The sequence below is a fragment of the Cnephaeus nilssonii genome (assembly GCF_951640355.1).
Source record: "Cnephaeus nilssonii genome assembly, chromosome: 1".
Classification (NCBI taxonomy): domain Eukaryota; kingdom Metazoa; phylum Chordata; class Mammalia; order Chiroptera; family Vespertilionidae; genus Cnephaeus; species Cnephaeus nilssonii.
In genome coordinates this window covers 65,440,348-65,511,835 of record NC_137072.1, presented here as the reverse complement: position 1 = coordinate 65,511,835, position 71,488 = coordinate 65,440,348, and the positions used below count along the sequence as shown (strand labels likewise).

Below are 71,488 nucleotides of genomic sequence, written 5' to 3'. Positions count from 1 at the left end.
AGTGGCGTTCGATGAGACGGCCGCGCGGGGGACCCTCGAGAACAAGGAGCGCTGTTTCGAAGGCGCGGCTAGAGATTGCCCTCCCTCGGCCCCGCCCCTCCGAGGGTTCCAGCATGGCTCTCCCTCCCACCCTACCTGCACTCCTCGGCGGCGGGCGGGTGTGGTACGGCCGTGCCCGGTGCGCCTGCGGCGTGGAGGTGCGGCTGGGAGACCCGCACCCGCTGCGCCTTCAGTCCTGGTCGTTCCCGGCCTGAGGAAAGAGGCTTCCGGGAGGTGCAGTCCCCGTGCCTCCTCCGCTCCGTCCCGAGCGGCGCCTGGGGATGCCCCGCTCACGGTCCGGCCGCGGCGGCTGCGCGCGTGCCCGGCCTGCGACAGCTCCGCCCGCCGGAATCGCCCGGGTGACATTGAGGGTTCCCCGGCTGCCGCTTCCACGCTGGCCAACCTACGGCGGGCAGGCCGAGGCCGCTGGAAGATTAGTTCTTTTTCGTTTTAAGATTTGTTTTCCAAGTAAGAGTTTTTTCCGTGCCTGCCTTTCTCCTGAAAAGGGTTCGTCTAGAGAAGGAGGTAACTTGTATGTTTTAAGGAACAGGGGCGGTTTTCGCTTTGCTTGCCTTATTGGAAATCCTGAAGCCTGCCGCGACTGTTTGAAAATACTGGGAGTTGGGAAGTGTCAGATCCGCCAAGGGTTCATTTAATTTTAACGACTTTTAGTCCTTGTACTAAATAGAATGTATAAAGTGCTGTGAGTCATCTTTACAAGGTCTCTGCGTTTGCTGTGTGGGAGGTTGGGGTGTGTTTTTTTAAACACCGCTAGGCGTTTCGTGCAGGGTGACAGTAAATTTCTTTAACAGACCTGGTTAGGAATCCCAAATGCCTTGGCTGGAAGCTGGGTTATCTGGGCTTTGGGGCTTGCGGCGTCATGCAGTACACCCTAAAGAAAATACAGCTTCTAGGTTCTGTTTTACTCAACAAATAATTATTTGCTTGTTTAGCATGTGCCCAGGAATTGGGGAAACAAAGATTAATACAAAATATAGCAAAGAACTCTGAAGAGTTTAAATACTCGTTTTCTGCTCTGTAATTAAGTGAACGTTCTCCAAAAATCTCATAGGAAGATAAAAAAAATATCTAATTTTCATTATTAATCAAGTTAGCAAAATTTGCATTACAGAATAATCAAAACTCAAGAGTACAGATCAAATTCTGAAAGTGTCCTAAAAATAGAATCTTACCAGTACAGTGTAGGGAATATAGTCAATAATATTGTAATAACTATGCATGTTATTAACTCAGATGGGTACTAGACTTATCAGGGGGAAATCCCTTCATAAGTTATATAAATGTCTAATCACTAGTCTGTACACCTGAAACTAATATAAAATTGAATGTTAACTGTAATTGAAAACTAAAAAGTATATACATATATAATCTTACTGGATTACTGTATTAAGCAAATCACACACAGGCAATGTCAAGATCAGGTATCTGGATCAAGTAGTAATGACTTCAGGTATGTCTTCACCTGTCAAAATTGTAGCTAAGGAGAAAGTAAGTATTTGTTTTCAAGCCAAATATTCCCATTTAGAGACAACTAAGGAGATCATCTGAAGGGAAGTAACTAAAATCTTTTCTGTCTTCAAGAGAGGATTCTTTTTCTCTTACAACAGCTATGGACATGCCCCACCAAAGTAATAGGCTTTCCCAAAAGGTTCATTTTTTTTTTTTTGTATATTACTCTTTTATCAAAAGGTTCATTTTAATTTACATGTAGGCCAGTTGTTTCTGGACTTTTTGGAATTTATGTAAAAAAAAGGAATAATTTTAAAGCGAACACCTTTACTGTATACTACATATGTATGATGCCATATCACTCATGTCTCTATATATTATGGTCCAAATCTCTGCACCCTATGCTCCTACATCCAACCAACATTCCTCTGAGGACTCACACTTTCAATCCTAGTTCTTTTCACATTCCTCATCTGCCTAGTAAACCTATTCATCCGTCAAAACCCCAATCCAATGTTACTCCTGTGAAGCTTTCCCAGACTCCCTGAGGCAGAATTAATCATCCATTCTCACAACCCTTTATCCTTACTTCCGTTGTTATAAGTATGCAGTTGTACTAGATCATGAGTTCCTGGAGAGCAAAGATAATGTATTCTGTGTATCTTAGAGATATATATAAATGTATACATAGTAGACTAATTGTCAGTTGAAATATAGAGTGACAAAGTGATAGATATTTCCAATCTGCTATGTCTGTGGCCTTTGAGGCAAACTAAGTATGCTTCCAAGGAATTAAGAGGCTTTGCTTCCCACCATCCCATTTCATCTCTGGCATAAAAACACTTTCTCAAACTTCTTGCTGATATGTGAAGTTCTTTAAGAAGGAGAAAACCAAACTTTTATTCCATAATCACAGGTAAAAATTTGAGGTTTAAGTGACTGAAGATTATATATTGGTACTGTCTTAGAGCAACCCAAACCACTGCCTGGAAGCAGTATCCCCTCTCAGAGTCCATGACATCAAAAATTCCATTGCTTCAGGAGGTTCAGATGTGTTTCAGATAACACACTGAAATACTGGATCCTCACTGATTTCAGCCTTTGTGAAGCAATAACTGCAGAAAAAACTAGAGTACTTACAAGAGGCAAAAAGAAAAAATTAAGATTGAAACGAATCACTTTTACCCAGGACAAGATATATACATCTGCTAAATACACTGTACAAACAGAGCAAGCGTATCTGAAGCTTGAATTTTTAAAAGTGGCAACCTAGAATAAACTGTTCCGAAGAAACAGCTGGAAGAACGCATTTCCTCCTATAACTATGCTAAATAGTCATTTGCTCACCTGCAGAACACTGTCAGTAGGATTGAAGCATTTTGTTGAAGAATTAGCTTGCGGTTTTAGGTGAAGTGACCAATTGCCCAAACATCATGACTGGTTGTCAGGAAGCTCTCACTTCACTATACAAAATAGAGGCCCCATCATTGTGAACTGCCACATTTTACTTCAGCAAGTCTGTCGTAGAGTCTGAGTTCTGCTTAACCAGAGATGTCAATACAGTCCTTTAAATTCAATTAAAAGAAAACCTAGCTCCAACAGACAGCCCTAGCTGGTTTGGCTCAGTGGATAGTGTCAGCCTGCAGACCAAAGGGTCCCGGGTTTGATTCTCGTCAAGGGCACATACCTCAGTTGCAGGCTCCTCCCTGGCCTGGGCCCTGGTCAGGATGCGTGCAGGAGGCATCCAGTTGATGTGTTTCACATCTGATGTTTCCATCTTTCCCTCTCTCTCCCACTCTCTCTAAAATCAATGGGAAAATATCTTTGGGTGAGAATTATAAAACAACAACAAAATAACTCAGATAATAAGGAAATGTAATTATCTAACTAAACCTACATTTCCCACTGCATACTTAACACCTCCACTTTATGTCCACAGGCATCTCAAGCTTTAGATGTCCAAAACAGAACACCTTCCCAACAAATTAGCATCTTGTCTACCTCCACCCACCCATGTGTTCCCGGCAAAAATCATGGAGTCCTTGATACCACTCCATACATCCAATCAATCAGTTCCTACCTCCAAAATGTATCTTCTTTATTCTAAGTGCATCTTAGAACATAAATAGTGGGGTTATTTCTAATTAGATTTACTCACATTCAACCATGGAACATAGCACACGTACACTTCTGATGCTTGGAATATGTGCCCAAAACAGAAAAGTCTTTCATCTCAGCTTTGATTCAGTAGGAGAGGCAAACAACAGACAAAATAAGTAGATGTCTTATATAATTTTAGGTAGTAATAGGAAGGAAAATAGTAAGGTGCTACAGACAGATTATGTACTATTTTAGATAGGGTAGTCAGAGAAGACTTTAAAGAGGTAACTTTTTGAGTAGAGCTCTGAAGAAAGCGATAGAGAACGCCATACACATAGTTTAGGGAAGACTACAATGTAAAGGTTGGAGGGTACATGGCACTTTCAATGAATACAGTGAAGAGAAGAAAGCATACAGATCATACCTGAGAGGTAATCAAGAATGAGATCAGCCAAGGGCCTTGTAAGCTGCAGTTAGCACTTTGCTTTTATTATAAATGCAATGAGAAACTATGTGAGGGTTTTGAGAAGGGGAAAGGCATGACTTGACAAACTTAAAAGTGTCCAGAATAATCCAGATTATTATGGATGTTGTATGGATGGTGGACTGTGGGGGAGTATCAGGGAGATGAGTTAGAAGGCCACTGTCATGAAGCCTCTCATGGTTGATTGCTTCTGACAAGAAGCAAATCTACAAATAGGGTATTATTTAAACGTAGTCATGTGACTGTTTTGAGTTAATATTATTGTCAATATTTCCAATAAAGAATAAGACTGTCGTTTTCATTAAATTCAGAATTTTTTCCAATTCTTTTTCTCACCCTTTTTGAAGCTCTGGGATGAAATTTGTTAGCTGTTGCAGCTGGGGTTTGTCCAAAGCCTCTTCATAATCCTGCACAGGGAATAAGGAATAGCAAGTCAACTAATCAGAGTTAATTCATCACCCCTGGTCACATCTTCTGGTTTGGGAAGGGCACTAGGCCTAAGTCAGCCAATCACATGAAGAGCTTCTCTTTGACATTTGAGTGAAGAAATATTCTCCTACAGATTGATCATTCACAAACTGAGAAGCGTGTAGCTAAGGGAACCACTCAACAGCGGTCGTTTTACAATAGAAAGATGCCTATGAAATTAGGAATCAAACAGCAATGAGGAGTTACCAAGACATGATGGACAGGATACCAGGTCCTGGTCACATTCCTTGAACTACTCTCTGGAGATTAGCCTACCCTCTCGCCTGAGGACCCCAACAGAACAAGTACATTGCATAATATTCTGTGGTGTTTACCATAGTTAACCAAATGTGGAAAGCTATTTGTACAGATTGCTAAAACATTTCTCCAAGGTGATACAGTATTTGTTCCAGAGTACTAAAACCAACTATTTTTGGTCTCTTGATAGTTTAACTGTATGGCTAACTGACAATCTGGGTGCCATATAGCTCTATTTGTGGGGGCTGATTTTTTTCCCTTTAGTATTACACCATGGTTATATGATGATGGTAATGATCCAGTAGAAAGATAAAAACTAGTGATGTAGGTGGAAATAGGGGAATAATAGCAAAAAACAAGTTCTTAACTAGGTAAGAGGAGATGGGATCCAATGCACAAGATGGAGTAAAGATGGTTCTTCCATTTTATAGGAAGATTATATTAATACAGATGTAGGTCCATTGATAGCTTTGGTGATAAGTGGATAATTAGTTCTGGTTCCTTAATTTTTTTTTAACAGCTAGTTAAGAAGTCTGTCATTAGCTGAGAATGTGCACAGGGGTAGAGAGAGAGAAGACTGAAGTAAATTCAGGAACATGGAAGCACAAATTCACTAGATCTGGGAAATCTAGAACTTAAAAAAAAAATGTTGATCAGGACAGAGCCCTCAAAGAACCTTTGGATGCTATTGGAGATCTACTTATAAGATTTGAGAGCCACTCCAAAAACCTTCAGCAGTATGCCGCTGAAGTAGGTATGTGATCATTTACCAGTTACAATTTATCATCTTGTCTATTCAGTCAACTCCCATTTCTGGACCTTAACCCTGAGAACTCATGAGAAATCCAGGTAGCAAATACCTTTTGAGTTGTCTGCCAAGCCATGACTCCCTTCTCTGTACTCTCCCCCTAACGAAGGGTGGCCTCTTTGCAACCAAATTTATATTAGATGACCCCACCCCCACTTCCATTGCCAAAGCCAAATCCAGGGTGGACACCTGACCCAAGCAATGGACTAGATTTTCTCTCCTAGGAATTGAAATTGGGATACCGGTTCTCTAAGCACTTGGACAAAGGGCAGGAGATAGGAGAAATTTGATTATAAGACTGAGCAGCTTTTTTTGCCCCGTGTGGATCAGAGAAGCTAAACACATAGGTTGGTGGTTAAAGGGAAGAGAGAATGAAGCAGATGTGTAGAAAGAACCAGGGACCAGAAGGCACGTGGTTCTGACAAGATGCAGATGGAATTTCCTTGGTTCTTGATAACATACCGGTCACTGACTTCAGTCCTCAGCTGAACTTACTCCTTGGGTGTTATGTAATGCTCCTGGTTCCCCTGGATTCACAATTTAACATGAGAAAATCTAAGTAGACTTCTGTCACTGTAACCCAAAGAACTTTGATCAAGATCAAAGATATATTAAATGCTATGCTATGCTAAAATTAGGATATATCTTGTGTATAGTAGTTTGTTAATCTAGTACCGTGGTTGGCAAACCGGCTCGCGAGCCACATGCGGCTCTTTGGCCCCTTGAGTTTTTAGCAAAGGCCGGCTTAGGAGTACGATAATTAAGTTAATAACAATGTACCTACCTATATAGTTTCAGTTTAAAAAATTTGACTCTCAAAAGAAATTTCAATCGTTGTACTGTTGATATTTGGTTCTGTTGACTAATGAGTTTGCCGACCACTGATTTGTATAATAACCAGTTCTGTCAGAAAAAAATAAAGGAAGTGACATGAGGTTGGATGATTATTTGGTGACTATACAGACTTGGGAGACTTGGAAAGAAAAAAAGCAGTAGTCACTGCATACAATCCAGCTGTGCTCCTTAAAAAATTTTTATTGATTAATTGATTTTAGAGGGAGAGAGAAACAGCAATTTGTTGCCACTTATTTATTCATTCATTAGTTGATTCTTATGCCCTGACCGGGACGAACCTGCAACCTTTGCATATCAGGATGACACTTTAACCAACTGAGCTACCTGGCCAGGGCTGTAATTTTTTTTAGTTATTAAAAAAATCTTAGCCGAAACTGGTTTGGCTCGGTGGATAGAGCGTCGGCCTGCTGAAAGGTCCCGGGCTCGATTCCGGTCAAGGGCATGTACATTGGTTGTGGGCACATCCCCCGGTAGGGGGTGTGCAGGAGGCAGCTGGTCGATGTTTCTCTCTCATCAGTGTTTCAAGCTCTCTGTCCCTCTCCCTTCCTCTCTGTAAGAAAATCAATAAAATATATTTTAAAAAAAATCTTAGTTTAATTTGAAAAGCAGTGAAAATAAAGACAAATCACTCATAAGACTACCTTTCTAATAAAACCACTCTGAGTATTTTGATGTATTTCATGTCACTTTTTTTCAGGTGTTTGCTTTTAAACCATGAAATTCAATATAAAACAATTGCATATTCTACTCTTTCACTAGATGCTATGTCATACATATTTCCTATATTGCTGTATAATCTTCATAACCAAAATTATAAAGGCTGTCTAATATTTTATTGAATTGATCTTACTATAAAAAATAACACTGCCCTGACCGGTTTGGCTCAGTGGATAGAACGTCCACCTATGGACTAAAGGGTCCTGGGTTCGATGCCCAGGTTGTGGGTTTGATCCCCAGTGGGGGGCATGCAGGAGACAGCCTACCAATGATTCTCTCTCATCATTGATGTTTCTATCTCTCCCTCTCCCTTCCTCTCTGAAGTCAATAAAAATATATTTTTTAAAAATAACACTACAGTCATTATCTAGTACCCTCTGGTTTGAAATTCTAAAAAGAAGTTCCTAACTTGGTGAATATGGCTATTTTATTTTTAAAGAGAATTTCTTTTTTGTAGGGTTGGAAATAATCAGACTTTACCATTTCCTGCATCCCTCAATATTAACATTCAACTTTTTCTTGGACCTATTCTGGGTCAATCACCGTTTAACTAATAATTCAGCCTCATAGTTACCCTCATATGAGGAAGGTGTTATTCTTCATGGTAGCCATAAATGTTAAGGTCACTGGGAAGGAAACGTTTCCTAGTCCCTAAAATTGTAGATAGCCCGGCTGATGTGGGTCAGTGGTTGAGCATCGACCCATGAACTAGGAGGTCACGGTTTGATTCCCAGTCAGGGTGCATGCCCAAGTTGTAGGCTTGATCCTCAGTAGGGGGTGTGCAGGAGGCAGCCGATCAGTTGATTCTCATCATTGATGTTTTAATCTCTCTCCCTGCCTCTAAAAAAATAAAATAAAATTATACATAAATACATTAATAAATTGGCATTTGGGTGCATGGATTTTGTGGTGGTTGGTTTTTTTTTTTTTAGTAATCCTCGCCTGGGGAATATATATGTTTTTTTATTTTAGAGAGAGAGAGAGAGAGAAACGTTTACTGACTACCTCCCCTACACACCTCAACCAGGGATCAAACCTGCAACCTTTTTGGTATACAGACAGACACTCTAATCAACTAAGCCACCGGCCAGGGTGGCATTTTGGTTTGTGCAGTGGCATGTTGTGTATTTATACAGTGGCAGAATCTGTACCTAAAAATCTGAAAACCAGATCTTGGTCTGTGGTGGGCATACTAAAGTACTGCTCTGTGAGCCCTTTTGGGGAGGTTTGCCAGCCCCCTTCATTCCCATATCTATCTTCTGAGTTTTGGCCTCACCAACTGTGGAAGACCTCAATCCCAAAACTGACAAAACAAAACAAAAACACCAAAAAACAGGCAAGCAATTGCAGAGTAATTTGTAGGAAATAGCTAAGAAAAAGAGTGATCTCATCTATACCCATAGCTTCAAATACTATCTCATGTTGATAACTTTGAGGCTTCGGGTTTCTGTTTTATTGTTATTCTAGGTTATTTCAGGTGCCTTCCATCATATATAGACTTAATATTACCTGAATTTCCCCCCCCCCCTTTATTAAAAAATATATTTTTGTTGATTTCAGAGAGGAAGGGAAAGGAAGAGAGAGATAGAAACATCAATGATGAGAGAATCATTGATCGGCTGCCTCCTGCACGGCCCCCGCTGAGGATCAAGCCCACAACCCGGGCATGTGTCCTTGACCGGAATTGGACTCAGGACCCTTCAGTCCACAGGCCAACACTCTATCCACTGAACCAAACCAGCTAGGGATTCCCCCCTCTTCTTCAACATTTAACTTAAAGCCCTCTTGGTTAGTTTGGCATATTTCTGGGGAAATCTGTTTTCCCCTAGTCTCTTAGGAATGAACTCTATTCCTAACCAAGATACTAGTTTTCATTATCCCAAAGATATGATTCAAAAAACCAAATTCTTTGCAGCTAAGCATCTGCATACCATATCATTTTCCTTCCCACTGACCTATTGAAAACACTGTTGAGAATACTGTTTGTACTCCTAAGTACTTTGTCTTCTGACCCAGCACTTCAAATTCCCTTAATGGACATAGTCTCTTCTGCAAGGGGGATGGACCTTCCCCACAAATTAGTAAAGGCAGATAGTGACTGTCAAGTTTGAGGAGATTAGACCATATATCACCGACCAACAAGGTACTCCAGGAAGATAGCATATATCTCCATTAGCCATAGCAGGGACCAGGGCTGCCTGTGAGCTCTTCCTCAGGAAGTTGCCAAACATCACTCAGTTTATCCTCACCTGAGGATATTTTTTCCACTGATTTCAGAGAGGGAGAGGGAGGGGGAGAGAAAGAGAGAGAGAAACATTGATGTGGGAGAGATACTAGTACATCGATTCGTTGTCTCCTTCATGTGCTCCGACCAGGCTGGGGATCCAGCCTGCAATCGAGGTATGTGCCCTTGACTGGAATTGAATCTGGGACCCTTTAGTCCACAGGCTAAGGCTTTAAGCACTGAGAAAAACCGGCTAGGGCTAGGTCAGTTTCTATATAATATAATAACTGTTCATACTATGACTAATACAAAGAATAAATAATCCTATATAATAAAAGCCTAATATGCTAAGTGTCCAGTCGACCGGTCGGCCGTTCAGCCAATCAAAGTGTAATATGCTCATTTTATATGCTAAGGCTGCTCAACCACTCGCTATGATGTCCACTGACCACCAGGGGGCAGATGCTCTGACCGGTAGGTTAGCTTGCTGCTGGGGTCCGGCTGAATGGGACGGGACGAGACGAGCTGGCCAACCTCCCGCATCCCTCCCCAGCCCCGATCATGCACTGGTGGGGTCCCTCAGCCTGGCCTGCGCCCTCTCACAATCTGGGACCCCTCGGGGGATGTCAGAGAGCTGGTTTCGGCCCAATCCCCCAGACCAGGCCGAGGGACCCCACTGGTGCACAAATTCATGCACTGGGACTCTAGTAGTATATAAAATATTCTGAATAGCCAAAATGACAGTTTCAAAATATACTGCTTCAGTAACAAACTTCTAAGGTAAATAATAAAATTTTTTTGCTATTTTAGGTACTAATTAGTTCAGTCATATTAACATGTAAAGAAAGCACTCAGCCCTGCCTGTGGCTCCCTGGTTGAGCATTGACCTGTGAACGAGGAGGTCACGTTTCGATTCCAGATCAGAGCACATGCCCAGGTTGCAGGCTTGAAGGGGGGCGTGCAGGAGGTAGCCAATCAGTGATTCTCTCTCATCGTTGATGTATCTGTTTCTTCCTCTCCCTTCCTCTCTGAAAGCAATAATATATATATATATATATATATATATATATATATATATATATATATATATAGTTGTTTTTTTTTTCTTTAAAGCACTAAAAGAGCTTAAGCTACCATTACGTCATTACATCTCTCTTAAGCTAGGAAAAAAAAGAGTAAAGACCAATGTTGGCAAGTACAAAAATGTTGTAAATGACATTATCAGTGTTATTCCAGTCTTGTTTTTCTACCTTTCTTCTTATGCTGTAATACCATATACCATATCATTAGTCTTTTTAGAGGGCATTATGACAATAAAAATTATACTACTATGAGAAATGTACAAGAAACAGCAACTTCAATCCAAAGGTATAAAGAATTTTGTATAAAGGTACTTATAGTCTCCTTCATAATAAAACTCTGAAAAACCTAAATCATAACCATGATCTTATGAAAATGATGGAATGTATACAAGATTATATACTTCTTTGTGTGCACTTAATTTTTTCCGACAACATTCATTCACATTTTCTCATTTACACTTTAAAAATATATATTATTGATTTTTTACAGAGAAAGGGAAAAGGATAGAGAGTTAGAAACATCAATCAGCTGCTTCCTGCACACCTCCCACTTGGGATGTGCCCGCAACCAAGGTACATGCCCTTGACTGGAATCGAACCTGAGACCTATCAGTTTACAGGCTGATGCTCTATCCACTGAGCCAAACCGGTTAGGGCTACACTTACCTTTTTTTTTTTTTTTTTTTTTTCAATTTTTTATTAAGGTATTATATGTGTACATATCTTACCATTGCCCTCCCCACACCCCACTCCCATATATGCCCCCACCCCCCAGAGTTTTGCATCCATTGGTTATGCTTATATGCATGCATACAAGTCCTTCGGTTGATCTCTTATCTCCCCCACCTCTCCCTAACCTTCCCCTTGTAATTTGACAGTCTGTTTGATGCTTTACTGTCTCTGTATCTATCTTTTTGTTCAAGTTTATAATGTTCTTTATTATCCATAAATGAGTGAGATCATGTGGTATTTTTCTTTCATTGACTGACTTATTTCACTTAACATAATGTTCTCCAATTCCTCCCAGGTTGCTGCAAATGATGAGAATTCCTTCTTTTTTATGGCAGCATAGTATTCCATTGTGTAGATGTACCACAGTTTTCTGATCCAGTCATCTGCTGACGGGCACCTAGGCTGTTTCCAAATCTTAGCTATGGTGAATTGTGCTGCTATGAACATAGGGGTGCATATATCCTTTCTAATTGGTGTTTCTAGTTTCTTCGGATATATTCCCAGGAGTGGGATTACTGGGTCAAATGGGAGTTCCATTTTCAGTTTTTTGAGGAAACTCCATACTGTTCTCCACAGTGGCTGCACCAGTCTGCAATCCCACCAGCAGTGCACGAGGGTTCCTTTTTCTCCGCATCCTCGCCAACACTTGTCGTTTGTTGATTTGTTGATGATAGCCATTCTGACAGGTGTGAGATGGTACCGCATTGTTGTTTTGATTTGCATCTCTCGGATAATCAGTGACGTTGAGCATGTTTTCATGTGTCTCTTGGCCTTCCTTCTGTCTTCTTTTGAAAAGATTCTATTTAGGTCTGTTGCCCATTTTTTTATTGGATCATTTATCTTCCTTTTATTAAGTTGTATAAGCTGCCTGTAGATGTTGGAGATTAAACCTTTATCAGTGATGCCATTTGCAAATATGTTCTCCCATGCAGTGGGCCTTCTTGTTGTTTTGTTGATGGTTTCTTTTGCTGTGAAAAAGCTTTTTATTTTGATGTAGTCCCATTTGTTAATTTTCTCTTTAGCTTCCATTGCCCTAGGGGCAGTGTCAGTGAAGAATTTCTTTTGGCATATGTCTGACATTTTGCTGCCTGTGGATTGCTCTAGTATTTTTATGGTTTCCCGTCTTATGTTTAAGTCCTGTATCCATTTTGAGTTTATTTTTGTGTATGGCGTAAGTTGGTGATCAAGCTTCATTTTTTTGCATGTATCTGTCCAATTTTCCCAACACCATTTATTGAAGAGACTGTCTTTATTCCATTATATGTTCATGCCTCCTTTGTCAAATATTAATTGAGCATAGTGGTTTGGGTCAATATCTGGATTCTCTATTCTGTTCCATTGATCTATATGTCTGTTCTTGTGCCAGTACCAGGCTGTTTTGAGAACAGTGGCTTTGTAATACAGCTTGAAATCTGGTATTGAGATCCCTCCTACTTTATTCTTCTTTCTCAGGATTGCTGTGGCTATTCGGGGTCTTTTTTTATTCCAGATGAATTTTTGGAGAGTTCTTTCAAGGTCTGTGAAATATGCCGTTGGTATTTTAATGGGGAGTGCATTGAATCTATAGATTGCTTTGGGTAGTATGGACATTTTAATGATGTTGATTCTACCAATCCATGAACATGGTATGTTCTTCCATCTGTTTACGTCTTCCTCTATCTCTTTTTTCAGTGTCCTGTAGTTTTCCGTGTATAGGTCTTTTACCTCCTTAGTTAAGTTTATTCCTAGGTATCTTAATTTTTTTGGTGCGATGGTAAATGGGATTGCCTTTTTAGTCTCTCTGTCTGTAAGTTCACTATTGGTGTATAGAAAGGCCATAGATTTCTTGGCGTTAATTTTGTATCCTGCTACATTGCCGAATTCATTTATTAAGTCTATGAGTTTTTTGACGGAGTCTTTCGGATTTTTTATGTACAATATCATGTCGTCTGCAAATAAAGACAGCTTTACTTGTTCTTTTCCAATCTGGATGCCTTTTATTTCTTCTTCTTGTCTAATTGCAATGGCTAATACTTCCAGTACTATGTCAAACAGGAGTGGTGAGAGTGGGCATCCCTGTCTTGTTCCTGTTCTTAGGGGAAATGTCTTTAGTTTTTGTCCATTGAGTATGATGTTTGCTGTGGGTTTATCATATATAGCTTTTATTATGTTGAGGTATGAGCCATCTATTCCCACCTTGTTGAGAGCTTTTATCAAGAAAGGGTGTTGGATTTTGTCAAATGCTTTTTCTGCATCAATTGATATGACTATGTGATTTTTATCTTTCAATTTGTTTATGTGATGTATCACGTTTATTGATTTGCGGATATTGTACCATCCTTGCATTCCTGGGATAAATCCTACTTGGTCATGGTGTATGATCTTTCTGATGTACTGCTGGAGCCGATTTGCTAGAATTTTGTTGAGGATTTTGGCATCTATGTTCATGAGGGATATTGGTCTGTAATTCTCTTTTATTGTGTTGTCTTTATCTGGTTTTGGTATTAGGGTGATGCTGGCTTCATAGAAGGAGCTTGGAAGTGTTCCTTCCACTTGAATTTTTTGGAATAGTCTGAGGAGGATAGGTTTTAGTTCTTCCTTGAATGTTTGGTAAAACTCTCCTGTGAAGCCATCTGGCCCTGGGCTTTTGTTTGCTGGAAGCTTTTTGATGACTGCTTCAATTTCGTCCATAGTTATTGGCCTATTGAGCTGTTTAGATTCTTCTTGATTGATTTTTGGAAGGTTATATTTTTCTAGGAATATGTCCATTTCCTCCAGATTGTCCAGTTTGTTGGAATAGAGTTGTTCGTAGTATTTTGTAACAATCCTTTGTATCTCAGCGGGGTCTGTTGTTATTTCACCTCTTTCATTTCTGATTTTGTTTATTTGGGTCCTCTCTCTTTGCTTCTTGGTGAGCCTGGCTAGAGGTCCATCAATCTTGTTTATCCTTTCAAAGAACCAGCTCTTGGTTTTGTTGATCTTATGTATTGTTTCTTTGGTCTCTATGTCATTTATCTCCGCTCTGATCTTTGTTATTTCCTTCCTTCTGGTTACACTGGGCTTTTCTTGCTGCTCTTTTTCTAGCTCTTTGAGTTGTAGGGTTAAGTAATTTATTACCATTGTTTCTTGTTTTTTGCAATAGGCCTGTAGAGCTATGAACTTCCCTCTCAAGACTGCTTTCGCTGTGTCCCATAGATTTTGGATTGTTGTGTTTTCATTGTCATTTGTTGCCATGATGTTTTTTATTTCTTCCTTGATCTCTCTGGTGACCCAGTCCTTGTTTAATAGCATGCTGTTTAGTCTCCATGTGTTTGATTTCTTTGGATTGTTTTTATTGTAGTTGATTTCCAGTTTTATGCCACTGTGATCTGAGAAGATGCTTGATATAATTTCTATCTTCTTGAATTTGAAGAGACTTTGCCTGTGACCCAGCATATGGTCTATCTTTGAAAATGACCCATGTGCACTTGAGAAGAATGTATATTCTGTGGCTTTGGGGTGAAATGTTCTGAAGATGTCAATTAATTCCATCTGGTCTAGTGAGTCATTTAGGATTGCTGTTTCTTTGCTGATTTTTTGTTTAGAGGATTTGTCCAGTGGTGATAGTGGGGTATTAAAGTCTCCTACTATGATTGTGTTGCTATTAATCTCTCCCTTGATATCCTCCAGGAGTTTTTTTATGTATTTGGGTGCTCCTATATTGGGAGCGTATATGTTTACCAGAATTATTTCTTCTTGTTGGATTTCTCCCTTTAGTATTATGAAGTGGCCTTCCTTATCTCTTGTTATGGCATTTACTTTGAGGTCTATTTTGTCAGATATAAGTATTGCTACCCCAGCTTTTTTTTCATTTCCATTTGCCTGAAAGATATTTTTCCATCCCTTCACTTTCAATCTGTGTGAGTCTCTTGTTCTGAGGTGGGTCTCTTGTAGACAGCATATATATGGGTCGTGATTTTTTATCCATTCAGCTACTCGATGTCTTTTGATTGGAGCATTTAGTCCGTTTACATTTAAAGTTATTACTGAAAGGTATTTGTTTGCAGTCATATCTATTTTTGTGTCTGTATTCCTTCTTACCTGTTTATTTCTTCTTTTTACAGTATTCCCTTTAGCAATTCTTGCATTGCTGGTTTGGTGGTGATAAACTCCCTGAGGCTTTTTTTGTCTGCAAAGCTCCTGATTTCCCCTTCAATTTTGATTGATAGTCTTGCTGGATATAGTATTCTTGGATTCAGTCCTTTGCTTTGCAACACTTTGTATACCTCCTTCCATTCACTTCTAGCTTGTTGTGTTTCTGATGAGTAATCATTTGACAATCTGATGGGTGTTCCTTTGTAGGTAACTCTCTGTCTCTCTCTTGCCGCCTTTAGGATTCTCTCTTTATCATTTATATTTGCCATTGAAATTATGACATGTCTTGGTGTGGGTCTTTTGGGGTTGATCCTGCTTGGGACTCTCTTTACTTGCGTAACTTTTATCTTTCCCATATCCGGGAAGTTTTCTGTCATTATTTCTTCAAATAGATTTTCTAATCCCTGCTGCTCTTCTTGTCCTTCTGGCAGCCCTATTATACGCATGTTACTTCGTTTCATGTTGTCCCGAAGCTCCCTTAGGCTTTCCTCCTGCTTTTTAATTTTTTTCTCCAATTGCTGTTCATATTGAGCTTGTTTCTGTACCTGATCTTCTAACTCACTAATTCGGTCCTCTGCTTCTTGTAATCTACTGTTGAAACTTTCCATGGTGTTTTTGATTGTAGCTATATCACTTTTCATTTCTTCCTGATTCTTGCATAAGTTGTTGATTTTTCTCATCCATCCGATGTATAAATTCCATGACCATTACTCTGAACTCCTTTTCGGTCATGTTGCAAGCTTCATTTTCACTAATTTCCTTTCTTGGCGACTCCACATTTTCTTTCCTCTGTGAGTTATTTCGTTTCCCCATTCTGGCTATTACCAGAAAGCTCAAGCTTCCGTTTGCGTGGACCTGGGTCGTGTGCTGTGGGGACTTCGCTCCACCCTAGTTTCACTGAAGTGCTCTGACACTAGGACGTGTGGCTGCCTTTGGTTGGCGGGAACCAGACTTGCCCAGGGTCAGTGTCCCCAGTGTTCTGTGTGGTCTCGTGTGCACATTTAGAATCAGGGGCCCTGTCTGCACCACACTGTTGGTATGTGCCGAGAATGAGATCCTTAGCATGTGCCAGGAGTCAGAGTTTCCCTGTGTCTGCACCAAGACTCAAGTGTCAAAGTCTCTGTTGCCTTGTGCGGTTTCTCGTTGAGAATCAGGGTCCCTGTGTGTGCACGCACCAACAATTGGGGTCGCTGGCTCTTAGTGTGAATGCGCTGTGAGTCAGGGATCCCAGGCAGCTGTGTCCGGCGTGCCAAATTCCCTGAAGTGGGGCTGCGTCCTGTGTGTGCTCTCTCTACTGAGCCAAACCGGCTAGAGCGCACATTCTTAGAAACCTGAAGGTGAGCCGGCTCAGTGCACTCTCCCAAAGTCCCAGAAGGGGGGCGGAGTCCGTCCTGCGCGCCAAATTCCCCAAAGGGAAGCCCCTCTATGCACGTTTTTAAGAATCTCCGAAGGGGGAGCTGTGCCCCGCGAGCCAAATTCCCCCAAATTCCCCGAAGGGGAGCCCTCTGTGCGCACTGACAGATTTCCCCGACGGGGAGCTGCTTCTGTCCCGTGCGCGAGCGCGCGCCAAGTTCCCTAAGAGGGAGCGCGTCCCTGCGCAAAGCTAGGCAGCTTGGGCCAGGGGCGGGTCTATCAGTTACTATGACGCTGTCTGTGCTCGCGCCTGTGAGCAGCTTGGGCGAGGGGCGCGTCTATCAGTTACTATGGCGCTTTCCGCACGCCTGTGGGCGCTCAGCAGCTTGGGGGAGGGGCGGGTCTATCAGTTACTATGGTGCTATCAGCACCTGCGAGGAGGGGGGTAGGCTCTTTGACTCACGGAAATCTGCCGGGAAGTCTGGATTCTTGTTTGTTTGTCTGAAGCTGTGATAGCAGTTCTCTGTCCCCAGTGGCTGCAGGGTCCTGGTTTGTGTCAGAAGCCAGGATCCGAGTCTCGGGCAGCTCTGTTTCCCAAGATGGCGTGGTCTCTGCGTCCGCACCAGCCGCCGAGAAGTGTCCGCTTTGTGCGCGGGGCTCCGCCGTCTAGGGCTGCCCTGTTCGGGAGCCCCTTGGAAGACCTGCAGAATCTAACTGACCCTATCTCATACACACACACACACACCACACACCTCTACACTCACCTCTATGGGTTCCTCACTCACACTCTCTCTCTCCCTACCTTCCTGCCGGTCGCCATCTTTCAAGGCAAGCACTACACTTACCTTTTAAAAATTATTCCTTTTTTGTATATCAGGCCTTCTGGGATCACTTAACTTTTACATTTAGTGTAGGCTTTAGAATTTCCTTTAGTGAAAAATTCCTCATGGTGAAGTGTTAGTTTCTTTTTTTCCCCCCAGAAAATATCTTTATTTTCCCTCCATTCGGGGGAGAAAAACATTGGCTGATAGGGAATCCTTGGTTGCAGTTATTTTCTTTGAGAATATTGAATATAACACTCCATTGTTGACTGGCTTCCATTGTTTCCATTCAGAAGTTAGAAATATCCCTTACTCTTCAGCACCTTGGGAAATAATACTCTCCCCAGTTGCTTGTTATTTTACTTTATTATTTTTCATACTTTCAAATGGAAATTTCCCAGTATACATAACTAGACTAGAACTAACTAATGTACCCATCACCCAATTTAAAAATTATCAATGTAATTCCAGTCTTGTTTTTATACCTTTCTTCTTATGCTGTAATACCATATACCATATCATTTTAGCATAAATATTTTTGTGTGTCTGACAAGAACTTTTTAAAAAATATAATTACCATTGTGATGTCCATGTTCAAATTTCTCTTAATGTGTTTAAAAGTTGTCTTGTTATTGTTGATAGTTTGAATCTTTCAAATAAAAGTACACACTTTGTATTGGATGTATTTTTTTATTAACTCACACTTTTAATGAGATATAATTCACATAACATAAAATTTATATATATATATATTTTTTTAAATATATTTTATTGATTTTTCACAGAGAGGAAGGGAGAAGGATAGAGAGCTAGAAACATCGATGAGAAAGAGACATCGACCAGCTGCCTCCCGCACACCCCCAACCGGGGGACGTGCCCGCAACCAATGTACATGCCCTTGACCGGAATCGAACCTGGGACCCTCCAGTCCGCAGACTGACGCTCTATCCACTGAGCCAAACCGGTTTCGGCTAGTTAACTAATTTTTAAAGTCGTACATTTATTTTGTTAAATTCCTAAGCATTTCCTTCTTTTTGAGGCTATTGTAAAAAGAATTTTCTTAATTTCATTTTTGAATTGTTCATTGCTAGTGTATAGAAATAAAATTGATTTTTGTATTTTGATCTTATACCCTGCAGCCTTGCTGCACTCAATTATTCTTATGTTTTTGTGGATTCTTTACTATTTTCTATATACAATATGATCTCATCTAAATAGTGATAGTTTTATACTTCTTCCTTTTCAATCTAGATACCTTTCATTTCTCTTTCTTGCCTAACTGGGCTGGCTAGAACCTTCTGTACTATGTTGAACAGAAGTTACAAGAGTTGATATCCTTGTCTAGTTCCTCATCTTAAGAGCAAAGCATTCAATCTCTCATCATTAAGTATGATGTTGGTTGTATGGTTTTTTAAACAGTTTTTATCAGGTTAAGGAATTTCCCTTCTATATTAGTTTTGTCAGGCTGCCATAACCAAATACTGAAAACTGGGTGGTTTAAACAATAGACATTTATTTTTTCACAGTTCTGGAAGCCAAAAGGCCAAGATCAAGGTGCTAGCAGGATTAGATTCTGGTGAGGCCTCTTTTTCTGACTTACTAATGGTCTCTTTCTTGCTGTGTCTTGACATGAACCTTTACTTGGTGTATGTGTGTAGGTAGAGATTGATCTCTGATGTCTTTTTCTTTTCTTATAAGGACACATGTTCTATCAGATTAGGATCTTACTTACCCTATTACTTCATTTAACCTTAATTACCTCCTTAAAAGCCCTAGTTCCAAATAAGTCACATTTGGAGTTAGGGCTTTAACATATTAATTGGGGAGGGCACAATTTAGTCCATAATAATTTTTATTCCTATTTTGTTGAATTTTTTGTGGGGGGGTTTTAAATTATGAAAAGGTGTTGGATTTTTGTCAAGTAGTTTTTCTGTATCCAGGTTATGTGGTTTTTGTTCTTTAGTATATTAACATATGGTATGTTACATTGTGATTGATTTTTAGATGTTAAAACCAACCTTGCATTCCTGGGATAAATTCCACTCAGTCATAGTGTATACTGATCCTTTCTATATGTTGCTGGATTTTGTTTCCTGGATTTTTCTTTTTCTTTTTTTAAGTATCTCTGTGCCCTAGCCTGGTAGCTCCATTGGTTAGAGTGTGATCCCAATAGGCCAAAGTCATGGGTTCAATCCCTGGTCAGGGCACCTATAAGAATCAACCAATGAATGTATACATAAATGGAACAACAAATCAATGTTTCTCTCTTTCTCTCACCCTGGTATCCCTCCCCTTTTTCTCTCTCTTCCTTTCTCTCTCTCTCAAATAAATAAAGTTTGAAAAATAAGGTATTTGTGTGTATATATTCATAAGAATATTGGTCTGCAGTTTTCTTGTTTTGTCTTTGTCAGATTTTGATAACTGTAATACTGGCCTCATAGAATGAGTTGAGACATGTTCCCTTCTCTTTTGTTTTTTGGAAAAGTTTGTGAAGGATTGATGTTAATTCTTTAAATGTTTTGGTAAAATTCACCAGTGAAGCATCCAGCCCTGGGTTTTTCTTTATGGAAACTTTTTTTTAAAAATTAATTTAATCTCTTTACTTGTTCAGTTGTTTTATTTCTTGTTGAGATAGTTTCAGTAGTTTTTATCTTTCTAGGACTTTTCCTTTTTCACCTCGGTTATCTAATTTGTTGGTATACAAAAGTTTATTGTATTCCCTTATGGGGAAGTTACAGTGTCACAAAGCTCACTGTTGTGAGGTTGTTATTTTTAAAAAAATGCTTCTTGGATTGTTGCAAGACTTTATTTTATAGAGTTCTGAAAAAATTGGCTGACAATTTTTGTCACTATTCTCATTGATTTTAGTAGAGAAGTGAAATTTTGGGTGTCCTCACTCTGCTATTCTGGAAGTGCTTCTCTGATTAATATGTCTGTATATCCATTCCATACTCTTCTGTATTCTGTGGGGTTTTTCTGAGCTAAAAGTTAATTTAATAATGATGATTTTGGTAACAACTCTCCAAGAGAGTTGGAAAGCCACTCTTGGGAACTCTCAGCCAGACACTATTTCTAAAATCACAGAACTGGCTCCATAAAGACACTGTTTTTACTGCAGCTGCTCCTGCTGTACACAAATCCTGCTGCTTTCAACATTGACATTACCAACGCAGGATACTGGATGTTGCTGCTAGAACCACTGCTCCTTTGAAAAAGTATCTGCCACCATGGCTACCACCTGTTCTAGCATTGAATCCACTAAATCAATGTGATTCACTAGCTCCTGTCTCATAATGTAATACAGAATTCCAACTGATATAGCTGAAATCACATATTTGTGCTCTGTTAGTAATTACCCAGTTAACTGCCACACATCCAAAACGGAAACCATCCCCACACGCCGATATTTTGAATTTAATTTTAAAAAATCAATTTGCAATGAATATTATAAAAACATTACAATTCGGGTGTTCTTAAATATTTTCAGCTGAAAATTCTCACGAAAAATGATTTGAAAATTGGTCAGGGCTGCCCCTTAGGGAAAACATTTTTATTTTTATTTTTTTGGCTTTGCGGGTGGGGAAGGTCCGCCCTTGGGTCTACAGACACTTACGGCATACAGTGGGGTAAGGGAGCTTGGGAAAGTGATTTTTACATTTCCATGTGTTAGAAAACAATCTTTGTAGAAACAATTAGAAATCAAGGGTGAAGAAACGATTTTCACCAAGCATTTGAGGCCCCATTCCTTTCTAGGACTATCTTAAATTCTGAGATTGAGGTTCCCTTAACCACGTAGGTGAGGAACCTGGATTATCTCGTTTTAAGAGTGTAGCCCTTTGGAAGCCCTTGTATGGAGCAATTGGGCTATCAGAGTCTACACCTAGGGTGGTTGGAACTACACTTTGACTTCCATGTCCTTTGTCCCACAAGCCCATCAAAACCCAGCTTTGAGCAGTAGGCTTGCTTTTCTAGGTTTTAACCTCTTAAGATTTTAGCGAGGTGAATTTCCCTTTCCTTTCCTTTCTTTCTTCCTTTCTTTTCTTTTTTCTTTGTTTCCTTCTCTCCTCTCTATCGAAGTTATTATTTTTTAAAGAGAACTTAAGGAAAATTTAATTTTTCAATTACACTTTACATTCAATATTATTCTGTATTTGTTTCATGGCTCTTTCGTTTTTCTAAAGATTTAAACATTTTTTTCATCCTGCTTGTCTTCAGAAGGATTAGTTTGATTACTCAGGCCATCCATATTTGCTGAAAGTAGAAGTAAAAATACCTTTTGAAAAATTGTATACCTTTTATCTTATGTAGGTGTATGTGTACACCTGAGTATGTACTCTTACACTATATGTAGGACTCTGCTAATGCACAGAAGCGAATATGTAACATGAAATAAAAAGAGAACAGAATATGATCTTAGGAGCAATTTATGGAATAATGAATTTGAAAACCTTTGACATCTTCATGTAATGCTTTATTCCCTTTCTTATGGCAACAAATGGAGTTCAATAAACTGACCATTGTTCTTAAGTTATACTAAGAGTTTGTATACCTTTTCTAGAACTGTCAAGAGAACAGTAATTAATGTCTGTATATTTCCTAGTTAAGAGTTCTTGTTTCTTTCTATGAAAGGCAGGAATTTGCCACTTGGTATCCTTTTTATTTTAATTCTCCCCCAAGGATGCACTTATATTGATTTTAGAGAAAGAAGAAGGGGGAGAGAGCACGAAGCATCAGTTGCCTCCCTTACACAAGGTCGAACCTATAATCTAGGTATGTGACCTGACTGGGAATTGAACCTGGAACCTTTTGGTATATGGGACACCACTCCAACCAGCTGAGCCACCTGGCCAGGGCCCCCTTGGTATCCTTAATGAAGAAAAGAATTTCACTTCAACAAGGAGCAAATTTTACACCCAGGAGAATTTACAAAGGACGATTCAGATAAAGAAAACAAGTATTAGTCTGGTAGTACTGTGGTTTGGTGTTTGTTTGTTTTTTAATGTAATTTTTATTGATTTCAGAGAGGAAGGGAGATATAGAAACATCAATGATTAGAGAAATCATTGATTGGCTGCCTCCTGCATGCCCCCCACTGGGGACTGAGCCCACAACCCTTCAATCCGCAGGCTGATGCTCTATCCACTGAGCCAAACCAGCCAGGGCAATACTGTGGTTAAGTGTGAATCAATGGCAACCCTGTATCTGCCACCAACATGAAGATGACCCTCCTTTCTTAGGATTAAAAAAAAAAAAAAAAAAAAAAAGTCCCAGTCAGTAGAAAACCAGAAATGGAATGGTACATTTGAATTTTTCATTGTTTTGGATGGGAAATACAGGGAAAAAATAACCCTTTTGCTAGTGTCTAAAAACTATATTGTTGTCTAAAACATCATGCTAAAGCAACTAAAATAACTAAATAAAAATAAGAGAAGACCTAGGCCAGAGTAGAATTAGTTTTGATAGGCTCTAAGCCCTGTTTACATGGATTATAACTGAAAATATGATAAAAATGTTTTAAATGAGACAAAAGGTATAATTTGTTCTATTCCAAATGCAAAATTTAAAGTTATATCCATATCACAAGTATTTAAAAATATCACTTTTTTCCAGATTATGAAACCTTTTTCTCTTTATCTCCAACAATGTGGTATAGTTCTAAGTCCTAGAAGTTCCCGTCTGAGGGTATACATTTCAAGATCCCCCATTTGAGCCTGAAACTGTGGATAGCACCTAACTTGATATTTAAGTATGTTTTTCTACACATATGTGTTTATGATGATGTTTAATGTATAAATTAGGCCTGGTAAGAGATTAACAATAACTAATGATAAAATAGCAGAATTATAACAATCTACTGTAACAAAAATTATGTAAAAGTAATGTCTCAGCAACCTGGAATTTTTTAATATATTTTTATTGACTTTAGAGAGGGAGAGCTAGAAACATCGATGAGAGAGAATCATTGATCGGCTGCCTCCTGCACGCCCCCAACTGGGGACCAAACCCAGGCTGAATTGAACTAGAATTGAACCCAGGCTGCCCTTGACTAGAATTACACCCAGGACCCTCCAGTCCGCAGGCCAACGTTCTATCCATTGAGCCAAACCAGCTAGGGCTGGAATTTTTTTCCCCTTCACAATTTCACATTGTTCTTGCTGTAGATTTTAGCAAGCTCTACATACAACTTTTTTTTCTTTCCTTATTAAGTAGAACTTTCACCTTTTCACTTAAAGGAATTCTCAGCATCACAACTTTTGAGCTTTGGGGTCATTGTTAAGTAAAATGTTACTTGAACACGAGCACTGAAATACCATGACAGTTGGTCCAATATATGAGATAGCTATTAAATATAATAGACAGGAAGTGTATACTGCCTGGACATGCTGGACAAAGGGATGATTCATATCCCAGGTGGGACAGAGCAGGACAGCTAGATTTTATCATACTACTCAGAATGGTGCACGATTTAAAACTTACATATTGTTTCTTTCTGGAATTTTCCATTTAATATTTTTGGATTGTGGTCCACTGTGGTAACAAACTGTGGAAAGCAAAACTGCAGATAAGGTAACTACTGTAGTAATGAAAAGTCTTGGACCTATTTTCAAACTATATGTCAGTCCCACCATCCTGAGATTATGATATGCCTTCTCAAGTGGTATACCTCTGAAATAAGTGCTAATAGAGTAAAATCAGAGGTTAAACTATTTAAAGTAATAGGAATTAAGTCTTCAGAATGTTCAGCTTCACCCTGTAATCCCCAGAACACCATTGTATTGTTTCGTTTATAAAAAGTGGTTGAGAAGTTAAATGTGAATTTTTATTGTTATTCAATCAAAAGTTGTTGCAATTCCACATCTAACTTATTTCAAGACAAAAAGTGTAAAATCCCAACCAATCCTAAAAGAACAGCCCATTATTTTTATGGCTAATCTATATGATAAAAGCCTAATGTGCAAATCAAATGGCGGAACAGTCGCTCTGACACACTGGCCACCAAGGGGCAGACGCTCAAGCAGGAGCTGCCCCCAGGTCAGCCAAGGCGGGTGCCAGGGGAGGCCACCCCCCATCGTCCCGCTGAGGGAGGCCAAAGGGGGCAGGCCAGTGAGCGGGTGGCGCCAGGCTAGTGCTAGAGGGGGCCCCCTGACCACCCAGCTGGTCGCCCCAGATTGACTCTGATCGCCAGCCAGGCCTAGGGACCCTACCCATGCATGAATTTCGTGGACCGGGCCTCTAGTGCTTTAACATCCCTTGATTTTGCTTAATGCTAGAATAAGTTCAAATGATAAACTCATCTCCTACAACTAAAAATTTATATATTTAGTTGCGGTGTTCTGAATTATCTTTTCAACTAGTTAAAGTTAGCATCTTGTGGTTGACATTCTATCAAATCTTGGTAGTGAATTTTTCAATGTCCCTATATTACAATTAATAAAGATTACTGAATGGTTTTCTCCCTGTCACCATCATGAAAAAGATACATGAAGAGAATGAAATAAAAGCTCCACTTACCACCCTGGCTGGTGTTGCACAGTAGTTAGAATGTTGGCCCACACACCAAAGGGTCAGTTCGATTCCTGGTCAAGGGCACATACCTGGGTTGGAGGTTTGATCCCAGCCCTGGTTGGGGCACATGCAGGAGGCAACCAGTTGAGATGTTTATCTCTCCCTCCCACTCATGGAGCCCTAGCCAGTTTGGCTCAGTGAATAGTGTGCTGGCCCTCAGACTGAAGGGTCCTGGGTTTGATTCTAGTCAAGGACGTGTATATTGTTTGTAGGCTTAAATACCCATCACATGTGGGAGGGAACCAATTAACTTGCCTCTCTCATATTGATGTTTCCCTGTCTCTCCCCTACTTTCCACTCTCTAAAAAAAAAAAAAAAAATCAATGAAAAAATATCCTCAGGCAAGGACCGAAAAAGAAACAAGTTTTGCTTACCCATGTTTAGCATGCCAATAGACATCTTAATTCTTAATATTCCTAACTTTATAAACATAACTAGGAGACTATGGAACAATGTTAATCAACAAAATTGCTAGCAAGGTTAGGATGAGTAACACTACACAGAATTTGGTTAAAACAATTCAGGAAGCATATTTCAAAAAGATATACAAGCTAGTTGAGTATATTTATCATAGGTACTTCAGAATTAACCCCAACTTGTCAAATCACTTTGCTTAGTTCTAAGTACTTCAGAATGAAACCTTAATACTAACTTTATTTACTCTTCATCCTAATAGACGTGTCTGGAGCACTTAACCTTAGCATACTTATTTCAAATTTATGTGCTGGCACTTAATAGAGCCTAAAATCAGAATTAAGCATGGAGTCCAAAGCACCTTGGACAAGTGCAAAACACCAAGACATATACTCATTCCCCCTCCAATTCTTTGTAAAAGATCTTAATCATTTCTAGATGAAGTGTATTTCTTAAGTCATATATATTAAGACTTGACTGAAAAGTTTGGATTTTGTTTAAAAAGCCTTTATTCATTTTTGATCAGGGAAAGGACAATCTCAATGTCAGCTTGTCACCTAATCATAAACTTCAACTTACAGGATTCACTGCCCTAAAGACACTGCATCTACTGACTGACAACATAACTTAAAATGAAAACATCCCTTCTGTTCTAGGGGTGTACGTTTAAACAGAATCCCTTGCAATAGCCAACACTGGGACTTGGCCTAGGTTTAAGGTCAAAATAGGAAAACAGGAGCAAAACAAGGCTAAGAGTTTTGCAACTTGATAGCCCAGCAAATACAAACATCATATGAACAAAGTTGCAGGCACCAAATAAAAAACGGCAGGTTCATCAGCATAAGCTTACACTTTGAGGTGAGGTCAACTATTCCACATATGAACATATCCCAACCCCCAATGGATAACATGGAACCATAAAAACAAAATTCAAAAAACCTTAAGTCCAATAACTATACTTAATATAAAATTCAAAGCTTGGATTTACCCAGGAAATCCTCCCAAAATCTAGAGCTAAAGCTTTTTAACAATGCACCAAGATTGGTCTAATGACATGACTTGGTCACACTTAGATTTGCATTAAGATAACACTCATAGTTTCCCTACTATTTCTTCCTGTCTTAATATGGCTATGCGTAGCTACTTAACCCATGCACTAACTGCATTAAAAGAATGAGCTACCAGCATGGCTTTTTCTAAGAGTTCACACCACATTAACAGTTAACACCCAATAAGCTTCCCAAGAATGCCCCCAAAGAAAACAGTTGTTAGCTTCTGTGACATACCAACTAAAACTAATTTAATTCAGTCACTACCTTTAAATACCTTATTTTAACTTTTGCTCGTTTTAGTAACGTCAAACTTATCTGCCAAAATATTTGTGATAATGTAACTATTTTTGATAGCTTTAAACTATAGGTCCCACTAGTTCAACAGTGCTCTATTCCTGGGTACATCTGGACTTTTTATCAAGAGAACAATTAAAGTCATGGTATTATTACTCAAAGGTTTTTCTAACAAACCACTTAAGTTAAAATATTTAACAAATCACAACAAATGGCTTTCCAGAGACAGGAACAAAGCAAAATCTTTCCCATTCATAAAAGGAGCAACCAGCATGCTTTGTGCCATTAAAGGGGTACTCTTCTTCAGAGTACAATCACTGGAAGACTCATGGTCTCCTAGAAAGCTTCCACTAATCACAACACTATGACATGGACACTTCCATGACAAGGTCTCCAGATACAGAGGAATTCTGAAATGTGGTGAAAGCCTGTTAACAGGGAAATGAAGAGTGGGAGCATAGGATACAGCTAACAAAAATGGGAACAGGGTGACACTGTAGCTGGCTGTTCATAAGGGCCACAGTTTCTCCTTACAGACCAATACCCCTTACAAAATAAACTGTGCCTTAATTATTGCTTATTTAAAATCACCCTTTTTTACAGAGCTATTTAGTACCTGACGCAGGAAAACAATCACATAAGGAAGCATTTATTTGAGGTTTAACATGAAATCATACAAATAAAATTTGTATAAACACAAATCCACATTGAATCATAACACAGATAGCAAAAGACAAAGTAAAAACCAAAGAAAACTAATTGGCGGCTATATACAGTTGGACACGGTTGTGTCTTATACACTAGAAAGTCTTTTACAAAATAATCATCTTAGAGCAAGAGAAGACCAATCAATCTTCAATGTCGTCCTGCCAGATGGGTTACTTTAGCAATCTCCTCCTAAAAACAAAAACAAAATAGCAATTAGATTTGTGCAACTCTGACAAGCTTTCAAAGGTCCACTTTCATGAATTGTTTTAAGTCCTCACTTTATTCTTTTCTTCAATAATTAAAGATCACATGCATATTCATTGGCAAATGTGGTTTTGGTAGTTAGGAAATTCACCCGGTTTCCCAAATGACACCAAATTTAGATCTATTTAGAAAAGAATCTGGGAATAGAACTTTCCCATATCCACAGGTTGAACTGTGCTAGATTAGTCTACTAGAAGTATCTCTAGTAAACCAAGTAAAATGACTTTATGACATACATTTTAATAAGATTATTGTATTTCAAGGAAAATTGTTGTGTGCATATGATCTTTAATTTATATCCCAGATTTTAAAGTTCTTGTTTTGGTTTGTAGATTTCACTATTAGCTATAAAAAGAAAAAGCAAGCATTAAATCTTAAAGAATGAACACTTAAAATGAGGCTCCACAATTGAAATACAACACTAAACAGAAGACCAAAATGAGTAAGCTGTAAAAAGGCATTTATGTACTTTAACTCCTGTAAAAAACCATTTAAGTTAAGTTTAGACACTTAATCTCCAAAAAGATTAAAAAAGAAGCCAAAGTCTGAAGTTTTCCACTTTAATCTTTACGCTGGTACATGAAGTTGGAAGAGACCATACCACAGGACAGCGTTTTCTGGTGTATGCCTTGCGCTCTGCCCGCAACGTGCGACCCCCAGAGATAGACGTGGTCAGGGTGACACACGGCCTGCAATGAAGTTCCCGCTGGCGGGTACAAACAAGGTATAATGTCAGAGTTAGAAGACAACATTCGTGTTTTCCTTAAGTTTGTACCCATTTCAGTACTTTACCTGTTAATAGTTCTAAAAATGTTTAATTATTCCTCTAGATCACCTGGTACACAAAGCAAACAGAAAAACTTTTAAGTTTTTCTGTAATACTAAGGAAAGTGAAGTGAAACTTTAAAGTTAAAGATCTATAGACACTTTAGGCAAAACAGGCTCAAAAAGCAATTAAAATTTAACAATTTAGAAAAAAAAAGGCTATACAATATTTTTTACTTGTTTTTATTTTGTCTATTGATCTTTAAATTAAATTAGACATTTCCACTGGTGTCTCATACTCTTATACACACCTGTTTTCTCCAATGTCCTCCTTTAGTATGGCTGATAATTGTTTTGGTGATTGCCTCCCCCTCGAGACGCCTTGCCGTAAGTGCTCTGTTGGCCTATTTCATAAGACAAAAATCATATCAAGATATTTTTACGAAATTTCATTATATAAGTATACTTAAAGATTAAATGTATAAAACATGTCAAATATGAAACAAGATTGTAACAGCTATTATAAACTAGTCATATATCACATCTTCTTGAACATTTATATTAGTAAAATCACTCTATGACTATCAATTGCCTTGAAAACATAACTCAAAGCATTTCAATAAAGGGGAAACCCACACAATTTTAGAATGGGATTATAATTTAACACTGAATTTTAATACCATTGGTTATAAAATTAAGTTAAATATTCTTACCACTGTAGTCTGCATATCCCTGTCCATATCCATAGTTCCCATAGTTATACCCAGTATAATCATAGCCGCCATAGCCACTATAGTTTTGATCACCACCATAGGCACTATTGTAATTTCCATATCCTTGATCATAATAGTTATTAAATCCTTGGTTCCAGTTTTGGCCCTGACCTGAAACAATGCACAATGATTGTTAGGAAACAACTTTTGGAACTCCCCCTCCCCAATCTTAACATAAAATGATGTATTCTGTCTCTTACTCTGCAAATCTTAAGCAGAAAGGTTATCTATATTGCTATTTGACTGAAAATTACAAAAAGGGGGCAGAAAGTCCACTTGTGCTAGTATCATGCTTCCTAAACTGAATGGAAAATCAGGACAAAGGTGAAGAGAGGTAGACCATCTAACTTTAAAGCAAGAATTCCTAGGCCCTGGCCAGGTAGCTCAGTTGGTTAGAGCATCATCCCAAGCACGCCAAGGTTGCAGGTTGCAGGTTTGAACCCGCCAGGGCACATACAAGAACCAAACAATGAATGAATAAATGTATGAATGTGTGGAACAAACAGGTCAATGTTTCTCTCATTCTAAAAATCAATTTAAAAAAATTTAAAGCAAGAACTCCTCCCCAAGCAAACATATCACACCATGGTGTACAGTGTAATCTTCACAACAGTTAATAGTATCATTTTTCCATCAGTGATGACACAGTCTTATAGCCATTCTTGAAAAGGTGAAACCAATCAACAATACAACCAAAACTTCACCCACTCAACTGAGCATTTTCCTGAAACAAGTTATATCTGGCTTTACTTTCTCATGTCTTTAATTTTTCATAATTAGCAGTTTATAGCTTAAACAATTATCAACTCATTTCCCAAGAATTCTCACCTCGGCCTCGACCCCTAGTACCACCTCTTCCACCAGCTGCAGCACCTCTTCCTCCCTTTTGTTGTTGCTGTTGCTGCCTATATACCTCTTTGGGTTGGGCAACTTTGATTTCACACTATAGACAAATTTTAAAAAGCAAACAGGATTGAGAAATCATTTCACTAATAAAAAGAAACTCAAAACCCTCAATATAATTAAAATGGCTTTACCTTCCCAGAACCAATTTGATGATATCTGCTTTCTAACAATTTCTTTACTGGCTCCTCATCTGTATATGTGATAAAACAAAAACCTCTTCTTTCATTTGTTTTTGTATCCATGGGAAGTTCAATATTTTCAATCTGAAATTAAGAAGCACACTCAAGATCATCCAGTAATGGCAAAAAGCTACCAAAAGGTCTTAGAATACCACAGGTCCTTTGCAAACTTCAACATAACATGTTATTCTAATCGGATGACTTCTGTCTAGAGACTACTACTGCTTAATATCAACATCAAACTATGTGATTTATCTGTTAAGTAAGGGAGAGCAAAGCTTCCTTTAAGATCCTCTCATACCCTACAGGTGCCACTAGTTAAAAGTCCAAACACTGACCATACCAAAGCATCCATGTTTTCTACAAAATAAATTAGAAATTGGTTTGCATTACAGCCCAGAAAGCAGTGATTCAAGTATGGTGACTGGAAGGACCCCAAGCAGTCATTTAATCCCATCCTCACCTGACATATGAATTTATTCTGTAAGAAGTGGGTCAGGGATGAATATTATATAAACACACATAAACAATCACACAGCGCACCTCTCCAAAGGCTCCAAAATATTCTTTAATCTGTTCTTCAGAAGTATCTGGGCTCAAGCCACCCACAAAAACCTTTTTTGGGGGTTCCTTCCCTTTTAAAGCTTTGGCCCTTTTGGGATCTATCAATTTGCCATCCAGTTTGTGTTCCTTCAGTTCCAAAACCTGGAAGACATATTTATTTAATCTGACAGCAATATACAACAAATCCCCAAACAATTTGCAAAAGGCATACAAAAGTATCATCATGCAAAACCCATTCCTACCTTATCAACACTAGCAGCATCTTTGAAAAGCACAAATCCAAATCCTCTTGATCGTCCAGTGACTGGATCTGTTTTAATTGTGCAGTCTACAACTTCCCCAAATCGAGACAAATATTCAGTCAGATCTTTCTTGCTTGTATCCCAGCTCAAACCTCCAATAAACATTTTACTAGAAATAAAAGTGTTTTTTTAAAGGTTAGCAGCAGCCCAAACGATCACTTCAATTCAGGGGTTATGAAGGAAGTACGGGACGTTTAACCCCCAGTGCAAGCAATTTAACCCATGTTTTCAGATACTCATTATCAATAGACCACAAAGATTCCAAAGCTCCATCGAGGTCACTTACTCAAAACACCTTACAGCTTGCTCTCCCACACTGCATAACGCCAAGTTTAAACGAGGACGAGGCCAACAAAATGTTCAACATGGTTCTACTTTAGAGAAATCCAACTTCCTAAACTAATCCCTCACAACTGAGGTCCACCTCCTTCCTCGGCTATCAAGCCAATGTTCCACCTAACGAACTAACTCCTCAGGGTGATGTCTGGGGATCTGCGCACCAGCGCTCGCCGGCTCCCAAGCCACGAGTTCCCTAAACTCTGCCCAGGAAAACCGCGTGGGGCCCCAACAGACACAATGAAGAGGCGGCGGCAGCTGCAGCATGTGGCGCAGCGAGGCGGCCCCTCCCCCACGGCCCACGCGGCGCCTGCGCACTCGGGGCCCGGACGCCGCCGCCCTCCGCCTCCAACCCCTCCGCCCTTCCCCCACTGCCGCGGGCCTCTCGAGTCATCCCCTCCGTCTCCTACTTTCCTCTTCTCTTCAAGCTAGCGGGGCCCCGCGGGCACGCGAGGAATCGACTCCGGGCAAGAATGTGGCCAGCGCGGGGCTCTCGAGGAACGAAGGGCGCGCGCGGGGTGGGGGAAGAGGGGAGCAGCGTGCGGTACCCGTCATCCTGCTGATTCTTGCTCGCGTTGATCTTGGATCCCTCTGCGAACTCCTCCGTGTTGCTGTACTCGTTCACGTCCTCCATGGCGGCGGCGTTGTCAGCCGGCGGGTGCTGGCGCGCAGTTCTAGTCGCGGCAGCGGCGGCGGAGCGTTGTATGGAGCCGGATTTAAAATGGCGGCGGAAGAGGTCCGGGCGCCGCCTGCGCCCTCCCTTTATAGCCGCCCCGCCCGCCAATCGGGAGGGCTGCTGGGCGGTGACGTGGCGCGGGCCCCGGCGCGCCCCCTGCCGGGCGGTGCCGGCAGCGAGCGAAGGGAGCAGCGGCGCCAGCTGCCGCGGCGGCCGCGGCCGCCAATGGGAGAGGCTGCGAGAGGCTAAAGTAGCGGGCGCGGAGGGGAACAATGGCGGCGGCACATGGGAGAGCCGGGGCGGGACCTCCATCGCGGCCCTCCGGTGAGGAGCGAGGTCGCGGGCTCGGGATGAGAGAAGCGTCGGAAGAGAAAAACGAAGGGGCGAGATATCCTGGGTTCACAAATCCCGAGCAGCGCCGCCGCAGGGCCGAGTCCCTCTTGCCTTGGAGAGCCTTTGTCTCTGGCGTCCGGTCCAGCCCCCTCCTAGCAACAGCTGTCCACCCTGCCTTCCTCCGCCCTCGGCACCCCCGTGCGGAACTGCTGCGGCGGCTGCTACCGATGAGCTCCGCAGCCGGCCTGCTCCAGAAAAGGCGTCCTGCGCCCGGCACCGGCGGATGAGGCGGCGAGCGCGCCTGCCGTCGCCGCGCGCAAGCGTGTTTGGTCCCCGCTCCGGCTGGAACCCGCCGACAGGAAGCGGCGCGGCGGCCCCTGCGGGCAGCGGCGCCTCTTCCGCTCCTGCTACCGGCGCGGGCCGAGAGGGGGCGGCGGGCCTCCCGAGCCGATCGGCCGGAACCACCGCAGTCAGACCCACCGGGACGCCGCGCGGCCTCTTTGGCTGACCGAGGTCGGGAGGAGGGGCGCAGGCCCGGTTAGATTACAGTAAATATGCAAACGCGGTGGGCGGGGGGTGGGGGTGGACTAGGTGTCGTAGAGGGCAGGGGCCACTCACGTCCCCGGCGCGCCACTCGCGGGGTTCCCGTCGGCACGTGCCCCGGCCTCTCCGGCTCGCCTAACCTGTCTGCTGGGAGCGCGCGCCCGCGCACTCGGCTCCCGCGCTTGCTTTGTTCCCGCCCCCGCGAGGCCCGACTTGACGGATGGGTCCGAGGCCCTCTGGCGGCCAGTCGGCATCGCTGCCTTCCCTTTCCCCCGCCCCCTCGGAGCCCCGCCGGCCCGCCCCTTTCCCGACCCACGTGGTCTCGGCCTCCGGCCCTGGGCAAGCTCCCTGGTTCGGGTCCCTTACTCGGTGGCCGTCTCCACTTCCGGAGGTGTGGAGGTGCCCTCTTCCCCTCGCGCTGCAGACCGCACGTGGTTGGCCGCCCCGAGGTTCTTGGGGAGCTTTCGGAAGCCCAGGACGGTGCTGGGGTGCAGTCGGCGCCGCCCTCCCGTCCAGTAGGCCGATTTCCGTGGTAGCATCCGGTAGGGAAATGGTCGTGCTTTCGGTGCCAGCCGAAGTCACTGTGATCCTGTTAGATATCGAAGGTACCACAACCCCGATTGCTTTCGTGAAGGTGAGGGGCTCCAGGGAGCGGGGAAGTTTTTGTGCTTTAAAACAATTTTAAAGTATTGTAGACCTTGCACTAGAGACAGGAGAGGTAGGAGCGGCGGTGTGGCTTTGCACCCACCGTGGGATGGAAGTAGAAAGGCTGCAGCGGATTGCGGGGTTGCTTGTTCTCACAGCACCATGTTACCCTGCCCCGTCCCCTGCCCTTGGTTAGGTGCGGATGGGCGGGAAGGGATGGAGGTGGTGGCGGAAAAGGGCGGGGGAGGGAATGGTCCGATCCGCCGCTGCTGAGTGAGGCGAAGTGTGCTCCGCCTGCGGGGCAGGTGAGCGCTTGCTTTTTGCTGGATTCCAGCTGGTGTGGCGGATATTGCAGGTATCCCTGATTTCTTGTGCTTTGTCCTATAACCTATTAAATACTTTTATTAATATTAAATATTAATCGGAAACTATTAACTTGTTATACATTAACTTATCGGAATCAATGTTTCTAAAGTATTTTCATCCAAAAGTATGTCCAGAAGAACATTAGATCTATATGTTTATACTAATTATGCAAAAAAGGATTTCATTATTTAAATGCACTTTTGGGAAGTGTTCTGTACATGTTGAACCAGCTTTATACTAAATACTAACTATTAGAGCCTTTACATCATACACATCTACACACATGTATGCTTTGTGAGTCTTCAAGAGAGCATTTCATAAATTTAGCAAAAATAGTTCTATCTTTTGAACACCTTTTACATTCTTCTTGAACCTCTGAACATGGGGCTTGGAATTGGGGATTAGTCATAGTAGGTGTGTGAACTTGCACTATTTCCTGTGGAACATGAAAGGATACACAGTACTGTATACATGTGACTTGTACACTTGACTCATCCTCAGAAGTCTAGCTGTTCCCATTTTACTGATGGGAAACTAAGGCTCTGAAAAATTGGACAATATGCCTGGCATTTGAACCTGTATTATTTGGCTCAAAACTCATTTTCTATTACTGCACTTGATTTCTGAAAAGGGAACTGCCATTCTTGTTCTGTCTTTGCTTGGCTGCTGTGTATGTTAATGATACTGTTATATGAGAGCACTTTAAACAATATGAAGTACCATAAAAGCATATTGTAACAAATTTCAGCTTACATTATTATAATGAGTCTTACTGTATTTGGGGTTTGGTTCTACTCTCAGTGTATACTGTGAAAGTTGAGTATTGTTAAAAATTGTCCTTGAAATATCCTTAGGAAGTCAGTCCTCTTTGGAGGCTGATTTCCATCTTTCAGTGTCATATGCAGCCATTTTTCCTTTAGGGTTGAAATACTCCCTGCTTCTACCCTTGAGCACCAGAGAAAGTAGTTTGTTTATGATCAGGTGATGTAAGAGAGACTGGAGAAATGAGAGTGTCCCAGGGAATAGAACACCCTCATTTACTGGAATGGCAGCAGATTGCCAGCACTGGTTATGGTTATGTTTCTCTCTCTCTCTCTCTCTCTCTCTCTCTCTCTCTCTCTCTCTCTCTCTCTCTCTCTTTTTCCCTCCCTCCCTCCCTTCTTTACTCTTTATTTCTTTCTCTTTGCTGAGCAATTACAGTTGATTATTTTAACTATATAAGATAACACTAACAGTCTAGGATCTCTTAAAGAATTCCATAGAGCACTAGTCGTTTTGGCTCAGTGGATAGATAGAGCATCAGCTTACGGGCTGAAGGGTCCCGGGTTGATTCTGGTCAAGGGCACATGCCTGGATTGGGGGCTCTATCCCCAGTAGGGGGTGTGCAGGAGGCAGCGATCAATGATTCTCTCGAATCATTTGATATTTCTCTCTCTCCCTCTTCCTTCCTCTCTGAAATCAATAAAAATACATTTACCAAAAAACACGTAAAAAAAAAGAATTCCATAGAATGCTCCCAGTCTGGGAAGTGGTGTTCTGTGGACAGTCTGTTGCTGTATCAGTGCATGCCTCAGCCTTTAGACTCCAGGCAACAGCACACACTTGTTTTACTTACCAGCTATTATGTCTTTTTCACTGAATCATAGAATTGTCAAATTTCTAGAGCAGGAAGGCCGGCTAGCTCAGATTGTTTGGTGAGTGTTACAACCAGTTAATTAATTTCTTCCATGAGTTAATTGATGCCTGTAGGAATGGCCTGTGTGAGGATCATCACAACTTGGTGGGGATCATCACAACTTAGGGCAGAGCAGCAGTAGAACCCAGATTTCCATAGATGTTCTCAGTGCATCTTAGTCATCAAAATCACCAGCCTTTCTCCTCACTGCAGGACATGTGCTCCTGGAATTTGTTTTGAGTTATTCACTCTGATCCTCTACAGTGGTGATCTCCCAACTTTTTTGATCTTGTACATCAGCAGAAATGGAACAGGCACTACCAGTCGAGTGTATAAATTGTGTATACATATTTTACTATTACTAAGTTATAAAATAAACTGGAATTTAAAGATGAGATTAATAAGTATAGATAAATGTAATATTCTCTTACCCCATTGATTCATTTGCATGCCCCTGGGGTACATGCACCCCTTGGAGCCACCTCTTAATCTTTGTGGGGAGGTAATACTCATTTTCTAACTTTGCGCATTACATTATTCTAATGTTTTTAGTCTGTGTGCTATGAAATAACACTATAATCAGTCCCTGTGGTTATCCTGTCCGAAACCTACAACTACTGTTTGACTTTGGGGAAAATGATCTGTTGTTCCAGAAAATGGTCTATAATTTGGTGGCTTTCTTGTTGCTACATGTTGAGTTGGAAGTAGTTATGTTCTGTGAAGTCACTGAGAACTATGTTAGCAAATATTGAATTATTGTCTGTAGAGAAAATACAAGGTTAGGTTCATTTGAGTCTCTGGTCACAACATTTCCTTCAACTGATCAATACATAACCTTGTTCTATGTGTTTCTGTTTATATATGTTCTTAATTTATTAACATTGAACTCATAGCCAATGGCACTGTAACTTATGCTTTAACAAAGCTTATCCAACATGTGTTTTCTACATAAGGCACATCAAAGCTTTCTTGCACTTAGGAACACTAGACAGTGCTTGGCCAATTTTAAACTACACAATCACCAATAAAAGGCACAATATATAAAAAGTAGAGGCCCCTCGGCCTGGCCTGCGGGGATCAGTGAACCTCTGTGCTGCCGCAACCCAGCCTTACCCACCAGCTCGATGGGCTATGCCCACGTCGATCCCACACAGCACAAAGTAGTGCGGGAAGTGGCAGGCGCTGGGGAGGAGCCCGAGCCAGGGCTGGCGCTGCGCTGCTCCCGCTCATCCCGGCCCGCTGTGCCTGCTGCTTGGGACTTTCTGGCACACTGGGGGAGTGTCCGTGGGCAGTGGCAGCATCTGGCGCCCGTCTGTCACCTGAGCGGTACTTCCACTGTGGGAGTGCACTGACCACCAGGGGGCAGCTCCTGCATTGAGCATCTGCCCTCTAGTGGTCAGTGTGCGTCATAGCTATGGGCCAGTTGTCTGGTTGCTTAAGCTTTTATATATATACTAGAAGCCCGGTGCATGAAAATTTGTGCATGGGGATGGGTGTCCCTCAGCCTGGCCTGCCCCCTCTCACAGTCCGGGAGCCCTCAGGGGATATCCTACTGACAGCTTAGGATCGCTCCACATGGCCGGTCAGGGGAAGGCACCACCCCCATCACCCCCTCACTGCTGCTGCCTCTACTAGCCTCCCTCTGTGGGAGGCAACCTGGCCATCAGGGGAAGGCGACACCCCCATCACACCTCTGCTGCTGCCACTGCCAGCTGCGCGGCTGCCTGAGCCTCGGCCCTCGCAGGCACCGTAGTTTGCCTGAGCCTTGGCCCGGCCCTCGTTTCCTGAGCCTCAGGCCAGCCCTGGGCAACGGCAGCCACCATCCGCAGCTTGTCTGAGCCTCAGGCAGCCGCTGTGGCTTTGTCCAGAAGGATGCAGTGTCAAGTCCCCGCCCACCTGCATGTGCCTTGCCAAGCATGCAGCCCCGCCCAGCCACGCATATGCCTGCCGCAGCATATGATCAGTCGTTATGGCGTGACAACCATTAGCATATTAGCTCTTTATTATATAGGATAGATAGATGTGGCACTAAATAGACTGAAAGGGACACATTTAAAATATGAGAGGTGAAATAAGGCAAAGTGTGGGATCCCTTGTCACGTCCCGCGTGTTTCAGAGATCCCGTTCAGGTCCGGTTTCTGGAGAAGGCCGCAATCAAAATGAAAATAGACTGGAAAAGAATCAATTTGGAAAAATGGGGGGCCAGGCGGGAGCCCACCTCTAGTGGGAGGACTACTCACTGCTCTGGCCTTTGCCATCCCTTTTATTGGGGTTCTGAGATACACCCATATCCTTTAGGCAGGAAATTCCAATAATAGACAGTCAGCAAAAATTTACATATGATTAACAGGTGAGAGTTGCTTTAACTACTAATGTCTCAACTAAACAATGAGTGGCTAGCTCTGACCATTCAGAGCGATTAAGGTTGACCAAAGCATTCCGGATTCCCTTTTCACATTTAACTTCTAATGTCTCAATGTTTGGTTTCTGGCAGCAAAGCATCACCTTGTGTTAGGATATATACATCTGGTGTTTCAAAATGATTTCTTTAAAGTTTTTACTTATTTTTAATGTATTTATTGGGTAACATTGGCTAATTATAGGTTTCAAGTGTATAATTCTGTATATTGTGTTGTGTGTTCACCACACCAAGTCAAGTATCCTTTCATCACCATTTATCATTCCCGCCCCTTACCCTATTCTACCTTCCCCTTTCTCTCTGGTTATCAACATACTATTGTCCATGTCTGAGTTTTGTTTGTTTGTTTTGCTTAATCTCTTCACCTTTTTCACCTAGCCCCCTCACCTCTGACAACTGTCAATCTGTTCTCTATCAATTAGTTTTTCTATTTTATGTGTTAGTTTATTTTGTTCATTAGATTCCGCATATGTGAAATTGTATGGTACTTACCTTTCTCTGACTATTTCACTTAGCATAATACTATCCAGGGACATCCATGCTGTTGCACAAGGTAAAATTTCCTTCTTTTTTACTGCCAAGTAGTATTCCATTGCTTAAATGTAGCACATCTTTTTTAGCCACTCATCTACTAATGGACATTTGGGATGCTTTCTAATCTTGGCTATAGTAAATATGCTGCAATGAATATAGGGGTGGACATATTCTTTTAAATTCGTGTTTTGGGTTTCTTTGGACATATTTCCAGAAGTAGAATTGCTGGGTCATAGGCAGTTTCATTTTTAATTGCTTGAGGTAATTCCATACTGTTTTCCTCAGTGGTTGCACCAATCTGTAAGCATTACCACCAACAGTAGGAGAGGGTTCCCTTTTCTCCACATCCTCCCCAACACGTTTGTAGATTTATTGATAATAGCCATTCTGAGAGGTGTGAATGATATGTCATTGTGGTTTTAATTTGCATTTCTTTGATGAATAGTGACATTGACCATCTTTTCATGTCTGTTGGCCATCTGTATGTCCTCTTTGGAGAAGTGTCCTTTGCCCATTTTTAATTGGATTGTTTGTTGTTGTTGTTGTTGTTGTTTTGGTGTTGAGTTTTATAAGTTCTTTTTTTTTTAACATATTTTTTCAGAGAGGTAGGGAGCGGGAGAGGGAGAGATAGAAACATCAATGATGAGAGAGAATCATATATCGACTGACTCCTGCATGACCCCTACTGGGGATCAAGCCCACAACCCGTGCATGTGCCCTGACCGGGAATCTAACAGTGACCTCCTGGTTCATAGTTCGATGCTCAACCACTGAACCACGCTGGCCAGGTGTTCTACTTCACTGTGCAGAAACTTTTTAGATTGATAGATCCCCATTCATTTATTTTTTTATTTTGTTTACCTTGCCCAAGGAGATATATCATTAAAAAATATTACTATGAGAAATGTCTGAGGTTTTACTGCCTATATTTTCTTCTAGGATTTTTATGGTTTTGAGTCTAACATATAAGTCTTTAATCCACTTTAAGTTTATTTTTGTGTATGGTATAAGAAGGTGGTCTGGTTTCTTTTTCTTTTTCTTTTTTTGCATGGATCTGCCCAATTTTCCCAGCATCATTTATTGAATAGACTATCTTTACACATTGTATATCTTGCCTCCTTTGTCAAATATTAATTGAATTTATTTCTGGGCTTTCTATTCTGTTCCATTAATCTCTATGTCTGGTTTTATGCCAGTAGAATGCTGTTTTAATAACTATGGCCTTGTAGTCTAGTTTGATATCAGGTAGCATGATTCCTCCAACTTTGTTCTTCTTTCTCAAGATTGCTGGGTCTTCTGTGGTTTCATATAAACTTTTGGAATATTTCTTCAAGATCTGCGAAATACACCATTGGTATCTTGATAGGAATTGCATTGAATCTGTAGATTTACTTGTTATAAACTTGCAAACATTGTAGAAGAGTATAACATGGAGAATGAAGGCCTCCCATATTCTCCTGAGATGACTGCTTAGGAGTTTGGCAAATATTCCTTCTGATTTTTTTCCCTATGCATAAAGTCATTTAGATCCTTGAAAGAAAAATAATCAGATCAATCCCAAAATAGATACCAATTTTAATATATAACTCCTACTTTTTAAATGCATAGATAGGCCTTTATCTTACTCAGATAAACTTTTTTTTTGTTTTTTAGGCTACCAAAAATTTGGTTGCCTCCCCCCAAAAAAAAATTGGGAGAGAGAGAGAAGATCAGATAAACTTTTTAAGGCTCTCCTATGATTAGCTCTGTAAAGTCCTACTTTGTCTGTTGGTTCTTGAAATTTTCTATCCTTACAGCTCATCCCATGTCACCCTTTCACTAAAGAAAAAAAGTATTCTTTTTTCCATAAAAGCTTATTTTTTTAATAAAAATTTTTATACATTTATTAACTCATTTAATTTCCATACTGGTGTGGTGGAGGTGGAAGGCAGCTCACCCTTATCTTATTGCACCTGGTTCTCCATCACCTCTCTAAAGAATTATGTGGAGCCCTGGCCGGTGTGGCTCAGTTGGTTAAGTATCATCTCATGCACCAAAAGGTTACCAAGTGGATTCCCAGTCACGGTCAAACCCAGGTTGCAGGTTCAGTTCCTGATTGGGGTGTATATGGGAGGCACCAATCGATGTTTCTCTCTCTCCCTCTCTAAAATAAATCAATAAAAACATATTTTAAAATGTGGATGAACAGAGTAAAAAAAAAAATCACATTTTTGTTTGTTTAATTCTTTTAAAGAAAGATTTGTGTGGAAAGTCAGTAGCCCTGTCTTTAGAAGCCCTCCTGGAACTTGAGACTCTGTTTCAGAAACACAGATTTCTTTTCAAAGATAAGTCTTTAATACAGAGAAGTGTTCTTTGTCTTCTAGGTCTGAGACATTCGTTTCTCAACTTGATTTTCTTCTTAATGATTCACTATGTCACCTTATAACAAGCTCCCTTAAGTCTTAAAAGTGTGGTGCTGACACCCTTGACCAAGTAAAGAGAGACTAAGACACACGGTTTGGAAACCAGTGGTAATCCCAGCAGTGGGACCTGGGTGGGATTTTGGAGAGGAGCTGCTGATCAGACCAATGTTTGGCATTTGGTGTGCTCCAAGAGACTGGCTGACAACTGGGCTGGATATATATATATATATGTATATATATATATATATATACACACACACACACACACACACACACACACACACACACATACATATACTGAGTAGCCAGATTATTATGACCACCCCATCAGTACTTCGTTGGGCCACCTTTTGCCTTCAATACTGCGGCGATTCTTGGCATTGACTACACGAGATGTTGAAAGGTGATGTGAGGAATCTGACACCATGCCTGATGAATAGCACTGTCCAGTTCTGTGAGATTTGATGGTTGTGGAACCAGCTGCCTGATGGCTCTTTTAACTTCATCCCACAAATGCTCAATTGGATTGAGATCTGGTGATTGTGGGGGCCACCTAAGCAAGGTAAAGTCTCCCTCATGATCTTGAAACCACTCCTGCACAATATGAGCACGGTGGCATGGCGCATTGTCTTGTTGGAAGAAGCCATCTCCATTGGGGTACGCCATCAACATGATAGGATGAACTTGATCAGCAACGATACTTAGGTATGTTGTGCTATTCAGACGTTGTTCCACACGAATTAAAGGGCCCAAATCATGCCAGGAAAACATGCCCCAAACCATAACACTGCCCCCACCAGCTTGAAGGGTTGTACACATGAATGTGGGGTGCATGCTTTCATGCTGTTGCTGTGAAAATTCTCACTCTGCCATCTGCATGATACAACTGGAAACGTGATTCATTGGACCACATGACTGTTTTCCAATGCCCAACTGTCCAATCCTTGTGTTCCTGTGCGAATTGGAGATGTTTTATCTTGGTAACTGCAGACAGCAAAGGTGTTCAAACAGCCTTCGGCTTCCATATCCCATACGATGCAGTGTACTGCTAATTTGCCTACAAACATCAGGTGGTCATAATAATCTGGCCACTCAGTATATATACTAGTGGCCCGGTGCACAACATTTGTGCACGGGGGTGGGGGGGAGGGGGGTGTCCCTTAGCCCAGTCTGCACCCTCTCCAATCTGGGACCCCTCAGTGGATTTCCAACTGCCGGTTTAGGCCCGATCCCACAGTTGGACATTCCTCTCACAATCCGGGACCGCTGGCGCCTGCCTGCCTGCCTGCCTGATTGCCCCTAACCGCTTCTGCCTGCCAGCCTGATCGCCCCCAAAGCTTTTATTAGTATAAATAATATACACATTCAAATGTACAGATGTGTCAGGCTGGAAGGGAAGGCCTATCGTGCAAGAGTAGGCCTTCCTTCCCCTGGCTGCCAACACTGGCTTCCCTCTGGCACCCAGGAGGGGCTCCCCTTGCAGCCCTGCCTTCGTCCGGAAGGATGTCCGGTCTAATTAGCATATTATGCTTTTATTCTTATAGATATATAAATTCTCAGGGCATTTGCTTGAAATTTCTTGAAGCAAACAATAGAAATCAATTGCAAAGTTCTGAGAATCTGAGAACATCCCAACTCTGATGGCATTGCATTGCTAGGTCAAAGTCCTTGACCTGCCCAAACCGCAGTTTCCATTCTGTATTACCTGTACTCCTTCCTCACCTTTGCTTGTTTCAGAATGGCAGCTAGCCGATAATTGTCAAGGTCTCCTAGAAAGTGCTTAGACTGGAGCAGTATCTACTTTCCTTTGAAGATGCACACATACCATTTTGTCTCATTTCCAGCTCCTTTCACCATCTAGTATTTTTGGGATGGTCGTCCACTGCCACACGCCCAGCTTTCAAAGCTGAACAGAAGCTTTCCACCCAGACAATTGTGGATTCAGACCCTGAGTCTACCTCTCCTTATCTGGAAAATAAAGTTTAAAAAAAGCACACATCTATTTTATAACATTTTAACGATAGGGATAAAGTGTCTAATGTGTGAATGATGCTTAAAGGTGACGGATCAGTGCAATAGCAAAGAGCTTATCCTTTTTGGGGAGTCGGGCCCTTTAAGGAGGTGTCACCCTAGTTTCCTACGCAAATTGTCCCGCCTGTCCTGGGCCGGGAGGCGGCGGCCCTCTAACCCAGAACTGACGGCCGCACACCGCTGGTGCCGCCAATCCACATCCCAGAAGGAACGAGCCTGAGGCGCATGAGTGAGTGAGTGAAAGCGGTGCCGCCTGCAGGTGGCAGGCGCAGCTGAAGCCTGCCATTCCCTGCCTCTCTCTCCTTGGAATTCCTCCAGAGGAGGTGGGCGAGCTGCATGGGGCCGTGCTGCTCCTCTTTGTGCAGCTGTTCCCCAAATAGGGGCTCCCCATTCCCCACTGCTCGCGCCCCTACGTGGGCTGGGCACTCCATCTGCACATAGCGCCCCGCTGTGGCGCTCAGACTGAATGTAGCATCCCCATCCCACTCCCATTCTTGCCCATTGCCTCCGAGGATGGGGCTGGGCAGAGGGGACTTGGGCACCGCCATCTTCATGGTGGAGTGATGGTTAATTTGCATATTACCTTTTTATATATACACACACACACACACACACACACCAGAGGCCCGGTGCACGAAATTCGTGCACTGTGAGTGGGGCCCTCAGCCTGGCCTGTGCCCTCTCACAGTCCAGGACTCCCTGGGGATCAGGCCTAAGCTGGAACTCCGACATCCCTCTCGCAGTCCATGACCCCTTGCTCCTTACTGCCCGCCTGCCATAGAGGCAGGAGAGGCTCATGCAACCTCTGCTGTGCTCACCAGCCGTGAGCCCAGCTTCTGGCTGAGCAGGGGTGCGGTTGGGGGAAGTGTGGCTCAACCGGAACCAGACAGGCCCCACCCCCTGCCCACTGGTGGGTGGGCGATCTGGGGCCAGGGTGGCTGGGAGAGGGGCTGTGGGAGGTTGAGGCACTGCGGTCGCACCCTGTCCAGCCTCTGCGGAGGCTCTGGGACCACGCAGCCCCCTCTCCCACCAGAAGGAGGGGCTGCAGCACTGGGACCGGGACCCTGGGACTGCGCCATGGCCTCTGGGGAAGGAGGGGCCATGGTTCTGGGATGCAACCGGGAGTATCAGGGGAAGGAGCCGCCCCCATCACCCTGCTGCTGCTGCTGCTGCCACTGTGGGCCGCCTGCCCTCGCAGCCCGCGTGGCTTTGTCTGGAAGGAGTTCCGGACGTCAGGAAGATGGCTGGTCTAATTAGCATATTACCCTTTTATTAGTATAGATATATTGATTTCAGAGAGAGGAAGGAAGAAGGAAATAGAGAAACATCAGTGATGGGAGAGAATCATTGATCAGCAGCCTCCTATACACCCCATACGGGATTGAGCCCACAACCCGGGCAGGTACCCTGACCAGGAATCAAACCGTGATCTCCTGATTCATAGGTAGACGCCCAACCACTGAGCCACGCCAGCTGGGCTTGGGGGGAGGGGGGCTGGGCTTTCTTAGTAAGCTTAGTAGATCTCTTCAATGGGGAAAATCAGGTGTAGGTATCTACCTGTTCAAACTAAAAAAAAAAAAGAGAGACCTGACATAAACTGTAATCATACTTCACTAATTTATTCTTAACCTATACCTCTGTAAAATGGAGAAAATAATAGCACTTGTTTAAAACGGTTATTATGAGAATTGAAATTTGATCATTCAAGCCATTTATTAATCAACTGAGTGAATTTGGAGTGCTTGGTAGCAGGAGCAGTGGTGAGAATTGATTAGATTCTGGTTATATTTTGAAGGTAGGACTGAATTTGCAGATGGATTGATTGGACCTGGGAGTGTGAGAGAAAGAGGAGTCAAAGATGACTGATTCTCGGGTATTTGGCTTGAGCATCTGGAAAGATGGAACTACTGCTTATTCAGAAATAAGAAGTAGATGCAGCCCTAGCTGGTTTGGCTTGGTGGAGAGAGTGTCTGCCCACAAACTGAAGGGTCTCAGGTTCAATTCTGGTCAAGGGCACATAACTTGGTTGCAGGCTCTATCTCCTGCCTGTTGGGACACCACTCAATGTGTCTCTGACATCGCTGTTGCTCTCTTTGTCTCTCCCCTCCCTTCCACTCTCCCTAAAAATCAATGGAAAAAAATATTCTCAGGTGAGAATTAAAAAAAAAAAAAAAGAAGAAGTAGAAGCAGGAGTTTGGCTTCAGACATTGAAGTAGAGATTTGGGGTAAGCGTTCCAAGTTCAGAGAAGGAGGTCCAAGCTAAAGCTGTGGATTTGAAGGTCATTAGCAATAATAGATGATATTTAAAATCATGGGATCAGATGAGATCACTAAGGATTGCGTATAGATAGAAAGGTGCCTGGAATAGTAAGGGCAATGTTGGCAGCTTCTCCTACTATTACTACAACTATTCATATTGTTATTACTCTCTATTAAACGTGTAAAAACTGCCAGGTGAACCCAAATCTCTCATTTTCTTAATACAAATCTCTTAGAGAAACCAAAACTATATTAGAAATGTCTATAGAGAATATGTTATCAGGATCCAGGGGGTTGAGTGATCTTAGTAAGCGTGCTCCCATGCACTTACAAGCTGGATGGACTCAGGCATTGGAGTTTGAGTCCTGGCTTTACTTTGTACCAGCAGTAAAACCTTTCTGAACTTCAGCTTCTTCATCTGTTCAAAAGGGTCCCCTTGTAGGGATGGTAGTTGGATTCCAGGAGATAAACGTCAATTCCTTCCCTTTCCCCTCCTCTGTTAGGGTCTAGGACAGAGGTTGGCAAACTCATTAGTCAACAGAGCCAAATATCAACAGTACAACAATTGAAATTTCTTTTGAGAGCCAAATTTTTTAAACTTAAACTTCTTCTAACACCACTTCTTCAAAATAGACTCGCCCAGGCTGTGGTATTTTGTGGAAGAGCCACACTCAAGGGGCCAAAGAGCCGCATGTGGCTCGAGAGCCGCAGTTTGCCAACCACGGGTCTAGGACTCTGGGCCAATCAGGTTTTCCTCTCTGGAACATGAGATACTAATATTTTGTCTCTTCTCAGCTTCTTTTTTTTTTTAATCCTTACCCAAGGAGATTTTTTTACATTGATTTCTAGAGAAAGTGGGATGGAGGAGAGGGGGACAGACAGACATGAGCGACACATCGATTGGTTGCCTCCCCCATAGGCCCCTACTGGAGCTGGAGAACCTGCAACCAAGTTAAGTGCCCTTGACCAGAATAGATCCTGCAGCACTTTCATCTGTGGACTGACCTCTAACCACTGAGAAAATCAGCCAGAGCTCTGCTTTTTTAAATCTATCCCAACACTACTCCTTTATAATTATAATCTTCCCTTGTGCAGTGTGATTCATTACAATTAATTAGATCATTGTTTATTGTTCTTTAATTACAGTTTAATATCCTTAATGGGATTTAAAAGATACTGTTGTCTTATCAGCAACACATTTATTCATTTTGAATGCAAATAATGAAATCTAATGGTTTTTCCTAAAGGCTTCAGCTTTCAAAAGAGTATGGGTATGTCCCTGATTACTCCATGAAGGTAGGGACAGCAAAGTGTGGCCCTGTGTAGCACTTCTCTTGGTAGATTTTAGTATGGTTTCGTGAAGTTTTTTTAAGGAATAGTTCTAATACAACTGCTCCACCTGTCTGACAAATGTCATGGACCACTCATTCCAAGAAGTAGTAAATTCCCATAATTAGAAATTTTCAAGCAGTTACAAACTTCTTGTTATAAAATAAATAAGTCCTGGGGATGTAATGTAATGGTGACTGTAGTTACTAATACTGGATTGTATATTGGAAAGTTATTAAGAGAGTAGATGTTAAAAGTTCTCATCACAAGAAAAAAATTTATAACTATGATGACAGATGTTAAATACACTTATTGTGATCATTTAGCAATATATACAACTATTGATGTATAATTACCCATTATCTTTTTTTATTATTGAATTTATTAGGGTGGCATTGGTTAATAAAATTATATAGGGTTCAGGTGTACAATTCTATAATACATCATCTGTATATCGTATTGTGTGTTTACCACCCCAAGTCAAGTCTCCTTCCATCACCATTTACCCCCTTTGCCCTTTCCTACTTCCCCCCACTTCCCTTCATCTGGTGATCACCATACTGTTGTATGTCTGTGAGCTGTTTGTTTTTCTTTGCTTAATCCCTTTACCCTTTTCACCAAGCCTCTCACCCACGTCCCCTCTAATAGCTGTCAGTCTGTTCTCTGTATGAACCTGTTTCTAGTTTGTTGGTTTATTTTGTTCATTAGATTCCACATATATGAAATTGTATGGTACTTGTCTTTCTCAGACTGGCTTATTTCACTTAGCATTATACTGGGCTGCTTCCAAACCTCAGCTATTATAAATGACGGTGTAATGAACATAAGGCCCATTACCTTTTTATATACATGTTTTCTTTAAAGAAGACGAGTAAATAGTATAACAACAATTTTATTTTTATTGATTACATGACCTTTCTATTAAAACAACTGCATAACCGCAAATCAGATCCATATTTGGACTTCCAAGCATTTATGAGGCAACTTCTTTAATTAGATCTTCTGAAATTTTGTGGCCCTTAATGAAGCTTTCAGAAAGCTGCCATTGAGCTGTATAGAGTAGGATAGATTGCTGCTTGCATAGTATCTCTTCTGGCATTTAGCAGAATTTAATCATAGTCCCCTGGAAGACAAATACTCTCATTTATTTCTATAGCCTTTTGCTATATATACTATTAAATCATAACAACCCCTTAGTATCTGGTGGACAAAAGATAATCACATTTGTAGAATATTGGGTTTATTGCTGCATTTTTTTGTACTATGATATTCTAAAATTATCTATAAATTGATTATAGCTGAAGTTAAAACATTTATCATCTCATTTATTTGTGGAATTACTTTTAAAGCCTGAACATTTTCAGTGGGCAGGGTTGGGCAATAAGCACTAGCTCTAAAAAGTCTATTTTTAGAGCTTTCTTATATGGTATCATAGCACGTGTCAGACTGTGGTATAATTACTGGCTTTTTAAAATAAGCACCTTGAAGACATTTTATTTATTTTACATAATAGATGCTCAATAAGTATGTTGAAAGAATAGATAAAATTTTCACAGTTTAGTTAACTGTACTTTTATATTATGCAATAATACTTTTATAGTAAAATAGAACAGTCTGCTAACATGCCTCCCCCAGGTAATATGATATCCCAGGTGTTACACTAAGTTCTAGCTTCATTGCCTAGTTTAGTGTTTACTCAGAGCAGAGGAGTGTTTTATGTATAGAGGTAAGGGACAAATTGGATGATCAGGAATTCCAAAGTAATCTCTAACTTCTAAAGCTTTTCCTAAATGTTTAGAATTTTTAGGAATCTTGCACCTTTTATTTCTGGGAGTTCTCTGAGGAGAGGGTTGTGGTTTATAACACCATTATTAGAAGTACCTGGCATTCAGTAGATCCTCACTCAGTAAATATGGAATAAACTAGAGGCCCGGTGCACAAAATTCATGCACTGAGGGGGGTGTCCCTCAACTCGGCCTGCGCCCTCTCACAGTCCGGGACCCCCTGGGATCAGATGTACGTCAGCAATCGGACATCCCTTTTGCAATCCGGGATCCCTCGCTCCTCACTGCCCACTTGCTTACTCCTTACCGCTCAGCTCGTTGCTCCTTAGCAGCAGGCTCCTTACTGCTCAGCGTGCTGCTCCTTAGCGCTGCTGCAGAGGCGGGAGAGGTTCCCGCCACCTGCACTACACTTGCCAGCCATGAGCCTGGCTTCTGGCTGAGAGGCGCTCCCCCTGTGGGAGTGCACTGGCCACCAGGGGGCAGCTCCTGCATTGAGCGTCTGCCCCCTGGTGGTCAATGCACATCATAGCAACCAGTCGTTCTGATAGTTCCCCCATAATGGTCATTTAGGCTTTTATTAGATAGACTAGAGGCCTGGTGCACGAAATTCGTGCATGGGGGAGGTCCCCTCAGCCCAGCCTGCACCCTCTCCAATCCGGGACATCCCTCTCACAATCCAGGACCACTGGCTCCTAACTGCAGTTGGACATCCCTCGCACAATCTGGGACCACTGGCTCCTAACTGCAGTTGGACATCCCTCTCACAATCTGGGACCACTGGCTCCTAACTGCTCACCTGCCTGCCTGCCTGATCACCCCTAACTGCCACCCTGCTGGCCTGGTCACCCCCACCCCCGCTGGCCTGGTTGCCCCTAACTGCCCCCCCTGCCACCTAGTCACCCCCAACTGTCCCTCCCCCCCCCCCCCCCCCCGCCAGCCTGGTCACACCTCACTGCCCCCCTTAGCTGGCCTAGTCGCTCCTTACTCCCCCCGCCAGCCTGGTCGCCACTCCACTGCCCCCCCTGCGGGCCTGGTCACCCCATGCAGCCTACTGTTCGGTCATTTGGTCGCCCCTCACTAACCCCCCTGCGGGCCTGGTCGCCGCACGCAGCCTGCTGCTCAGTCGTCTGTTTGCCCCTCACTGACCCCCCTGCCGGCCTTGTTGCCCCACGCAGCCCGCTGCTCAGTCATCTGGTTGCCCCTTACTGCCCTCCCTGCTGGCCTGGTCGCCCCTTACTGCCCCCCCTGCTACCTGGTCACCCCCAACTGCCCCCCCCCACCAGCCTCGTCACACCTCACTGCCCCCCTCAGCCGGCCTAGTCGCCCCTCACTGCCACCCCCTGCCAGCCTGGTCGCCACTCACTGCCCCCCCTGCGGGCCTGGTCGCCCCATGCAGCCTACTCTTGGGTCATTTGGTCACCCCACACAGCCTGCTGCTCGGTCGTCTGTTTGCCCCTCACTGATCCCCCTGCTGGCCTGGTCGCCCCACACAGCCTGCTGCTCAGTTGTCTGGTCACCCCTTACTGACCCCCCTGCTGGCCTCGTCACCCCACGCAGCCTGTTGGGTCGTCTGTTCGGTTGCGATGGTCACTTAGGCTTTTATATATATATATATATATAGATGAGTTGGTTGTGTTTAAGATTTATCCTCTAGAAACTTTTCTGCTATTATTTATCACTGAATTTGGATCAAAAGTGATTCTTGCCCAATTTAAAGTTTTGTCTGGCCCTGGCTGGTGTGGCTCAGTTGGTTGAGTGTCATCACATGCACTGAAAGGTCACTGATTTGATTCCTAGCGAGGCACATGCCCAGGTTTCAGGTTCAGTCCCCAGTCAGGGTGTGTGCAGAAAGCAACCAGTAGATGTTTCTCTCTCTCTGAAATCAATTTTTAAAAATTGTGTTGGAGAATATAATAAGTGGTAGAAAGTGCTTTCTATTTTTTTTTAAATGCAGTGAGTTATTATAGATAGCTTAAATTTGCAAAAGCTATATAGTATCTCTATTCCCAAAGTTCTGTATGGGAATTTGGAGGCTGGCCAGTGGTAAATTATGTCCAATGAGACAGCACTAGACCAGTACTATGATCCCAACTTACTCTTGGGCTGCATGATGTTTGTGTGGATAGCAAGATCTGAATGCAAAACACAGACACTGGAAAGTGCTTTCTATTTATCTCTATATCTAATCACTGCAATGCCTTTGTTTGGTATTATTATTCCCATGTAGCAGATGAGAAAACTGAGGCTCAGAGAGGATAAGTTACTTGAGCACCGTTAGTAAAAGACAGAGGTAGGACCCTGGCCTCACATGCTGCCTGGATTCCATATTCATCTCCTCTCCCACAGAGGTCAAGGAACTGGGCTCTCAGCATTTCCAATTCTTTTCATGAATTTTTGTTGGCACCAGTAAAACTGGATATAGGAGATAGGAATTTGTGAAGCACAAAGTAGTATAGAACTGCATGCATTTTACAACTTTTGGTACTTCAACTCTTCAGTTACTAGGAGGTCCTGAATCTAACCAATAGTTTCCCCCAGGAATATTTCTAATTGCTTAAGAGTTGGGAAATACTGGAGTCAGGACACTGGGGGAGGATGACCAAGAGAAAAAGAAGCAGTTAAAGGTAGGATAAGGGATCGAAGTTGGCTTGATTGTTTTTTAATAATGAAACAATTAAAATAATCAGGAAGAAAGATTAATGTAATTACCATGCACCCACCATGATGCTAATTTTTGTTATTATGTTTGTTTCAGATCTTTAAAAAAATAGATAAAACATTACAGATATAACAGGCCCTGATACATCCCATTTTATTTTTTGTGTTTTCAAAATATATATATTTTCTATATTTCAGAGAGGAAGGGAGAGGGAGAGAGAGGTAGAAACATCAGTGATGTGAGAGAATCATCAATCGGCTGCCTCCTACATGCACCACACTGGGGACTGAGCTCACAACCTGGGCATGTGCCCTGAGCAGGAATCGAACCATGATCTCCTGGTTCATAGGTCGATGTCCAACCCCTGAGCCAAATTAGGCCATTTCATTTGCATTAGAGTTTCATTCATATGTTAGAGTTTATGTTCATATTGATAAATATAATTTTAGTACATTAATATTCAACAGCTTTATAATCTTTTAGAGTATGGATATACCCATTTATCTATTCTCTAGCTGGTAAAGATTTAGGTTGTTTTCAGTTATTTTGCAATTATACCCAGTGCTGCAATAAACATTTTTTCCCTTTCCTCTTTGTGTGCACATGTGTTAGTTTCTCTATATGTATATGCCCAGAAAAGAAATGGCTTGTGTATCTTCAATTTTGCTGCATCTTCTCAGATGGCATTCTCAAGTGGGGGGCCACTTTGCAGCCCTACCCCAGTGTGTGAGTGGAGGAGAGACATTCAGTAGGAAAAGGAAGGGCTAAGGAGGGGCATGATGGGAAAATTAACTAATTTAAAGAAAATCAGAAATATATCAGTAGGGTAAAAGGAATCTCTTGGAAAAGAAAGCTGTCAATCTTAGCTCTTCATTTTTCTTCTTTTAGATCAAGAATGAGTTTTCATTGAGCTTAAACAAGGCTTTTCTGTCAAGTATGCTGAAAAATTTGATGAATAATCTATTACTTACCAAAGGAAAACAAGCAAAATTGAATGACTTCTTTATTTTTTCTAGGGCAGGTGAAATTTAAATAACGTATTATGAAGAGAGATAAGCACTTCAGTCCTACCATTTAAAAAAAAGCCACTAATAACCTTCTTGTGTTGTGTACTTTCATTTGGGACTGCAGTTTAATTTGAACTTGGGTCTTCTGGGAAATATTAAACCATTCTAATTATGTAGCCAAATCTTTCTACCAGCCAGGGAAACTATGCATACTAAAAAAAACCAACAACAAACGTATAGTTTTGTTCATATGGATCTTTTAACTATGTCCTAGTCATACCATCCCTCAGTTTTCCGCCAGTTTCTTTCATCTCTTTTGTCCTTGTTCACTGTCTTGTTATAATATTTAGGAAAATGTAATGGCCCAGAAGCTTGTAACAAGGAAGAGGTCCAAGGGAAGAGAGAGAAAGCACGGAATGTGGTTATGTTCCAGTGAACTTCATATACAAAAATAAGATGTAGAACAGATTTGGCCTGGGGGCCATGGTTTACTGATTCTTGATCTTTTTATTTGTTTATTGGTCTATGTCTCTCACTCATATATCCACAACTGCAATTTTCATAATTTCAGTGGCTTATTTGCTACAGTTAGCTAAGGTGAGATTGTTGAAGAACTTCATCTCATGCAAATTACTAAAGCTAATAGTTGTTATTTTCTTTTACTATTTTACCAGGACATTTTATTTCCTTACATCAAAGAAAATGTTAAAGAGTATTTGCAGACACATTGGGAAGAAGAAGAATGCCAGCAGGATGTCAGTCTTTTGAGGAAACAGGTTGGGACATTCTATTCCATTGCTTCCACATTCCCAAGTATCCTACCTAATAAAACAGTAATATGCAACTTGACCGCACCTTCACTACACCCAAGCCACACCCACCAGCCAAAGCCACGCCCACCAGCAAATCAGGGCGAGTATGCAAATTACCCAACAAAGATGGCGGTTAATTTGCATACACCGAGGGAGGGAGGAGTGAAGACTGAAGACAACTTAGAAGAGGGAGGAAAAGCGGAAAGCAAGGTGGCTGCCAGAGGGAAAGCCTGGGTGGAGCGGGGCGGGGCAGGCAGCAGTGGCGCGCGGGTGCAGGTGCGGCGGCTGCAACGGCGGCGGCAGTGGCAGCACATGCGGCCACAGCGGCCGGTTGCAGGATTCTTCCTGCAAATGGGCTACTAGTCTTAGAAATAAATATGCTTAGAGGCTCATGCTCAAGCCCTTCCTGGGTGGACTGCAAAAGGTTTTGCACTCTCTTTTCACATTGTTCATTAATGTCTCCGAGAGATAGCACCTCGTCACCTCATTCTCTCCTCTCTTCTGCCTCCTGGCATGAGCCCCGCTGAGCCCTGCACAGTGCTTGTGGGCTCTGATATCTACACACCGCCTCCTGACCTCTTACCCCAGCTCGCACTTGGCCCAGCCCTCATATCTGCCTCCAACTATTGTGCTCTGTTCTCTCCAGTTTTCAGTCTCTTTTTCCCTTACACACTGTACTGTGGCACTCCTTTTTTTCTTAATTAAAATTGCTTCAGTGGCAAAGATCTTACATACTGTGCAGAGCTAACTCTGTGGCACTTATTTTCTAGTTAATTTTCTACTTTGAACAATGTGGAATGCTCTCTGAAATTTTTAAGGTTAGGAGCTAGGATTGGAAATATAATCATATTCTTTGGGACATGGGGTATTGGAGTTTGTTAGATTTTCTAGATAACTCCAAGTCAGTCTGAAATACCTCCCCTTACCTTTTTTGTTGTCTCAACTCTTGTTGAAATGTGTACATTCCTCACTGTAGGATATGTATCATCGAGTCCTTAAGAGGTTGGACATGGGTGTTATCACATTGTCAGTGATTCCAAATAGCTGTTAAGAGTTTTTGCAAGATGTAAGAGATGGCAGGAAACTGAATATGAAGCAACCCCAGACATTATTTCACTAGCTTCTTTTCATTGAATTCCAGGCATGAACTGATTTAAAGGTTTTCTTGTGTGTGTGTTTTTTCCCTTAGTTACAGTGCAGAGAAAATGATCAGATTTCATTGAATCCTGGTTTGTTGATCCTAGTAAGTGAATCAACAAACTAGGTCTTACTGTATCATTTTATCATGAGCTCTCTCTCTTCTCACATACATGCCTCTCAGTTTAAATTTTAGCTTTAGCAGTATAGGAAAGATCATGTAAATTATTAATTAAAATCCACTAGAGGCTCGGTGCATGAAAATTCATGCACTGGAGGGGGGTCCCTCAGCCCAGCCTGCCCCCTCTCAAAGTCTAGGAGCCATCAGGGGCGGGAGGCTACCCGGCAATCAGGTGAAGGTGACGCCCCCATCACACTTCTGCTGCTGCCACTGCCGGCAGTGCAAGCCTCGGCCGACCCTGGTTACCTGAGCCTTGGGCAACCACCATCTGAGGCTTGCCTGTGCCTTGGGCTGGCCCTGGGGGGTTGGAGAGTTGAGGGGACTGGGGGACCCTGGAGGCAGGCACATGGAGCAGCCGGATCTGCCTGGGGGCGGGCCTGGCTGTGCCACATGCCTGCCGCCCCAGCAGGGCTGAGGGGACTGGGCGCCGCCATCTTTGAGGGAGTGGCAGTCAATTAGCATATTCCCTCCTTATTGGCTGTGGGCGCTGCCATCTTTGTGAGGACATGAGGGTCAATTAGCATATTCCCTCTTTATTAGATAGGATTTCTTTTGGGAATCATTCAGATCAGCACCAAAAATGTAGGATACTTTAATTTGTAACAGTACTTGGTACTAGTTTTCAGGTCTCATTTTAAGGACTTTTTTCAAATAAGTAAGAAACAAATTCATGTTGTTTATGACTTGAAGGCTGAAGAGGACGCCCACCTGGATGGGGCTGTTCCGATCCCTGCTGCATCTGAGAACGGAGCAGATGACTTGCAACTGATGATCCAGGCCGTGGTAGATAATGTGTGCTGGCAGATGTCTCTGGACCGAAAGACTACGGCACTGAAACAGCTGCAGGGCCACATGTGGAGGGCAGCATTCACAGCAGGGCATGTGAAAGCAGAGTATGTAGCTGCTCATGGGACTCTGAACATTTCATCAGCCCCAAAACCAAATACATTTTCCACTAGCCCTCTTCTCCAGTGTTGCATGATTAGTAAAATAGATAAAATCTCAAATTATTTTAATTCTAACAAATGAGTGTTTTGTTTTTTCGAAGCTGGGATAAAGCATTTCACCCAGCTAAAGCCTCCAAACCTGATATTTGGCTTGGTGGGATGGTTGAAGGACTTTTAATCCCAGTTTGAAAATAGCTTCCTAGGAAATGGTGACTTTTTTGAACTAAGTCAGATCTGATCCTTTGCTAAGAGTAACAGCGTGTTGAGCTGCTTCCCAAGACCATTCGATTATCTGTTTTCTGTTCTGTTAGAGAAGTAAGAACTCTATAAAATGATGCGCCCTGTCGCTTGGGGGTTACTCAGTGTCAGCAGTGCCACTCATTTCTGTGCTCTTTTGAGCAATTTCCACAGACTCTTTGTCTTGATTGTGGAGTTCCCAAGAACACTCCTACTAAAGAAGATTTAGGAGTCCTGTGTTGCTAAAAAATTCTTAGTAAGATATTGCCATATTTTAGACTGTTCCCTGATATAAACCCTAAGATCCAAGACTGTTTCCAGCTGCCTATGTTTGTTTTGTTTTTTTGCAAATGAGATGCCATTCCTTTATATACTTTACAAGGGGCTTCCACCTTTTTAAAAATATACATTTTTTTTTTTAATTTTAGAGAGGAAGGGAGAGGGCAAGATAGAAACATCATTGATGAGAGAGAATTATTGATAGGCTGCCTCCTGCACACCCTACACATTTGCAGGGGATCAAGCCTGCAAATCTGGGCGTGTGCCCTGACCGGGAATCGAACATCCTGGTTTATAGGTGGGCGCTCAAACACTGACCCACACCAGCCAGGCTGTAATCACTTTTGATTATCATAGTGGGGCTGTCAAAAACTGTTTTTCTCTCCACCCAAATTATTGCTTCTGATCTGTGTGATCCTGGAACTCTGTGACACACTTACTAGATCTGCAGATGGAGTCCCTTCTTGTGATGACCATTTGGGCACAAATAGAGAAACTTGTGACAACTATTTTGACTGGTTTTCATCTGGCAACATAATGAATTCCTGCATTTTAACTTGATTTTCTTTTTTTTTTTCTTTTTAAATATATTTTATTGATTTTTCACAGAGAGAAAGGGAGAGGGATAGAGAAAGGGAGAGGGATAGAGAGCTAGAAACATCGATGAGAGAGATACACCGACCAGCTGCCTCCTGCACACCCCCCACCGGGGATGTGGCCGCAACCAAGGTACATGCCCTTGACCGGAATCGAACCTGGGACCTTTCAGTCCGCAGACCGACGCTCTATCCACTGAGCCAAACCGGTTTCGGCTTAACTTGATTTTCTGTCTAGGTTCTTTGAAGATGTAGTTCCAGCCGTCAGGAAGTGGAGAGAGGCTGGAATGAAGGTGTATATTTATTCTTCAGGAAGTGTAGAAGCACAGAAACTATTATTCGGGCATTCTACAGAGGGAGATATTCTTGAGGTAGGTTACATGATAACTTCGTTCTTTGACATTATCAAAGCATGAAATAATGAATGTTAAAGGAATATGGTACACTTATAAGCTAAGTCAGCATTCAGATAATTGCATATATAGAGCCATGCACATTGTAAAGGGAAGTGGAAAAACAGGGGAAATCTATCTAATAAAAGAGTAAAATGCAAATTAACCATCACTCCGTTACACCCACAAGCCAGCCAGGAGTGAGTATGCAAATTAACCCAACCAATATGGCTGCGGCCATGGAGAGAGCAGGAGGGAGGCTTGGGTTTTCCCGGCGATGGAGAAAGCCAAGCTTTCAGCACAACCTGGCCCACCCAAGCCTCCACTCCAGGCTACAAAGTTTGAATTATAGAAGATAAATAAATCCCAACAAAAATGGCAGCAGCCACGGAGCTGGAGAGAGCAGGAGGCTAGGGTTGCCCCCAGCGATGGAGGAAGCCAAGCTTCTCAGCCCTGGCCTGCCTTGGCCTCCGCTTAAGGCTACAAAGTTTCAATTATAGAAGATAAATAAATCCCAACAGAAATGGCTGCTGCCACGGAGCGAGCAGAAGGCTTGGCTCCGCTCCAGGCTACAAAGTTTCAATTGTAGAAGATAAATAAATCCCAGATACCAGGGCCTCCGCTTGGGTCGCCGGGGGGCGTGGCCGGCCTGGAGACCACCACAGGCCCCTTGCCCAGGCTGCCCCATGCCCCAAGGGAACCCCCATTCTGATCCAGGACACCCTTCAGGGCAAACCAGCTGGCCTCCACCCATGCACCAGGCCTCTTATCCTATCTAATAAAAGAGTATTATGCAGATTGACCATCACTCCAACACACAAGATGACTGCTCCCATGTGGTCAAAGATGGCCACCACAAGATGGCCAGCAGGGGAGGGCAGTTAGGAGGGACCAGGCCTGCAAGGGAGGGCAGTTGTGGGTGATCGGGTCAGCAGGGGAGGGCAGTTGGGGGGACCCAGGCCTGCAGGGGAGAGCAGTTGTGGGGGACCAGGCCTGCAGGGGAGGGCAGTTAGGGGCAAAAAGGCTGGCAGGGGAGCAGTTAGGCATCAGTCAGGCTGGCAGGGGAGTGGTTAGGGCAGGGGTCCTCAAACTTTTTAAACAGGGTCCAGTTCACTGTCCCTCAGACCATTGGAGGGCCGGACTATAGTTTAAAAAAAACTATGAACAAATTCCTATGCACACTGCACATATCTTATTTTGAAGTAAAAAAACAAAATGGCAGAAACACCCGCATGTGGCCCACGGGCCGTAGTTTGAGGACGCCTGGGTTAGGGGGTGATTAGGCTGGCAGGCAAAAGTGGTTAGGGGCAATCAGGAAGGCAGGTGAGCAATTGGAAGCCAGAAGTCCTGGACTGTGAGTGGAATGTCCAACTGCCCGTTTAGATCCAATACCACCAGGATTGGGCCTAAACGGGCAGTCAGACATACCTCGAGGGGTTCCAGATTGGAGAGGGTGCAGGTTGGGCTGAGGGACGCACCCCACCCGTGCACGAATTTCATGCACCGGGCCTGTAGTACATTATAAGCAAGAGTGAACTGTTTCTGTGTTAACCAATCTTTATATCAAAGGTTCTTAAGCTTTGTTGTACATAAGGATCACCTGGGGGGTCTGTTAAAAATATAGATTCTGGGCCCTGCTTCCGATCAAATCTGAACCAGCAGGCTTGGGGTGGGGAGTCAGAAGTCTGCATTTTTACACATTCACCCTAAGTAGTCCTGTGACAGTCGTACTAGAACCATATATAAAATACAGCTAACAAGACATAAGCTCTAGCTTGTAAATCAGCTATCTTGCCAGTATTAGGAAGTCGTCAACTGAAAGGAAACTAATGACATGTTTCTTTTGGTTGTTTAAAGTAGAGCAGGTAAAATGTAAAATAGTGGTACTTGCCACTATCTAAAAAAAGAAAAAAACAGACTTCTTGAATGGAGCAGAGTACAAGGTGATTGATTGTTTCTGGTACTTAGGAGAGAGACAGATTTTACTTTAGACAGATTTTACTTCTTATGTAAGAGAGCTGGGTACATCATTAAACAATTAAAAGTTAAGGCCACCTATTAAATTTCTTTTTCATGAAAAACTTCTTGTTAGCCCCTCTGTTCTAGCATCCCTATGCCCCCTGGAGGACAGGATGGTCATTGGAAGGGATTCACTTAAGGGATTCAAAAAGAAATGCTAATTCAGTATACACTGAACTTAGTGATACACAATAGGTCACTCAGCTAACTAGTTTTAAAATAAATATTTATTGAGCAGCAAGGATATATACTAGTTCTTGGGTAGAATTTCAGAATGTTTTAATCAGAAAATGAAAGTAAAGTAACAACTTATTAATGAGGTAGGATAAAGAAATCTCTTCATTCTGGGGTCAAAAGGAGTGAAACTTTCGTCAGTAGTGAAACTCACTGTAGTAAGTAGTTTGAGTACAAATAGTATTTTAAGGGTAGAAAGTAGGTCATGTATATTTTAAAAGATTTTGTATAAAAAAATCAATGCTAAAGAAAGAAAAGCAAGTAGATTGTAAAATGACCTTATATATGTTGAATTGGTAGTTTTCTCCTTTCAAATGTTTATTGCTATAAAATCTTTGAATGTGCCTTATTTTTCGGCGTATAAGACAACTGGGCGTATAAGATTTTCCTGGGTTAAAAAGTCGTCTTATACGCCAGAAAATACGGTATTTCCATCTTAGAGGTGAAGTGACTTGTGCTCAAAGCTGCATAGATATTTACTGTATTTTCCGGCCCATAAGATGACTTTTTGACCCAGGAAAATCTTATACGCCCAGTCGTCTTATACGCCGGAAAATACAGTACTTTTTGTAGCCATCTCAAAGTTCTCTTGTACGTAGATTTTCAGTTATATATTGAGTGAATGAAATCACTATGATTGTATATTTCAGAGATAAGGGATAGAGACAAAGTGGTCCAGTTTACTAGTATATTTACAGCATCAGTATTTCCCCTTCTCTTTTTTCAGCTTGTTGATGGTCACTTTGATACCAAGATTGGACACAAAGTAGAGAGTGAGAGTTATCGAAAGATTGCAAACAGCATTGGGTGCTCAACCAACAACATCTTGTTTCTGACAGACGTTACTCTAGGTGAGGAATCTGACTTCTTACTCCAGGATGGGAGCTGAGCTCATCACTGCAAGCACATTGCCTCTTTAAAGAAAGTTTATGTGTGGACCTTTGAAAAATGAAAGTTTTATAAAAAGAAACAGTGAACCAGCCAACTCACCTTTCTCTCCATTTACCCATCCTTGGGAATTGTGTGTGGGGAAGTGGCATTAGAAAGACTTAATTTCTCTCATTTTAACTCCTTATCCATGGTTGCCTACCCACCCCTCTGTACTTACACAGGTGAAATGGGAAAATAAGAAAGGATGACTTACAGGGTATCATTGTGGAAATGAGCATGCAGGCAAGAATATGATGGTAGGTGCATGGCTAGGTAAGGACAATAAAGTCACAGTGCATCTGCATCGAACATATTTAACAGCAGTGAGATCACATATACACACTCAGCTGATAAAAGAAAAAGAGAACTCTAGTTTGAGTGACTTTGCCTTCTAGTCATTCGATTGGTGCCCTGCCCTGGCGTAACTAGGAGCCTCATCCCCACCTTCCCGAGGACCGTCTCAGTCCCCCAGGCCTTCAAGATTCACCTGTTTAAAGAAAGCATCTTCTTTACCCAGCCTGGCCCTCTTTATTTTAAACTAGGGGCCCAGTGCACAAATCCGTGCACCTTAAAAGGAACTGTGGGCCGCAAAGCTGCGGTGGGCACAGGGGTGGGTCTCAGCCCATCATCCGCAACCCTGCCCAACCCCTCCCACCGCGGCCCCCAGTCCCCTCTCTGCCAGCAGCCACGCTCCTGCTACCGCCGCTCCCACACGCTGATCGCACCAGCCCCACTTTCACCCACTGACGGCGCAGAGCGATTGGGGCCAGCGCCAGCAGCGGGTGCGAGCGGTGGCTGCTGCCCCGATTGCTCCTAAGGAGCAGGGGGAGTTGGAGAAGCTCTCAGGGGTGATTGGGGCTGGCAGCGGGTGGGAGCGGTGCCACTGCCAACAGTGGGTGCGAGCGGCGGCTCCAGCAGCAGCTGCAAGCGCTCAGCGGGACTGCAGCATGTGGGAGCAAAGAATTTTCAGTAACCCCCAGAGGCTCGTCTTGATGACACTGACCGGCGCCCTGCCTTGGTCTGGTACCCCCACTCACCTGCTCCACCATCCTGCCACAGCCGATGCCCACCATGTTTCGCACTCTGCCACCTGCTGCCGACACCTGTATTGTTCCATGCGTGCACCCTAGTGGTCAGCACATGTTATAGCGGCCGGTTGTTCGGTTGTTCCGCTGTTCGGTCTATTTGCATATTAGGGTTTTATATATATATAGATAGTACATTAGCAGATGCATTATTACTTTAAGGATTGAATGCACAAAACAATGTATACTGTTCTTCATTGGCAATTCAAGTGATTTCAGGAGTAGTTTTGACCAAATGTAAAATATGTATTCAAGTATCTGTATAAGACTGTGAGTCCTCTGAAATTATAGAGGGAAATGGTAGCCAATAAGGAAACAGGTAGCAGCAGGCAAGGGGGAGGGGGCGGTATCCCTGCCATTCTTACTTGAAAGCTCCTGGTTGGTGAGGCTTTCTCACACTCCCCAGCCTGTCCCTAGCCCTGGCCCTTGATTTTTGTGGTTATTTGTGAAAAGCCGGCCAGCGTGGCTTTCGGGTTCAAAGGCTCGGAGAAAGAGCTGACGGGCAAATTAAAACACAAGACAAGAAGTAATAATTTTGAAATTATGGAGGGAAACCAGGGAAAACTTAACTGTAGTAAAGTTTCACTGAGTCTCCATTCCCAGCTGCTTTTATTTACTAGAATACACAATTGACTTTTAGGAATGCAAACAGACATGTCAGTGGTAATGTTTAGTAAACAGTAAGATTATCAGGTTGTGAGGAGTTTGCTTTAGGCCATTTTGAGTCAGCAGTAGGTAAATAAAATGCAAATAATCACCCTGTGAATATCAAAGGAGCCCAGGTCAGCCTTCTGATGGACTTCTCACCTTTATATTAGTTACTGTTGATCTTGGTTTCCAGCAGTTATTCTCCTTAGAGTCGTGCCTCTCCCCAGGGGCTACCTTAGGTGTGTTTATAATCACACTTGTATTTGAAGGTAGTTCTATATATTTATGTTTCTTCCACTCACCTTGGGTTGTAGGTTTCACCCTCTGTTTGCCCCAGAGCAGGGCTTTGTGCATTGTGCAGCTGCTCCAGCACCCGTCTCCTGCTGGAGAAGGCGGTTGGGGGAGAGGCAGAGGGCAGGGGGATGCTCTCTTGCCTAGTCAGCTCCACGTGGCTCCTGGGCCCCTTGGGGGCCGCTTCAGCACCTGGAGGCAATATTCCTCCCTTCAGCCCTCTGTCTGTTGTCGCAGAACTAAAGCCACCCAATCACTAGGACTTTCAGAGATGGGGCCCAAAGGCAAGTCAAGGCTGCTGGCAAGGGCATCTTACCTGTGGTAGTGTGTATATTTTTTCTACTGCTGACCCTTGACCTTTGGTCTCTTGTGTTAGGGAAGAGTTGTAGGTATGTAATAACATGGACTAATTTTGGAAACAATCTTAACCAGTGTAAATCATCTAGAATCTAGATGCCTTCAAGAAGCTAAAATATGTTTTTTGGAAAAGGGGTAAAACAGGCTTAATTTCACCTGACATACCAAAGATACTCAGGAATTGTTATTACCTTTGTTAAATTTCACACCTTGGTGCATCTAGACTGGAATTTTTTACCTAGTTAGACAGTATTTAATGGTGATCAGGTGCTGTCCTGGCTTGGCTCAGCTTCAGAGTAGAAGGGTTTCTACAAATGGTGTCTCATTTTCCCACATCTTGGAAAGCTTTACATTTGGCATGAAGTGAGACAGACAGATGCGCGGACACACTGCTTTAGGGTTCATGGTGTAACTAGGTAGCCAGGCCACTTAAATGTGCCATCAACAAACATTTCACCTGTTCTTTACTTTGAACTGTAAATGTTTGCCTATCAAACATTTTACTGCTTCAAAGCTACAATATATACCCTCTTCTTTGAATGATTTTTGGGGGCTTCGAGTGGTGGGGTAGGGAGGTCACTTTGTTGTCCATATAGGTTAGGGATGCGCCAGCAGTTTCTGTGAGGTTTGATAATTTTACTCCTTATGGAAAGAAGACAGGCCTTGTCCTGGTGTGCCAGGGTTTTTTCCCAGCCTTACAAAGGGTTCAGCATTCTGGAGAAAGGGCTGCGCGTAGATGATTAAGAAGGAGTCCGGAGTCCGTGGACGAAAGATAGTTTTGAAAGGCATTGAGGGTCAGAGGAGCTTCCAGCTGAAGGAGCTAGAAGGCTCTCCTCCTTGCCCAAGGACCGGTGCTTTTATTAAACACAATTTGTCCCAAGGCAAGGTGGGAATATACACTTCAAAGGGTACGGTATCAAAGGGTATGCAGAAACATTGTCAGTTTGGGGAATAGCCTACAGCTGTTTAGGTGTTTGGGCAACAGGAGGCCATAAAATGCCTTGAGCTGTCTGGCAGTTAACAAACATCCTATTCAGGTTTGGGGGAAATGCCATTTATCCGTGTCCAACAGGTAAATTACATAGGTAGCTCACCCTTGTTGAGCCCACCAAGTCCCATCAACCTTTTGATGGAACTCTTGTAATTATTACATGCTGGAATTGGTTCCCAGCACTCGTGAAGTTTGGTTTAATCTGTGAATTGCTATTCTTTAATCATTCACATAAAGGGGACTGTTGAAGATGAAAATCTGTGGTTTGTCCTATATTTAATTTCCTTAGCACTTTGAATGGTTAACTTTCTGCAGGCTTAGAATTAGGGATCTGATTTGTGGCTGGGGCTCTCCATAAAGTCAGCCTGTCCCAAGCATTCTGTGATCCCCAGACACAAGTTTCTCTCCTATCCTCCACCTGTTGGTTACTATTAATAGTTACAATTCCTGCCCTAAGATCACTTACAGTTTTTCATAGTCTCGTTTTCAGCTACATTTTTTTGTCTACTTGCCATCGTAGTACATCTATAATTTCAGGTCTTCCTTTTTCCTTTAAGCCATTTCCTTTCCTTAGGGTTCAGTCCCAAAAATTATTCTTATTCTTTTTACAGACAAGAGATGATCCCCAGGTTGGCCTCACAGTGAAATTGATTCCCTCTCAGTCCTCCACAAAGAGGTTTTATTCCTGCCCCTAGACTTCTGCCAGCCCCACACCCGGTAGTAGGGCCAGAACTGGGCCCATCTGTAGCTGGGATGGGGCCAGGCAGCTGGCTGCCTGCCTCACTCTTGTCTATTATCTCTGATCCTGTGTTTTGGTATCACATGCCCAGTCTTTTATTGCCAAGGCAGAGTGGTGGACTAAGTGATATCCCAAGTAATACCCAAGCATAAAAGAGAACTGAGCCCTGGCCTGTGTTTCTCAGTGGTTAGAGCGCCAGTCTGTGCACAGAATGGTTGCAGATTCAATTCCCAGTCAAGGGCGTGTACCAGGGTTTCAGGTTCAATCCCCCGCCCTAGTTGGAGCATGTGTAGGAGGCAGCCAATTGATGTGTCTCTCACACATCAATGTTTCTCTCTCTCTTTCTCTTTCTCTCCCTCTCTCTCTCCCTCCCTCCCTCTCCTTCTCTCTCTTTTCCACTCTCTCTAAAAAAAAGAGAGAGAACTGAGGGACTTTTTTGAGGAAAGGAAAGAGGTCAAGTATTACTGTCTCAATATTGTATGACTAGAGCAGATAGATGCTTAGGAACAGAACTTGCCCCATGGTGATGTAGGTAAGACGCTGAATGTGGAACAGTTAGCTAGTGTCAGGTCTCACGTGGATCATGGATCATGGATCATGATGGCTCAGCTTGGTGGAGATCCCAGATTGCTAGTTAGGAAAAAAGCTTGGCTTGAGGCATTCAGGCTGGGAACTGGCGGGGAGTAGGAGGGAGCTGCTGCTTCTGCTGAGATGAATGACATCTGTAGAGTTTACCTGAGGAGAAGATTGTTTAGCACTTTTTTTTCCTTGGGAAGGGGACAGCCCTTTCATAGGAAGAGGAGAAAGACACTTGAGGCAGGTAGGAGGAAGAGACAGCTTGTCCCACTTCTCTCGCTTGGATCTTATCTCTCAACACCACTGCCCTTTAATCCATTCAGATGTTGCAACTATTTTCCAAAGATAAACAACTGAGGTATTCTTTAATTCTCACACAAGGACATGCTTATGTGTGTGTGTATGTGTTTGCGTGTGTATTTTTTTTTTTCTAAAATATATTTTATTGATTTTTTACAGAGAGGAAGGGAGAGGGATAGAGAGTTAGAAACATCGATGAGAGAGAAACATCCATCAGCTGCCTCCTGCACACCCCCCCTGGGGATGTGCCCACAACCAAGGTACATGCCCTTGACCAGAATCAAACCTGGGACCCTTCAGTCCGCAGGCCGACGCTCTATCCACTGAGCCAAACTGGTTTCGGCGCGTGTGTATTTTTAAATTGATTTTAGAGAGAGAGGAAGGAAGAGAAGCATCGATGTGAGAGAGAAACATCAGTTAATCGCCCTCCCCCGTAGACACCCCGACCTGGGATTGAATCCACCGCCTAGCTATGTGCCCTGACCAGGAATCGAACCTGCAGTCTTTTGGTGTACGGGACAACACTCCAATCAACTGAGCCACCCGGCCAGGGCCCACTGAGGTTTTTTATACCAAATCTATTTCTTCTTTGATCTCTTTGGTAACCCAATTATTGTTTAATAGCATGCTATTTAGCCTCCAGGTGTTTGATTTTTTTTAATTGTTTTTATTGTAGTTGGTTTCTAGTTTTATGCATTGTGATCTAAGAAGATGCTTGATATGATTTCTGTATTCTTGAATTTGAAGAGATTTTGCCTGTGTCCCAATATGTAGTCTATCTTTGAAAATGACCCATGTGCACTTGAGAAGAATGTATAGTCTGTGGCTTTGGGTGAAATGTTCTGAAGATGTCAATTCCATCTGATCTAGTGAGTCATTTAGGATTGATGTTTCTTTGCTGATTTTTTGTTTAGAGGATTTGTCCAGTAGTGTTAGTGGGGTATTAAAGTCCCCTACTATGATTGTGTTTGCTGTCAATCTCTCCCTTGATATCCTCCAAATGTTTTTTTATGTATTTGAGTGCTCCTGTATTGGGTGCATATATGTTTACCAGAGTTATATTCTCTTATTGAATTGCTCCCTTTAGTATTATGAAGTGGCCTTCCTTATCTCTTGTTATGGCCTTCACTTTGAGGTCTATTTTGTCAGATATAAGTATTGCTACCCCAGATTTTTTTTTTTTTTTTTCATTTCCATTCACCTGAAAAACCTTTTTCCATCCCTTCACCATCAGTCTGTGTGAGTCCTTTGTTTTGAAGTGGGTTTCCTATATATATGGGTCATGTTTTCTTATCCACTCAGCTACCCTATGTCTTTTGATTGGGGCATTTAATCCATTTACATTTAAAGTGATTATTGATAGGTACTTGTTTGTCGCCATTTTTATTCTTTATGCCTGTGTTCCTTCTTCCTTTCCTATTTCTTCTTTTTATAGCAGACCCTTTAGCATTTCTTGCATTGCTGGTTTGGTGGTAATAAACTCCCTTAGTCCTTTTTTTGTCTGTGAAGCTCCTGATTTCACCCTCAATTTTGATTGATAGCCTTGCTGGGTACAGTATTATTGGATTCAGACCCTTGCTTTGCATGACTTTGTATATTTCATTCCATTCCCTTCTGGCCTGATGTATTTCTGTTGAGAAATCAGTCGATAGTCTAATGGGAGATCCTTTGTAGGTAACTTTCTGTCTCTCTCTGGCAGCCTTTAAGATTCTTACTTTGTCGTTGGTGTTTGCCAATTTAATTATAATTTGTCTTGGTGTCTATCTTTTGGAGTTCATCTTGTTTGGGACTCTGTGCGCTTCTTGGACTTGTGTGAGTTTTTTATTCCCGATATCAGGGAAGTTTTCTGTCATTGTTTCTTCAAATAGGTTTTCTATTCCTTGCTCAGTTTCCTCTCCTTCTGGCACCCATATTTTGCGGATGTTGTTTTGTGTTCTCTCAAAGTTCCCTTAGGCCAGTGGTCGGCAAACTGCAGCTGGACTAAATGTTACTGTGTAGTTGGAAGCTGTGAGGATTAGGCAATTGTGGCATATTGTGTGCAAAGAGGTAAAGGGTAGTATATGACAGTGGTCAGCAAACTCATTAGTCAACAAAGCGGCAAACCGCGACCACTGCCTTATGCTCTCCTCCTGTTAAGTTTTTTTTCTAGATGATGCTCTGCTTGGGTATTTTTCCCTACCTTGTCTTCTAGCTCACTGATGCGGTCCTCTGCTTCTTCTAGTCTACTGTTGATGCTTTCTATTGAGTTCTTTATTGCAGCGATGTCATTTTTCATTTCTTCTTGGTTCTTCATTTCCTCTTGGTTCCTACACATATTGTTGAATTTGTCTTCTATCCTTTTTAGCAACCTTATGACCGTTGCTCTGGATTCTTTCTCTGTCATATTGCTTGCCTCCATTTCATTTACTTCCTTTTCTGGTGATTCCTCTTTTGTATACGGACTGTTTCTTTGTCTCCCCATGATTGCTCCTCTCTGGATGTCTGGTTATGTAACTCTCTCTCTCCTGCATTGACGTAAAGGCACAAAATACAACACGACAAGCCACAACACACAGGGCACCAAACACAAATGTATTCATAATACTAATACTCCCAAATAAAGGTGACTACCAGAGAAAAGAGAATTAAGGAATAGAAAAGAGTGCAAAAATGACATTGAGAAAAGGACAAAATGTAAGAGAGAAAAGAAAGAGAAGAAAAAGAAGGGGAAAAATATTTGTATATCGGGAGAAGGCTCCAATAAAACAACAACTAATCCAAAAAAACGCAAACAACAAACACCCAGATGAATCTGAGGAGGCAGAGCTTTCTCTAGGTCAGTGATGGGCAACCTTTTGAGCTTGGTGTGTCAAACTTCGCCAAAAAACTGAGCATAACTCGGGTAGTGTGTCACTTTGAGGAAAAAATATCATTTCGCAAATGTTTCATCCTCAGGAGCAGCAAATGTTTCATCCTCGGCATGCGGCCGCCTCAGCGGCCACGTGTCATCAGAAATGGCTACGCGTGTCAGTGCTGACACACGTGTCATAGGTTCGCCATCACTGCTCTAGGTGATATCTGACCTTTCCGTCCTCGGATTGCCTCACCTTCTGTGTTTAATTTGCCTATTCTGGGTGGGTGTTGTTCGATTCCGCTGTTCCTTCTATCTGCTCTGTGAAAAGGCGCAGGGCCCATCCGCATTTTCTGCGCCACTTTGTCTCCCCCTGAACAGACCTCCCAGGCACCCGCGGTTGGGGAGGCTGGAGTTCCAGCGTTCGTGGGTTCACACCTGAGGTAGCTGGTCCCTGGCCATTGTGGCTGTAGGGTCCCGGTAGATATCCGAGGTCTCCCTGGTTGAAGGTAAGGCTGGGGTTCTGATCACAGTCGGTCTCCCGATCACAGCTAGTCTCCCTTTCAAGATGGCATGGCCTCTGTGGCAGAGCCGGCTGCTCCAGGAGAGATTTCAGCAGCAGTAGAGGCTGCCCAGTCAAGGGGGGCCAGTCCGCCAGTTCCCAACAGTCCTTTGGAATATAGCTGTCCCTCACTCACAAATACAGCCACTCCCCGCACGTCCACACACTCTCCTTTCGTTCTCTCACTCACACACTATCTTTCAGTCTGCCGTCCCGTCGTCAGCCATCTTGGATCCTGCATACCAAATCTAAATTCCATACAGCATGTTTCAGATTATTCCCCAGTTTTGCTCTGTCTATCCAAGTATGCCCCATCTTTCTGACCTTGGTCCTACCTCCCACCCTGACTTGCTCCATTCTTCCAATATTTACACATGTATTATGTTTGCCTGCAGTGCCTCCTGCCTCGAATGCCTCTTCTTTTGCCAACTTTGTTTTCTTCAGCTTTTTGATCAAAACTCACCCTCTGCAGAGGCATCATTTGTTAAATTGCAAGTCCTAATTCAGTAGTTCCATGTTGGGGACCTGAGATTCCAGGTGATTCCCACACTGCTGGTCCATGGACCACACTCGAGTAGTAACACTGTAGACCAGGAGCCGGCACACTTATTCTGGACAGGGCCAGGTAGAACATACATTAGGCTTTGCAGGACACTCAGCCTCTGTTTACAAAAACAAGTGGCAGGCCATGTTTAACTTGCTGACCCTTGTTCTCGAGCACAGACCACATAGAGTAACAATTTCAAACTTTAGTTCTACCTCCCTAGCTCTCAGTTTCCATATCTGTAGAAAGGGGTTAGTAATACTCACGACCTCAAGGTTGTTGTAAAGATTTAGATGAGAATGGAGCTCCATGAAGGTGGGAGCCTTGTTTTGTTCTCTGTTTCTAGAACAGGACCTGGTAGGTACTAAATTAATACATTGGCTGTTATCTTTCAGATGGAAGAAACAAGATGAAGACATACGTAACCCAAGGCATTTTAGAGATATTTCCTGCAATGTCTAGTTTTGTTTTACTAATCCTGTTCTTATTTCTACCCACTATGCAGTCACAGGTCACAATCTATTGAGGGAGGAGAGTGACAACAGATAATAACTGTCACCTCATGTTGTTGCAATAGAGCTAAATACAGGGTGTTGAAGGAACACATAGGTTGCTCTTAATAGCGCTCTGGAAGATGAGATATTTAAATTGAATTCTAAAGACTAGGAATTTGCCAGGCAAAAAAGATGGGTATTCTAGTCAGGAGTTGTGATACGTTTGGGCTCTGGTTGTGAGAGCAGGGATTTCAGCCTTATTAGTCCTAGGATTCTGTTTTTCTCATTTCTTCTTAATTGGTTATTTTCCCTGACAGGCTGCCCTTTGGGGATACAGCTCAGTTCTCTGTAGAACTAATGGGGGGGAATGGAACAAAGGTGTGGACAGAACATGGCTCTGTCCTTCTGCGTTCACATGGACTTAATAAAACTCAGAGGTCTGGATAGTTGCCATTGTAGCCTGTCATGTACAATTATATTAAAAATTTTTATTACAGAAAAATTAAAATGATGTAAAAGAGAATAATATAGTCAGCACCTATGTGCCCCCTTCTAGCTTCAGATGTTATCAGATCAGGGTCAAACTTGTTTTTTACATTCCCATATCACCCTGATTACTTTGAAGCAAATCTCAGATCATATTTTTAAGTTTCTGGCATTCATTTTGATTTTCACAGAGGCCAGTGCTGCTGAGGACGCAGATGTACATGTAGCTGTGGTGGTGAGACCTGGCAATGCAGGACTAACAGACGATGAAAAGACGTACTACAGCCTCATTACGTCCTTCAGTGACCTGTACCTGCCTTCCTCCACCTAGAGGATTTCCGAGGAAGACCAGCTGTCTCCACAGAGTCGCCCCTGTAGTCTAGTTTTTTTCTAGTGGTACAAGTAACTTACTTTAAACGTACATATAAACACACGTATGTATGCATGCAAGTATATATGTGTGTGTGTTCAAATTACCTTCATAGGCACAGAAGTTGTGGGGAAATCTCAGTTCAATGAAAAGGAAACTAATTTAAAGATGCTTTATATGTAGAAATGGTTTGAAACCGCAACTCTCACCCTTATTGAGGGTAAAATGTAGTTGATAGAAGAAATTACTACAATACAGATCTAATGTGTTATGGTTATCATATTATGGACCAAAATGGAAAGATAGGTTTGAGAAGTTATTCAGAAGCCTTGGTATTTTAAAAACTGGAAATATTTTCAAGACTTATTCCTAATAGTAATTCATCCTCAGCTTTTAATTATGAGTTAGAAAATTATTAGCAGCTGAATTTCAAAATATTAGCTTCCTTACCTACAGAAGATAAAGTTATTTATTTCTGCTTCAAAAGAGACAAAATTGGGAAAGGAAGCTATTTGAGTCCTGATCAATCAAACATCTATTACTTAACAAACTTGCTAATCGTTGTGGCACCCCCAGCAAGTAGTTGCTTTATCAGTGAAAAAGGTGCACTGATGTAACAGGTAAAATGACAAAATAGTTCTAGTCCTACCAGTAGTTATCACTAGATTTTATAGTTGCCCTTCTAATTCCTTCTTAGCATGGTTTGAGACTATATCTTACTGCTGTTTACTATTTTAAAAAAAGTTTACTGAAATCAGTTTATAAGAATTAGAAGAGCCCTACTATGTACTATTTTCCTCGAAATGAATGTGAAAAATGTTAATTTTATAACTGCATTATTTATCCTGGTTCAGTCCTAATGGGATGTCATGTTAATTTCACATTGTGATTAATAAAAACATTTTTTCTTTCACTCAGTTTTATGTAGGTCCCTGAAGTACACCACATATTGCCATAATCAAAAGAGAAACTAGAGATTTAGAAAAATAAGAATTTCATTTTAGTTTTTGCTTTATCATGTGTGTTTTAATGGAATGCCATTGGAAATCATTGACTGTGAGTTATGTATACATATATGGTTAACCTCATTGGTTATTTTATTTGGATAGTAAGCATTCAAGATATGAGTGGGTTTCTTAGGT

General features: G+C 42.4%; 2 protein-coding genes across 11 annotated transcripts; one reads left to right on the top strand and one right to left on the bottom strand.

Annotated features, from left to right (window-relative positions):
• Positions 1-27,478: 27,478 nt before the first annotated feature.
• On the bottom strand, positions 27,479-32,635 carry HNRNPDL (heterogeneous nuclear ribonucleoprotein D like; the record flags this gene model as incomplete). Of its 6 annotated transcripts, XR_013813828.1 has the most annotated exons (9): positions 27,479-27,747; positions 28,424-28,528; positions 28,899-28,991; positions 29,301-29,471; positions 30,189-30,303; positions 30,398-30,529; positions 30,989-31,150; positions 31,252-31,420; positions 32,196-32,635. XR_013813828.1 is itself a non-coding variant. In XM_079778062.1 (8 exons), 7 exons carry the CDS (start codon positions 32,633-32,635, stop codon positions 28,921-28,923), a joined length of 1,260 nt encoding a protein of 419 aa, XP_079634188.1. In that variant the 3' UTR covers positions 27,479-28,528; positions 28,899-28,920. The 6 variants fall into 6 exon arrangements, 4 of the variants coding, with proteins under 4 accessions (XP_079634188.1, XP_079634187.1, XP_079634186.1 ...); XR_013813827.1 differs by having other exon boundaries at positions 28,424-28,991; XM_079778062.1 differs by having other exon boundaries at positions 27,479-28,528.
• ENOPH1 (enolase-phosphatase 1) lies at positions 32,518-71,259 on the top strand. 5 transcript variants are annotated; one of them, XM_079778160.1, is made up of 6 exons: positions 32,518-32,647; positions 52,984-53,085; positions 55,130-55,332; positions 56,737-56,869; positions 59,871-59,994; positions 70,168-71,259. In XM_079778160.1, exons 1-6 carry the CDS (start codon positions 32,609-32,611, stop codon positions 70,305-70,307), a joined length of 741 nt encoding a protein of 246 aa, XP_079634286.1. In that variant the 5' UTR covers positions 32,518-32,608; the 3' UTR covers positions 70,308-71,259. The 5 variants fall into 5 exon arrangements, with proteins under 5 accessions (XP_079634286.1, XP_079634288.1, XP_079634287.1 ...); XM_079778162.1 differs by lacking the exon at positions 32,518-32,647 and adding an exon at positions 32,897-33,169; XM_079778161.1 differs by lacking the exon at positions 32,518-32,647 and adding an exon at positions 32,897-33,193.
• The last annotated feature ends 229 nt before the right edge of the window (positions 71,260-71,488 follow it).

What these genes read in the sequence shown, in the direction of transcription:
- ENOPH1 (XM_079778158.1), top strand. Translation starts at nt 33,420, where the DNA reads ATGGGTCCGAGGCCCTCTGGCGGCCAGTCGGCATCGCTGCCTTCCCTT. An exon ending in TCAGTCTTTTGAGGAAACAG is followed by an intron (nt 53,086 to 55,129) that starts GTTGGGACATTC and finishes TATGACTTGAAG; the next exon opens with GCTGAAGAGGACGCCCACCT. An exon ending in TCTGACAGACGTTACTCTAG is followed by an intron (nt 59,995 to 70,167) that starts GTGAGGAATCTG and finishes TGATTTTCACAG; the next exon opens with AGGCCAGTGCTGCTGAGGAC.